General features: G+C 43.1%; 3 protein-coding genes, 1 long non-coding RNA gene and 1 pseudogene across 4 annotated transcripts in view; 1 reads left to right on the forward strand and 4 right to left on the reverse strand.

Moving 5' to 3' along the window:
* LOC146176531 (sulfotransferase 1B1-like) overlaps positions 1 to 374 on the reverse strand; it is a 5256-nt gene extending 4882 nt beyond the window's left edge. The window contains exon 1 of the mRNA XM_084581001.1: positions 1 to 374. This exon is cut by the window's left edge and continues 85 nt beyond it. Coding sequence (XP_084437127.1) covers positions 1 to 368 — 368 coding nt within the window. The 5' untranslated portion in view covers positions 369 to 374.
* A 4303-nt stretch (positions 375 to 4677) lies between these two features.
* Positions 4678 to 8086, reverse strand: LOC146176532 (sulfotransferase ssu-1-like; annotated as a pseudogene).
* A 15014-nt stretch (positions 8087 to 23100) lies between these two features.
* LOC146176533 (sulfotransferase ssu-1-like) lies at positions 23101 to 24737 on the reverse strand. The gene is made up of 2 exons (XM_084581002.1): positions 24266 to 24737; positions 23101 to 23675 (listed from the first exon to the last, which is right to left on the reverse strand). The coding sequence occupies exons 1-2, from the start codon at positions 24719 to 24721 to the stop codon at positions 23253 to 23255; spliced, it is 879 nt and encodes a 292-aa protein (XP_084437128.1). The 5' UTR covers positions 24722 to 24737; the 3' UTR covers positions 23101 to 23252.
* A 14591-nt stretch (positions 24738 to 39328) lies between these two features.
* Positions 39329 to 43659, forward strand: LOC146176534 (uncharacterized). Its single transcript, XM_084581003.1, has 3 exons — positions 39329 to 39564; positions 40219 to 40299; positions 42939 to 43659. The coding sequence occupies exons 2-3, from the start codon at positions 40227 to 40229 to the stop codon at positions 43487 to 43489; spliced, it is 624 nt and encodes a 207-aa protein (XP_084437129.1). The 5' UTR covers positions 39329 to 39564; positions 40219 to 40226; the 3' UTR covers positions 43490 to 43659.
* Positions 43660 to 71367: 27708 nt separating this feature from the next.
* Positions 71368 to 72089, reverse strand: part of LOC146176535 (uncharacterized) — a 6085-nt gene continuing 5363 nt past the window's right edge. Inside the window, exons 2-3 of the long non-coding RNA XR_014701532.1 lie at positions 71968 to 72089; positions 71368 to 71514 (exon numbers count right to left, since the gene is read on the reverse strand). The exon at positions 71968 to 72089 is cut by the window's right edge and continues 67 nt beyond it. This is a non-coding gene — a long non-coding RNA (uncharacterized LOC146176535). The remainder of the gene's footprint in view (positions 71515 to 71967) is intronic.

Below are 72089 nucleotides of genomic sequence, written 5' to 3' on the forward strand. Positions count from 1 at the left end.
TATGAGACAGCGCAGTCGTAAGGATTCCGGGCAACGTAGATGTACTTCGCGTGGTCCACTGGTGGAAACACGCTCATGGGAAGGTGGGTAACGATTGAGCCAGTTCGAGAGGGGTTGTAGGCAGCCTCGGTTCCGATCAGATCAATGAACGGGCACATAAGGCTGAATTCGCCGATGGAGCAAGGTTTTGCACGTGTAAGGATATTCCAGATGATGAATTGCATCCAGTTGGTTCCGCACTTTGGATAGGTTACCGTGATGATGTCTCCATCCCGCGGTTTGTAATGAATGGCTGAACGGATTGTTTCTTCTCGAAATATCTTGTGCATCCAGACACCTTCGATGTCTCTGTATGATTCTTCGTCCATTCTAAGCTTGTGTTTCCTTGGAAGATCATGGAAAGGATACAGAAATATTAGGAACATTTAAACTATTTCCAGGGTAATACGCGAGTGGAAGAGGACATGATTTAGAAGCTACGAGTAGTCATTCATTAAAAATTGTGAATGTTAGAATTAGTTTCTTGTACTCCATCTTTTGTTCAGTCTGCTGGTGCCTTATGATTCATTTGGTTTCCCCTCAGACGGCGAGGGAAGGGAGCAGGAAGGTTGTACTAGAATTTTACAAGCTCGTTTTGTAAAAACATGGTCATAGAAATGTTTCTACCTGCTTCAAAGCTGTTCAGCGCAAGAAATATTGAGGACCTATAACAAAATGGTTACTTCCTTTTAAGCGCTACAACAATGCGCGCTTTTTCAGAAATACTGCTGTAGTAATGGTTACGAGGGGTTTAGTTACGAGCATATATCTTCCTTTGATGCACTTCAATATATGCGTTTTTTTGTTGCCCAAACTATTGTACATTTAGTTTCAGCGTCAACGTTGCGGTACGATCTTAACTATTTTGTGAATTTAGCATGTCACATAACATAAGCCACAGGCATAGTACTGGAACCGTGCCTCACGATTACAACCTGTATTTGTAATTTGACCGCACTAAATAACAATGGACAATTTGTGAGATGTGTAGTTCGTGATAGCAGGAGAATTTGTGAGATTTTATAGTTTGTTTTTAGTATGGAAGCTTTTATCACGCAAAATGCTGAAAACATGTTTAGAAAAGCTAAGAATGCGACGGTTCTGTGCACAAAAACCAAGTGCTCTGCCTTGTGGGCGATTCTAGGGGTTAAATATGTTGCAGGCCAAAATCAAAACGAAACAAATGGGGATGCGGTAGAACAAGTAACGCTTCCTTTAATTTCGCGCATTTATTAACATCATCCTCATTGGTGCAATGCTGGAAATAAGCCTTTGAATCGGTGAATTAGTAAGCAACAATGAATTGTTTTTATCAAGACTCTTTAAGCGAAATGTTTTTGTCAAAGATGGCAGCGAAGGTAATAATTACTTGGAGGCATTTTGGTGAAAAAAACACACAGTGACTAAAGAATAAAACAAAACAATGGGTTCATGAGCTTTTTCGTTGAAAAACTTTCTGACAATAGAATAGAATAGAATAGAATAGAATAGAATAAGAAGAAAGGAACGAAGGCCATATAATTGAAGGGACTTATTTGCCATCCCGCTGAATAGGCTATCTGCTTGACACACGCTTTCAATGCATTTTTTTTGCGTGAATCATATTAGGGGAATAATTTTATTGCAAAAGGATACTGTTGCCCGGAGACTTTTGATAGGGGCAGTATTTTTGAGCCCCGTTTCTCCTTAATAGAGCCATAACCTAAAAATATATTTTATTCTCTTAATGTCCAATGTCGAATATTTTCGGTAGATTTCACAGCGTGGGTGAATATAATAATTTCGGAATTTGTATGTGAATAAGCACATAGAAGCGTAAACATTAACGAGTAGTTTATACCATTGACTAACATCAAGAGAGTATCATCTGACATAAATGCATGTTCCTCACAATTTCAGCACTGAGGCTATTATCACTCTTTTTTTTTTAGGTGGGAAAATTTAGGATCATTAGATTATAGCAATTAATTTTATACGCTGCTGCTATTCTTTGAATTCATCTCTGCATTTTTGTTAATGCTCCCTTCCGCAGGATGTTCAGTGCTATACTATCCGAAGCATAACTGCGGCATTTGTTACGCAGAAACTCTTTGCAAAATGTTCAGTGCTATACTTTCCGAAGCATAACTGCGGCATTTGTTACGCAAAAACTCTCCACAGAATGTTCAGTGCTATACTATCTGAAGCATAACTGCGGGATTTGTTACGCAAAAATTCTCCACAGAAAGTTCAGTGCTATACTATCCGAAGCATAACTGAGGCATTTGTTACGCAAAAACTCTCCACAGAATGTTCAGTGCTATACTATCCGAAGCATAACTGCGGGAGTTACGCAAAAAATCTCCGCAGAATGATCAGTGCTATATTATACGAAGCATAACTGCGACATTAGTTACACGAAAACTCTGAGGCAGTGAGCCTTCAGATTGATAAATAGTTGTAATAATGACCACCGAGGGCTAACATTATGAGTTTTGTTGAAGATGCAGTTTTAAATTCAATATATTTTTACTTCCAACTCCCGTAAAGTGCGCCTGATTGCGGTGTAGGAAGGCACCTGAAATTAATGCAGTAAGAGACATATCAAAATCTTATAATAAAATCAAAACTTTCAGTTAGCGTGAGGTCTGACCGCGACTCGGCATGCACCTCGTTTATGAAGTGAGAAACGGCGTATTGTCGTATGTTGATACGTTTTGCAAAGCTTTGTTGGTATTGCTTAGGCACAGTTTGCGAGTGAAATTGATCTGCTGCTCTCCGCTGTAATTGGGGTATCACATCTCTACAAATTCCTGCGAGAGCTTTCGCTACCTAAGAGGCAGTGTGGATACAATTGCGAATAAACTCTTTCCCCGCCGAGGTAATGAGTGATTGATGAATTCACCTATTCCGCGATCTGCTCTTCCTTGTGTGAATATTCTGACCAACGATCCACTCTGCCATCTAATATACCGAATGTTCACCTCTCGCAATGGCTACAGCTCTCTCATTCTTAACAGTTGGAAGCCGCGTTCCTCAGCTCTGGCCCAACTACTCATTTCAAGACATACGTTTCAAGACATTTCAAGAGCTCAAGGGTCTTTTGCCACCTAATAGCGATCCACTGCCACTCTTATAAATCTCAAGGAAAAATATTTTTTCTTCCGCCTCCTCCTCCTCTTCCACCGTGGCTACTGCTTACACAGCAATGTCGCTATGAATGGTGACATAGAAACTCATGTAGCGGCAATAGAAGAATCAAGTCAGACAATTGAATTAATTCCTCTTTTCAGACTAAAACGTTTAGCGGATTGTGTTTGAAAGCACTACGTACACTACAAGCAGACACCGGTCACGGTGGAAGTTACTGCGCTCTTTTGTGCAGCGAGTCGCATGTGAAACAATTTTTTTTTCTTTGCCAGCTTACCTGAAGTCCACCTGAGTACGCGTCTCGGCGAAGGCTGCCTGCACCAGGTTCCACTCAAACGCTGTTACCAGGCAAAAGCACCTATATCTCTACCCAGAGTCCTCGTGAAACAGGGGGGCGTTTCTACGGACATACGGTTGCTCCTTTAAGTGGTACTCATATCCACCGTTTGCTGCTGCTGATAACCACCATAGAGTGACAAGATAAACATTAGGTCTAGGATCTTTAGATGGAATGCCACTAGTGTGTAGATACAATAAGTGAGGGTAATGTTACGCAGAAAGGCCTTGAAATGCCCTCTTACGCGAACGTAGTCACAATGCAAGGAATAGTGATACTATTCCGTTTAGCATCGATTTTAACATGTTCCTCAGTTAGAGAGGGTGGGCGTCTTTCTGCGACCGAGAACCGACCCACGTGTGCGCCTTAACTCTCGCGACTATTTATTTTGGCGGGTTTTATGTTTTCCTTTTGATTTCTTCCGTCTTTGGAAAATTCTTGCCAAACATTGAATAACAACCAGAAGATATATTGTATGGAGGATCAAACCTTAATTCTTCGTAAATGAAGTGGTTAAGCAAAATGCTCCAGAGAAATGCCACTGGATGCAGAAAGCAGGATTATCATTTTGAAATTAGTGATCACTTGCCAAACTTAAGTGACCATCAGAAAAACCAGACGAAGGTTGAGTGCGAGCGAGTGATAGTGATGCGCGCTAAGAGCCACACAATCTGAAAACGATACGACATGCTTGTTTGCTCCATAAAAATGACGTTGCAAGTGTCAATCTGGATCTATGCAGTTGCAATCACAACAAAGATACGTACCATTTCCACCTTTATTTTATTTATTTTTTATTTCAACGTCCTCTGGTAACATGTTTTAAAGGTTTATGTGGCCGTTGGAGGTCTCATAAAAAGCAATGAGAGTATAATACGAAGTAGGCAATGAAATCAGCAGGTGCGGTCTCTTCAGTTCGTATTAATTTTATGAAGTCGTCCTTTGACGCAACAGTTCGTTCTGTTGCTGTTGCTCCTGTATTAACTCTAGTAGCAAGTGTAAAGTCGGTGATTCACGCAAACATGACCCGCACACACGTTTTAGCCACAAAGTTTCCCTATTAGTGAAATAACCTGACACCTAACAGTGTATTTCCATACTCTGTGTTCAAACCCATTGTGACTTCAGAGCTTCTCTCCGATTCCCGGTTGGAGTACAAATACCTCTGTTGCCTAAGGGAGGTCGCAGTCCTTCCAGAGTGTCATTACGTCACTTCCTTTGGTCTTCTGTTCAATCCAAGACTTCACCTGTTCTATCTGCTTCAGTGTGAAGTAGTTTTTTCAGTCTCCTACAATTCCTTTTCGCACAAACCCCGCGCCTTCGTGCGTATTATACTTACCCTGCGGTAATTTCTTCAGTGTCTCAAAAGACTGCGACTTCGCCGCCGCTGTCTCTGCCACTTTCTTCGCCCTGTCTTGTGGCTTGTCCTTAAAGACGGCTCTCATGCTGTTCAGGCTGCAGGCGTCTAAGACTCTTTGTAATAATATTTCATCTGCACACAAGGCTTCGCCGTATTTTTTCTCAAGAAAGTCGCCTATCCTGAGCCCTTGTCCCCTTGTGTCCGCTTTGAGTTCTTCAAAGGTTAGAAAGAGGATGTCCTTCTCGTAACGTCGCTCGTACCAGGGAAGCAGCTGATAAAAAAAAAATCACCATAAATGACCAGTAAACATATAAGGCTCAGATTGATTAAGTGTAGTATGGAAAAGCAGCTTTATCTGCAAACGTAAATTCTAAGCAAGTTGACGTAAAATACATGGTAATCTTTCTTTCTAGCGCAGCTAGCACTGCCACTCGGCCTCATTACTGGGAAGTAGATTAATTGTTCTTATGTTTAGGTGATTTGCTGAACCAATATGAATTGCGCACACTATATGTTTTCTTTGTAGGAAGTCAGCAAACAGGTACTGATATAAAGGAAAACAAAGGGGGCGTTTTTTTTTCCTCATTGTGAAGTGTTAAATAAAAGCAGAGACAATTGACTAAGAATTGGAAGAAAAAGAACCCCATGCCGGCAGCGAGATGAGAATCCTTGACCTCCAACTTCGCATAAGATTACCTCCTCGTTTATTGAATATCTTCACATTAAAAAAAAAAAAAAAAAGGAACATTCCCTACGTGCTCCGTTTTGTCAGTGGCTATTGGCTCCCGGGTTGTCTATGTCATAATGAAGTCCCTTCGTTTCATCGCTATTTTATTCGGATATACGAAATAAAGTAATAGCAAATACATATTATTTATTTATTTGTGATTATTTTTTATTGACTCCTACTGTTCAAGGCTATGTGCCTTTCAAACGATTATGTACTCACTGTTTTGTACATTTTGTATTTTGTAATTTTTATGCGAGATCATTCTGAAGCTAACATATGTTTCTTCCGTAGAGAATACCACTCCTTTTACCGCAGCACTGATGCTTTATCATTCACGAGGGAAATAAATGTATAGTTTTCTAAAGATGCCTAACTTTGCAAGCACTCCTGGGTATTGTCCTGGAGACAGATTTTTGGGGCCCCTTTAAATCAGCATTTACTTTTTTTATAGGTTTTTGGAATTCTGGAGAAATATTAGTCCCAAACCAATGGCTTTAGAACTTGTTTAACTATTGTCGTTGTTTCGTACGGTACAATCTCATGTCGTATACGTATAAATAAAGTGTACTGGAGATTGAACCCCGGTACTTATTTTTGGATTGACTAGTATTCCAGTAATTTCATATAAATTTGCTTTAGAACTTGGGTGCGAAAAAAAAACAAAAACAAAACAGCCAGCATTGCGACCCATGATCTAGTAGACTCAATTGCACACATTTCTAGCACGGTTACCGTAATAATGATAGGAAAGTTATTTGTCAGAATATTTACGGCATATGAGTCGTATTCGGCGACAGACTCGCAGGCTCCTGGACGACAACGCATGAAAAATTACATCGGTCTGCACTCTTCAAGCAAACTTTAGCTGCTAAAGCCTTCAATATGGCATAACTTTATTCATAGGCTGGCGGACATTAAACGGGAATGACCGACTCCGGTAATATGAAGATGTGAAACAAATGTACCTCCTAATATCTCTTCCGTTTTTTCTTTCGGTTACTTTAACTTGTTACCAACATTATCTTTATTGACAACCTATCATCCCTCTCTAGAAGCAAATTACTGACTCATTTTTGCTCGCATCGAACTGAACTTGCCTGCAATGCTGTAATGGCGGCTAGTTGGTTTTCCATTAACATACAGGTGCGCTGAACTTCAACACGAGACAATTCACGTACCAGTCTTGTCTTGTGTTAGTGAATTGTTTCGAGTTAAAGTTCAGCGCGCCTACATGATGAACTTGCCTGTTCTAGGCATAATAAGAAAGCAAAAAATTCGAGGGCAGTTTGGCGACTAAAGTGATGAAAGGCGAAAACCTGAGTGCTGAATTTTGCTACGCTACTGCTGCGCATGTAGCGATGAATGCTGCTACTAGTAAAACGAGCGACTACTCCTTCACATTCTGCGCGTGCATTTATTCAGTGAATTGTGCTTGGCAGCGACGAGATCGCGCTCCTTGCATCTTAGCTTCGGACAAGCTAAGCTTCGGTCCAGCGATGACCCTGGCATTCAGTTCAAGGCCGTCGAATGGGCTGGCATTGCCAAAAGTCTCCACGGCCTGCGGCATGCTAGCTGAATTCCCCTATTCCTCCCGCTTATTGTGAATAAAGTTTTATCAGCCTCAGCCTCGCAGTTGTTCTGCGTTTACTGTTGTGTGGTTGGCTTTACCGAGTGAGTGGCATTAAATAGCAATCAATTAATTAATTACGCAAGTAACGGTATTTGTTAATTTTATTTGACAATATATAAAAACTATAATTATAATTAGTGACTAGTAATATTTAGTTAATTTGTCAATAATTAGCAATAAGTTATTCATTATTCAGTATTTAATTAGTTATTGATCGTTGATTGGCTTATGGCCTTATAAGGCATGCATTCGCGCATACTGTGGGGGTGCTCTATGATTGGTCGAGACCTCCATGACGTCATCCCGTCTCGACCAATCAGAGCCACCGCAAAAGCATTGCACTTTTGCTGACGACAACGATGAGGCAATAAAGGCTTTCGCCTTAAAAAATACGTAACGTACCTTGCCCGAGAGGAAAAGAGAAATGAACTTCTCGAAGGAGACGTCCGCGAATGTCAACTGTGCGAGTCCTTTGAGGAGATGGTAGTAAGAGACGGCGCAGTTATACGGGTTTCTGGCGACGTACACGTACTTTGCGCTAGGCACTGGCGGAAAAACACTCAGGGGAAGATGGGTCATAATAGGGCCCATTCTCAAAGGATTCTTCACCGCTTCGGCTCCGGTCATTTCCATGAACGGAAACATGAGGCTGAATTCACCCATGTCCGTGGACGCAGGCTTTCCGTTCGTCAGGATATTCCAGATGATGTATTGCATTCAATTCGTGCCGCACCTGGGATATGTCACGGTGAAGACGTCTGCGTCTTTTGGCTTGTAATTGATTGCGGAGCGAACGACTTCGTCCCGGAAAAACTTTTGCATCCACACACCATCGACATCTCTGTGTACTGACTTGTCCATCTCAATTCTTTTCGCTGCTTCTGCAAGTAGTAATACAGGGAACATGCGGTTTTAACGAGTAGTAGGAAGTTTGGAGCTTAATAGAAAATTTCGCCACTTCGCAAACAATAGATGCTTGATATTTAAGAATTATATTGCCGTGAAATCTTCAAAACTGAACGGTCTTGTCACCACTACGTGACAATATACAAGAGACGGGCTGTATTTCTGAAAATTTCAACGTTTTCTCGTCTAGTATTGCCTGCGTTGGAAGCTAGGAATTATTTCCAGTGTCTGCTAGAACAGACAGAAAAAAAAATCCCATTTTCTCTGATAGCCGCTTTGTGCATGGTCAGGGCCAGCAGCGCGCATATTTTTTAAAACTTTCCCCTTAGTGGGCAACGAGAGAGACTAAAGGGAGTAGGACCATTCGCAAATATACAAGAAAATCGAGCACCTATACTTTACATGAAAGCTAAACGGAATTCCCTCCCATTCATTCAAGCATAGAGTGAAATGTCATTATCTTATAACATGGCCCTGGCTTCCTTACTTCCCTCCGGACACGCGCACATTACGACTCACAGTCTTTTCGCCACAAACTAGGGCACTGATGTAACTAATACTTCGCTTGGATTTTGTGCCCTAAAGAAACATTTCTCAAATCGAAAAGACATTGCGGCCCGTTATTGAATTTTCAGATCTTTACAACGCGTGCAAATTTACGCCTTTGCTTGAAAAACATATTTGCATAGACGTTTGTATTACACTGATATGGCCATATTTGTCGGGGTTTTTGACCTACCTGATAGATATCGTGTAGTCGTACCATCGAAAATATGGAAAAGAAAAAATAAATTAGCAAAGCATTAACATTGTTATAGGCGCTTTAGACATATTAGAAATTTGAGTTGGTCAGCTAAGCTATGCTCTCACCCACTGCTGCTTAGCACAAAGTCTCATCTGTACCGCCATCCCTCATCGAAAGATACAGATAAACACCAGTCGCTCGGTTTTGTTCAGGAGAACTCTGAAAAGAAATAAAGGTAATAATATGGCAAAACTATCCGAAATGCGTTCTAGTTATTTACATCGATGGTGTCTGGCTAAACTGGAATGTTTGTTCCTATCGATCCTACTCATGTTTCGTTTGGCACATACAAGCTGTACAATGGCTATTTGAGGCCGATCAGCTGTGCCTACTTAGGGAAAAGGTGATGCTGATCCTCAGAAGGTGCGAGAAAACAAGAAATGTAGTTAGTGCGGTGATGACCACAAGGAATCTAGCTAACAAAATTATGCACGAATATTCATGCTTTACTGTATCGTTGAGAAAATCCTCTATTGAATGCCATTGACATCGAGCTATCAATTTTGTCAAATTTTGACCCCCTTTTTTTTCAAGAACCAGAAAACTTACCTGAATAATTGAATTTCTCATTGAATCATCCTTAGGAGAGTCTAACTTGATTTGTACACAGATTGCGTTACGAAGTTTATTTGTAGCATGCTTGTTTGACAATTCTGATTCGAAATTGGGTGAGTGAAACAAAAAGCCTATTTAAATGCAGATTTGTCTAGTGCAGTAAAAACACCGAGAGCTCACTTATTCACTCACTTTTCACTCACTGGTCTAACTTTAGCCCGCTATTCTTTGCAGAAAGAGGTGACATCGACACCGGATTTTGATCTAAAACGGGGTCGATAATGTGTTGAATGAAACCGTGTCTCTTCTTTTTTTCTAAAAAGAAGAGCATCCTAAAAATAATCATTACGAGTAAGTAAACCGTTATTGGGTGGCAGCCCTAAATTTGCATGCATGTGCGAGACGCATTTAAAAAAAGCACGTTAAATGCTAACTACTTCGTACACTTCAGCTCTAATTTGGAGTTTGGAAACTGTTAGTCCATATAAGATTTTTATTAAGGTTTTTTATTAAGGAGCCCATAATTATGCTAGGACTACCGATACATAAAACCATTTGTGGAGAGGTATAAATTTAATAAGCCCCCAAAACGATGCAGGTAGTAATATTGTAATGCAAGAAATCAATGGATGTGAGCTTTGTGAGTATCCGAGTCATATTTAAAACCTTTCCTTGGAGGCTACAATTTACACATATTTTTTAGAGTCCTACTGGTGACAGCTGGCAACCTGTTAGGGCAAAAGCTCCCCGCGAATTCTCTTCGTAATAGCTCCATGGCGACTTTCTGGGTTCTCTTATTTATTGGACGCTTTTAAGCAGGATGCTGATGGCGAGCTGGCGGCTCGACTGCCCTAATTCAATTATTTCTGCGCTTTGGTGAGAGAGGAGAAGCATAATATTTGATCTTCGATATTTCCTTAGCCAACGAAGCTTGTTTATAAACCTTTGCGCTGAGGAGAAGAAAGATGGGATACCTATTGCGCGTGAGCGTTTTCTACATTTAGTAAAAGTTTCGATGGGCTTTCTAATAATTGTAAATCCAGATAGGACCTGGAAATACATAAAATCTGCTCGTCTTATTATGCGAGTCTTATGCGACAAACCCCGTACTTTAGGTAACCACTGTAGCAGCGTCTGAGACATGCAACGCAAGGAATCGCAGTCCCCCACCGAAGAGAGTCCGGGCACTTTTATCTCGAGTACGTCCGGGTTTCGAGGGTGGCCTAAGAGTGTTCTGCATACAGAAGTGGTTGTTAAGCAAACGGTATAGTCGTATCATTTGCCAAGCTATCTGAAACTCGGAAGGTAAAATGCCCGGGATTAAAGACCGCACGTGCAGTGTGATAGGGAGTTTTAACTATACATGATAAGACTTGGTGCACGTGCTTTGAATCTCAGCGGCAATAAAAAGCAACGTGCGTTTGATGAAGGCAATTACGGCAATCACTTCTCTTTATAATTCTAGAAGACCTTGATCTTTAAAATGGCAGAAGTTAATTTTGGAATTTTTTTTTTCAATACAAGAAAATCATAGTGCTGCTCGTACTATCTCTGCCAAGCGTTTATTTCATCACAAGCTTTTATATGCAATTTTAGCTCCGCAGTCTGAGTACATCTAGTTACAAAGAAAGCATACTAGAGTAATGAAAAAAAATTGTATGCTATCATAATTGTAAAAAGAAAACAATTGTCAGGATACCGCGACAGATAAAAGCCGGTATGAACAGTCGCAAAAGCACACATTAGTCCAGGCCTGCTCGAAGGCGTTGCTGATAAGGCTTTGAAACAGTGTTATTAGCCTTCGGGAAAAGCTCCGTGGGCTGAAGGGGATCGAAAACAAGCAAGCAAAATGATCATTTTGACTGCTTCAATTCTATATTTGTACAGCTAGGGAGGATTGTTAGCTATGTGCTAGTGTATTACGATGTATTTTAGTGCGTTATTGTCTACTTTAAACAAACATCAATTCGATCATACAGTCAAGAAATCAAGGAAACATATTGGCCATTATGTGCTCAGCAGTCATCCGCCCTGATGTCATTCGTCTCCGCGTATTTTTTATACGCTTTGTTCCGCGCCACTTTTCAAACCTTTGAATCGCCTTCTTTCCTTGAATATGCTGGTTAAGGACGCAGTATGATGCCCGTAAATAAAAACTTAAATGTTTTCAGCCATGGCTTCGGCAGAACGAAAGCAGAATGACCAAAATTAAATTTGAATGATCGGTTGGACATTTAAAATGTTCCGACTCAAGTAGAAGTTTTAAGACCTAAAAATATAATTTTGCACATATATTTGGGTAAATTGAAATAAATTATCAGCTATAAAATGGCTTCTAATTACAGATCTTTAATAAGCTGCAAACTATGGGCATAGATTTTCAAGATGAGTTTTTAAAATTTCCGATACGTTATGGCTGATATTTTAAGTTCACTATTTCCCGCCACTTAAGATCAGACTGGTTCGAGCGGCCAACATGGCATGCTTAATTTTATTGCGGGTTGCACATATTACGCCAAAGCATTCTAGTCGTCCGGGTACACTAGAGTCTTTCTTACAGAGTGTCTTGGCATTTTAGTGTTGAAAATATACTCTAGGTACAAAACTGGGACAGCTTTGCTCCAATCGAAGGACCTTGACATTGAGGCAAGGTCAAAATGGGAGTACGTCTTTTCAGCCACCAGCCTGGCTCAGCGTGTTAAGCTAGTGCAAGAACGCATGGATAACTGGCCGCTTCACAGTGCCTAATATCGTTTGATTCGTCTTAACAGTCAAGGTCAGTCATAAATATTTGCTAAGCTCACCATCATAATAAATGCCACTAACATTCCATATGGACCACGGATGCAGTGCACGCGCAGCACCGGGCTCTGAACATTCCAGCTAAAGTCGAGAGACGAGGGTTATAAATTTGCGTCGGTTGAGCAGACCAAAGCTGTTGGGATGTTGCGTGAACGCGCGCTGTCAAGCAGCGTCTGAAGTAAAACTGAATACCACTCTCAGCGCATTTAGCTCCGTTGTGACTCCCTCAATCATGAGCATGATCAAGCACATTCACATGAAGGCTGCTTGCAGAGCAAATACAATGATTTTAGTTGTACAAGACGGACCGGGTTTCTATGATTATCTGCAAGACCTTCAGTGTAACCACTGAAGATCTGTTCGGTTTGGTTGATATTGGTGCGAACCCCTTCACCCCGTCGCCATGTTGCGCCATGTTCTAACTTGTTGCCACGTAATGTTGGTTGGAGGTGCGGTGTACGTCATCCCCAACCTCAGAGCCCCGACGCCATCCGTACGCCGGGAACAACGGCTGAGAGCCGGTGAATATTGCTGCGCAGCATCGCCCCAGCCATTCCTGCCCAGATGGGACCAGCCGCAACTGCCGCCGCCCAGCCCCCAGCCCAGATCGGCGCGGAGAAGAACTGACCATAGACGAGATCAGGGCAAAGTCCCAAAAGACGCGAAAGAACAGACTGACACCAACATGCTACCCCCGCCCAGTCGCCCGACGCGACGTAGGGCCATCGGTCCCCATGAATGCTTTGGTGGTGGGTGGTTGAACACCACCAGGGGAGGCGGATCGCTCATGTATCATCGTGGTCATGATTATCGTGGTAGCAAGCGCATTATTATCTGCTATCTGTTCTTTACGTCCTCGCTGTTACGTCACCACCGACTTCAACAAACCGATGGGGATGATCCCTCGGTGTACCCGTGAAGTGTTGCGATGAAGACAGGCAGTGGCGCGAGAGGAGCCCTCACGCTAGGCCAGCCATTTAACAATCCTCCACCCTGTCGCCATGTCGACTGTCTACTTGCTTGCTGGCACGTAACAATATAATTTATGGCCTCAAAGCAACTTTGACTATGAGGAAAGCTGTAGTTGAAAGCTACGGTAATTGCAGGAAACTGGGGTTCTTAAACATGCCTTGATATCGCGCAGTATATGGGCGGTTTACTTTTCGCCTGCTTTACGAAGCGGTCGCATGGGCTGGGTTCGAACACGTACCCAAAGTTTCAGCGGTGAACCGCCCTAACCACTGAGCCAGCATAGCGGAGCAGCCAAATACTGCCCAAGTGCACTCTATATGACTACAGTGGTTTAGTGTTGCACTCAGTGGGCAGAATAAATAGATTACGAACAATTATACAGGGTTGTTCACTTCTAGCTGTAACATAGGCTCTGCATTCAAAGCATCATTGTGTCCGACGCAGGCGCATACCGAAGCAAAGAGGAACCCGTGCGTGGTGCTTCGCATGCCTCGCTATCCAGTTTTATTGTTTTATTTAGTCGCACGCAATGACTCTTTGAATACAGCAACCGTGTTATGCCTGGAAGTGGAATACCCTGTGTCTGTCAGATGGAAACTCCAACCATACCACTTTGTAGTCTATTCCATATACATTATGGGCTACCTGTATGGGGTACCATCACACTTACTAGTAGAGCAATGTTATTATCACTACAAAAAAGGGATATAAGTGCCACATTCAACCTTTCACTCCGCAGAGGCACAGGAGTGGCTTAAAAAAGCACAATTTGTTTAATATGTTCACAATGTATGATAAAAACAAAAAGGATCCTACGGACACATATCTGCATACTCCTGGGGTATGGGACTTTCGAACGACTAACTTCCATGTCGCAATGCGCCGCACAAATTATGGCCATCAAATGTTGACATTCGCGGTGCAACCGCTGCTAAATGTTTTTCTTCAGCAACTTTCTATCGCAATAGAAAAGAGAAATGACTGGAGCTATAGAAGGGCTGCGCGTGATTTGCTACTTTCTTAGCATTGTTCGTGTTAGTAAATAATGCTCCCTTTTTTTGCGGAGAGCCACTCTGTTTTAGGTTTAGTATTGCCATTTTAGCTTGCGCCTTTTTATATATTTTGAACTGTTGTACAATGATTTCAGTGTTTGACATTTTTTGTTATTTTTCTATAGGAGTGCTGGCCATATTCATTTGTTCTATGACACCTCTTGCCTGCTCATCCTTGGTCGGCATATGCTTTGTGAACCAAAACTAAAAACAAAACGTACCGCTCAAGGGAGTTCGATAAACGCGTCAACAGCTCCTCTATACTACGCCGCAGTCTCAGGGGGATATTTGAGAGTTCTATATAAGCAATAGTTCAATATATTGCATTTTGATTTATCCGGAAAGGGCTATACATACAAAGGTCCACCGTCGGCGCCAATACAAAGCTCATCAAGGCACGACATTGAGTAAATGTTCTAAGTCGGTTAGTGTGCGTTTGCCTGCATTGTCTGCATGTGAAGTAAGCAGGTTCAAGAGAACTTGTTGTTGCGATAGCTGTTTACAGTGTATCATTATGGTTTAAAGGCGCAAGAAACTTCGCATTCTTTTCACTTTTCCTGTGTTTTTTTGCGCCCTTGAATGTTGCAAATGATTTACACTATAGGCTGTTTTTCGCGTGGAATGCGGGGCATCTTCGATCTTGCCAGCTCAATCATGAGGCTGAAATGGGGTCAGATGGTGTCATTTGAGTCGACGGATCTAAAATTTTTTTCCCTATACGTGTCCACTCAAAGAGACCCCAAGATAAGCATATCCCCTTTTTAGTTTTGAGAAACTCAGTCTAATGAAAACACGTTGGTCAACCGAGAAAAAAGGCTACGGTGTCGATCCTGATGTTTGCGATTGCTTGAATCAACTAGGAGATTAGATGTGTTAGAAGGCTCTTCAGTTGGGATAAAAAAAAGCGAATGAGCAAGAATATCATATAGTTTCAGAAAAACAGGAGCTTTGCCAAGACCTATGGCTTCTTGTCCTGGTAACGATGCGCACCCTGTGTGGACAAATGGTGCTGAATGCGTCGAAGTACTAGCCTGGCTTGTTGGTGCATATTCAGGCAGACACAGGAGACACAAAATGGTACACTTATGTAGAAAAGGTTTAGGACGAGTGCTAGCCTTGTTCTCGCTCTATTAAGTGGTGTCATCGTCAACGGGTTTTATTGAAAATATTTCAAAAACGTTTCTGCCTGCCACGGCATCTGCAATGGCGCATAGAGGCTGCGGTGGCTGCACAAAGTGATAATGAAAACAAGGTGATAATGCAAAAAGAGAATAAGAGGAAATAAGAGAGGTGATCGATATTAAGACAAGGCAGGGAGGGGTACGTAGAGGGGCTGTAAAAGGACAGTGTAGAAGTTCGACACTCTCCCACGGTTTTATTCACACTGCACAGCTCTTTAGTACGGGAGGGCGTTCTCTCTTCGCAAAGCGCACTAAACTTCTTATGCAAGGGCAAGAAGAAGCTGCATTCGCTTCCATTTCCCCGCGTTTTTGAAGGCAGCGCTTACTGTTTCTGGCAGCAGTGAAGGTGAAGAGGCAAGGGTAGCTTGCAAGGGTCACAGGGCAGCCGGCGCGGCGCAAGCTCCTGCTATCGCATCGATATGCGCTGTAAAGCCGGAGTGAATAGCATTCTGGCGATCCTGTAGTTTTCCATCTTTGTTAGGTTGGCATTTTAATCTCTTTTGTTAAATATGGTGGTTGCGCAGCTGGCGTAGGTATTCAGAGAATTCTATATACACCTGCCTGCATCCTCGCCTGTCAGTACACTCTTAATCTGGTTCCACATAGATTCCAGTTATAAGCGGAAATTTAAAAAGAGTTTCGCTTATAAGTGAAATATTTTTCAAAGTTTCTCTTATAACCGGAATGTATGTGGAACCAGATTAAGAGTGTATTAATTACTGCATGACTGCTGACTCTTCATTTTGTCTTGTCTTCGCAATTGAGGATTTATTTTATAGCGATGTCTTATGTTCAGTACTATTTGCTACTTCCTTCTCGCTGTAAAAATACGCTTCTTTTTCGAGTTCAACGTAAATCAATCTTCACATTTGATGCAGGTAATTTCCAGTGGTATGACTGATACTGACAATATTATTAAATGCCTACGATGCACCGGACAGGTTGTAGATCGGGCTGTAATTTTCAAACCTTTGAACTTCACACAATCAAAAAAGATAATGTATGGATAAATATGAGCATCCAGTATACCCTCAAGCTGATCAGGCATTGAGTGCAAAAGCTTGCCTGCTTTTCTGGGAAATTTTTCTCTGGTTCGCCGAACAGATCTCAGGTTAAAGATCGTCACCGGCTGCTACCTCGTTTCGCATTGCTGATAAAGCATTGCTCATAAAGTCTGTGCGGGATCTTTGCCGTTTTGATGGCGGCACGGAACTTAACTCGCGCTTGTAACGCAAGTTGCCGTGCCTGTATATCTTTTCATTTATTCTCCCACATCGTCACCCATCACGATCCTCTTTCTTCTCCTCTTCCCCTTACTCAGTGCAGAGTAACTGCCAGATTATAATCATTCAGTGTAACCTCTCTGCATTTCCTTTCAATAAACAAATCTTCCCGTTGGTTTTATTCTGAGCGCTGTAAAGATTTTGTCTAATTCATGGAAGAGTATAAAAATTCTCCGCACTTTAGCTGTATCATGCATATTCAGACTAGCACAAATATAGACTATGATTTTTAGGCTGCGTCTGGTCTTTAAAACATCCTTGACTGTCCGCACATTGCGTTTCAGTAAATCAATAACCATTCACTCAAGACCAACTTTGACGCCGAGTGCTGCTATTTCTATTCAGTCCACATGAGTCAGGGCTTTACTGGCCTGGAGTTTCTTATTTAGACCTTAAATCCTTTTGGACGGTTTACAGTGTTTTGTGTAGCTACTAATGCTCCTACTTTTACTGCTCATTTCAAAATATTATACCAAGCTATGACGCACGAATAGAACAGAGAGGATAATCCTGTCGATAAACCAAGACATCGGACCTACAGCGATGTCCCGGATTGCGCTACCATTCATGTTACTACCAGCTCGTCGATGGTACTTTTTCTTACTAGTTTTAGTCATTGAAAACTCAAACCTAGAAGAATTCAACATCTCAAGTTTTTGGGTCCACTACTTGTTATCTCTTTAAACACTTCCACCTGCTTTGCGAGGCCAGGGGTATTATTTGTAGTCTCCCAGCTGACGGTCTTTACGTCCACTTTGGGTTTTCCCGCAAAAGGATAGATGATGTGTAAAATATTTTCTCAGCCTATTCAAAATCCGACTACAAAGCCAAGAAATCAGAGAAGTAAAAACCTTGAGCATACTAGGTATGTGGCTACAGAGCCACGGGGAAAGAACGCACACAATCAAGCTACTGACTCGGCAACAAGTCAGGTCTGCGGCATGATTCGAAGAATAGCAAACAGGAACGGATGGTTAAAGGAGAAGGACGCGATCAGAATAGTAACGGCGATGATAGTCCCCCGTTGGACCTATATCCTCCCGTACCACAACGTCACCATAACGGAATCACAGGAAATTGATGCGCAGTTTCGGAAAGCTTCTAAGCTAGCACTCGGTTTACCAAGTCATGCATCGAATGAGGCTTTAATGGCAATGGGCATCTCGGCCACCTACGAAGAACACAAAAAAAGCAATCCTGGCCTGCCAAGAACGCAGACTAGAATAAAGTCGGACTGGTAGACACCTACTGAACATCATGGGACGACCCATCGACGGGAAAACTAAACCTCTAGGAGAAACACTCACTCCCGAAAGCAGAGCTGATTACCAGGTCCTTCCAATTCCCAAAAACATGGACCCCCTACACAACAGCATAAGAGAAAAAGCCAGAAGTTGATCGCCACATACAAAACAACGTCATTAGAAACAACAGCGACATACTCTGTGTAGACGCCAGTCCATATATGGGGAGAAAAGTGGCAGTAGCCACTACAGTTGACCACACCGGAAGAGAGGTGACCAGCTCATTGATCAATATCAACAACTACATAGAAGATGCAGAGGAAGTTGCAATCACTATTGCAGTTAAACATGCAAGCAGCCAAGGTAGAAAACACATATTACTCAGCGATTCCCAAAAGGCCTGTCGTGCCTTCCTCCTGGGACGCGTATGCAAACAGACACACCGAATAATGGAGCAGGAAAAAAAGACGGGCAACATGAAGCACACAATCCTGTGGATACCGGCACACGAAGGAACCGACGGCAACGAGGCTGCCGACAGGATAGCCCGTGGGCATACTTTCCGGGCACCTGCGCCAGCTGCCCCAGAGCCTTCAACCCCTCTTACATACGGGGAACTAATACAATACTTCAAATTAGGAAGAAAACGATACGCAGAACCACACAAAGTCCTCAGCAGACATGAGGCAGTAACCTGGAGGCACGTACAGGCTAGGACATTCCCAAACCTAGCAAAGTACCAAAAAATCTGGCCAGAAAAATTCAAAAATAACACATTCACTGCATGCGGTGAAGTCTCGGACATCCTTCACATGATATAGAACTGCAAAGAGCAATTACAGAAATATAAAGCTCGAGCAGTCAGCCAAGCGGAATGGGAGGCAGAGCTGGCCCAAACGGGTCTCTCTGAGCAGCGCAGCTTGCTCACCAGTGCTCGAGAAGAAGGCCAGGCCAATGGTATCCTGGACTAATGAAACCACCCACGCTATTCCGTTAAACAATTAAAGTTTACTCTCTCTCTCTCAGAAAGACTAGGCACACGTTTCTTCTCCTAGATAAAACACCCTATTTCCACTCGCTCAGGAAAATGACATGGTGGCCTGTATTCTATTTCAAATCCATTTCTAGCTATAGTATTCCCTATAACAAAGCTATACAGCTTTCTTAGACACTTCGTAGTTAAGGGAAAATTAATCCCGATCCGGGGATCGAACCCGGCACCATAGCCTTTCCGGAACAGTCGCTCTACCGACTGAGCCAACCAGGACGGTTAGCAGATCAGATGGTAAGGCGAGAGCGAATTGATCTGCAGCCTGAAGTGGGAATGGTGTTGGTCAAATATTTTCAGGTGAAAAATATTCCCTAAAAATATCCTCTAAAAATATTTGACCGACACCATTCCCTCTTCTGGCGATAGATCAATTCGCCCTCGCCCTACCATGTGATCTGCTAGCCATCCTGAGTGGCTCAGCCGGTAGAGCGACTGCCCCGGAAAGACGGTGGTGCCGGGTTCGATTCCCAGATCAGGACAATTTTTTCTTTAACTACGAAACTTCTGAGAAAGCTCTATAGCTTTCCTTTGTAGCCGTATGGCTGCGATTCGGTCGATGTCAAGATGTAATTACTCCCTTCTTAGAATTTTTATTTGTATATCATTTGTTTACACAGCCATATGCTTGTTATATGTAAGTAAGATTATTAGCAAATAGTGCTCCACATTCACTGCCTGTCCGCTTAAGCACGCATGCTTATATGTGTATTAAGGTGAAAGATTTTAATGGCTCATGCTGTCGTGGACACAATGTGTCATAGAGGTCATAGAGGTCTCGTCATAGAGATCTCGACCAATCACAGAGCAACACCACAATATGCGCGAATGCATCCTTATATGACCATATGGCAATCAATGACCAATTGCTAAGTAATAACTTATTAAAGTTATAGTAATAAGTTAATTGGTTACCAATCATTGACTAATTAAGTATTTCATTAAATACCTAACCAAAAACTAATTAACTACGTACTTACCTGTTTAATGACTAAATATTATTGACTAATCATTTAATTAACTCCTCATTAGTGCCAGTTGCGTAGCAGAATGCGGTACTCAGGCCTTTGCCTTTCACTACATTTAGTCGATAAAGTCTCTCGTAACTTTTTTTACGTTTTCGTAACGGATGCCTCTCATGCCTGGACGATGTATATGCACTTTCTGCAGTATTTTCACTAAAGGTAGAAAAAGGTTCCCACAGATGTAATCTCGCAAATCACCGGATGTGGCGGTTTATTGTCTTGACAGCTTGAAAGCGAAGGTTTGGTGTGGCTTGTGGAGTTTACGTCCCTAAGTGAATCAGGCCATAAGAGACGCCGTAGTGTGGGGCTATGGAAATTTTGACTATCTGGGTTTCTTTAACGTGCACTGACATCGCACAGCACACGGGCGCCTTCCTTTTCGCCTCCATCGAAAAGCGGTTGCCATGGCCAGGATTCGACCCCACATCCTTGGACACAGTAGTCTAGCGCCCTAATCATTACACCAGCACAGCTGGGTTGAAAGCGTAGGATAAGTAGCTCAAGGTTACTTGGATGTGTCATGTTATGCATTGGCTATGCATGGGAAGTGCAGCAAATATATCAAGTATTTGCGGAACTCTTGTCCTCACAAGTTTGGTAGTGCCTGCAACTTCCACAGGGTCTGGAGGGGCTGCAAAGCACGACCCGAAAGCAAATCCCTCTAATAATCTTGACAAAGCTTGAAAATTGAGGATATTTGGCACTTGGTAGAAGGGATTCGAAAAGCGGCTACCATTATAAAAAATCGAAGTATTTATTGAAAAAATAATTTAAACCGACTTGTTGGAATCATTTTGTAGCGGTAAAAAGACGGACTCAAAGGACACGATACACAAGGACACCAAATTGATTCAAACAAGAAATTATCAACTAGCCCAACTTGACGTTTTAACGAAGTTTCTATCTAGTTCTTTGGGCCTTGTCCTTTCGCCGTATTTGTGTTCTCATCTACATGTTACGTACATCCAAAAAAAAAATAAAGAACTAGTGGGTGTCCCTTGTGTTTCGTGTTCTTTTTGTCCGTGTTTTTACCGCTACAAAAAGATTCCAACAAGAGATTACCAACTGGCCCAACTTGATGTTTTAACGAAGTTTCTATCTAGTTCTTTGGGCCTTGTCCTTTCGCCGTATTTGTGTTCTCATCTACATGTTACGTACATCAAAAATAAAAAAGAAACTAGCGGGTGTCCCTTGTGTTTCGTGTTCTTTTTGTCCGTGTTTTTACCGCTACAAAAAGATTCCAACAAGAGATTACCAACTGGCCCAACTTGATGTTTTAACGAAGTTTCTATCTAGTTCTTTGGGCCTTGTCCTTTCGCCGTATTTGTGTTCTCATCTACATGTTACGTACATCCAAAAAAAATAAAGAACTAGCGAATGTCCCTTGTGTTTCGTGTTCTTTTTGTCCGTGTTTTTACCGCTACAAAAAGATTCCAACAAGAGATTACCAACTGACCCAACTTGATGTTTTAACGAAGTTTCTATCTAGTTCTTTGGGCCTTGTCCTTTCGCCGTATTTGTGTTATCATCTACACGTTACGTACATCAAAAAAAAAAAAAAAAACTAGCGGGTGTCCCTTGTGTTTTGTGTTCTTTTTGTCCGCGTTTTTACCGCTACAAAATGATTCCAACAAGAAATTACCAACTAGCCCAACTTGACGTTTTAACGAATTTTCAAACCGACTGTCTATGGACATTGCGTGATCTTGTTTTGCGTCGCACGACGTTGGCGACGCTGCCCAACTCTCGTGAAAGTAGCCTGTGCGCAATTTAAAGCATGCTGTTGATGCTGATGTTGGAAGGAGGAGAAAGCCCCAATTAACGTTTTTTCACCCTCCATTAGCATATCTTTGTATTTTCTATGTGCACTGTGATACGTGCGTAAATGCATCCCCTTTAGTTTATTTCTCAATCTGGAGTGCTTTCGTAAAATAGGGTAGAAATTTCAGGGGCTATAATAAATTTTTAAATGACGATGAAAAACCATTTTTACTGAAAATACCTCAAAATAGCTTTCATTATAGGGAATAGCCTAATTACCAAATGGTAAAGTTGTTTGCAGTACTTATTTAAAAGAAAGAGTCCTACAAAAAGTAGCCTATTTTCAGAGACATCTAATAGTCTTCCTGTCGGAATCTTTCGACATGGTCGGTGTGGGCTCCTGCAACCGTTGAAGTACTTTTTACTCAGGGAAGGTATCACAGCCGTTGAACGCTACGTTGTTTTCCAGTACGTGTCTCTGGAGGTCATAGTCACTGCTTTTTGGAAAACAAAGGGAGGTAGAGAGGTAAATGAAAGAAGGCACAGAGAGTACCTATTCTAAATAGATTCACGCCCTCTACAGCCGCAGGTCAGCAATACCAGCAACGCAAGCATAGATCGAGAGCGGTCTGCTAGGAATATGGCGAATGCAGACAACATGTTCCGCCGTCCTCTTTCCTTGCATTCGGGTTCGTCATCCTCTCTGCCAGTCTTTTTACGTGGGGTTATCCATGGACCTTTTCTAGCCTAGTCACTAAAACATAAAATCCAATGGTCTTTAGGCCTCGTGACATTGGCAAAGTCATCATGCTATCATAACCGCTTATAGGCCCCGTACCACCGAGATCCGAGTGTTCTAGAAATTTCCATTAATAAATATAAGTGTTGGCGATGCATCGAAAGGTATGAAAAATACCTAGGTGAATTAGGGATAGACTACATAGAAAGTTATCTTAAACACTCTTTATTGAACTGAAAATTATTTTTGCGCATGTAAATATGTCTGGTGTTTATATGCACAGGAGGGAAGGTTTAGATAAGAATCCTGCTACCATGATAGTTTCCGAGAGGCTACAAAGAGGCCCAGTATTTTTACATCTAAAAGTTTTCAAAAAAACTCTTGGTATCTTGTTATTTTGTTTGCAGAAAACTGAAGCCAAAACATTTACTCAGGTATTACTTGGAGACAAGTATGTAATGTGTCACCATATTTTCTGTGTGTTTCACTCTTTCCATTTGTTTCTCGAAATATTTTTTCATAATGCGCGACAGGCAGTCTGCAATAATTCCCGACTATATATCTGCACTATGGTTTCCAACTATCTGGTGTTTACGGCAGGCCGCAATCTTTCCAGAGAGTCATCACGTCACTTCCTTGCGTCTTCCTTTCTATCTAAGCCTTCGTGTGCTCGATTTGCTCTGACGTGAAGTAGTTCTTCCAGTCACCTATGATCTCTTTCCGCACAAATTCAGAGCACTCGTGCATATTTGCTTGATCCTTCTTGAAGTTAATCAGATTCTCCACTGGCAGCGACGGTTCATTTGCGGCCTCAATAAGTCTTGCCAGCTTTTCTTCTAGCTTGTCTTTGAAGAAAACCTTCATATTTTGTAAGCTGCAGGCATTTATGACCATCCTGAGGAGAGCGCCATCCCTACGCAGAGCGTCGCCATGTTCCTTGCCTACGAAGTCGCCAATTCTCAGCACCTGAGCTCTGAAGTCTTCCTTCAGCTGTTCATAGGTGATAAACAGGACGTTGTTGTCATTGCGGCGCTGATACCAAGGTATGAGGTGGTCAAAGTAGTTGCCATATATTACCTGTATAAAAGAACAGTGTATCAGAAAAACCCAGAGCTCACTTTCACTTCCAAACTGTCAGGTAACATTTCTTGAAGTACCTATCTTAAAGTTTTGGAATGGTTCCTTTTCGCACTGTCCGTTAGCTTTCCTCTCAAACGATACATAGCAATAACAAAGTTAGTCACAATAGAGTCCAAAATACGCAGGTAGTACTTGATCTTCCCTCTCCCAAATCGTACTTCAGCAAATGTCAAAGAATCTCTGTAAATACATATTTGTACGATGATGCATTTGGTTATAGCATCGCTGCTGAAACAAAAGGCAGGAGACTTAAGAAAACATGCACGATTGGAGAATTAAAGCGAAAGGAAACAAAAAGATAACCAAGCAAATGAGCCCAGAAATAGCTGTTGGCAGCATTAGCTGCAAAATTTGATTTTACAACTGATTGCATTTACATTGTAATTTAGAATGGTATTTCATCTTCGCGTTCTGATGCATGCTTCGCAGGCTTCTCGTTCGTGAAAATGGGTAAGAATAGATGCAACTGTGTGAAGATGGACTTTTCAAGGCCATTTCTCTTACGTAAGAGACTAATTAGTGCTTACCTTTCCTTTCAGGAACATTGGGAGGAACCTCTCAAATGAGATGTCGGTGGCCGTCTTTGGCGTCAAGCCTCTCAACAAGAGATAAAGGGAAACTGCACAGTCATACGGGTTCCTGGCGACATATATATACTTCGCATGCTGCACTGGTCTAAACACTCTCATCGGTAGGTGGGTCGCAACAGGACCATTTCGTGATGGTTTTTCGGCAGACTCGGCTCCCATAAACTCAAGCAGAATGAACTTCTGACCGTGCTCAATGATAATGTTATCAGGATTTGCTCTAGTGACGATGTTTCTGACAATAAACTGTATCCAGTGGGTTCCGCACTTGGGGTAAGCTACAGTAATGATGTCCCCATGGCGCGGCTTAAATTTAAAGGCCGATCGGATTGATTTTTCGTGGAATAACTTGCTCATCCACACGCCGTCCACGTCGATGTATGAGTCTTCATCCATTATGGACTAGGAGCTTTTTCCTAAAAGTAAAAAAGGCAGCAAAATAAAGAAAACTTGTGGTTAAAAATTAGAGGGTCGAGTTCTATGGAGACAAATGTTTCACATATATTAATGCCTAAATGAAATATCAACTGCATTCAGGAATAACTTGTCTGTGCAGAGCATTAATAGAATAAGGTCAAAGAGCCGAAACTTTGACACTGGAATCCCGTATTAGAAAAAGAGAGAGCAATACAAAAGGAAGAATTGTTGACTCAACTATGGTCAGAACATAACATTTGCTCTTGGAAAAAATAATCCTCATTAGTAAATTTTCGGTTTGCCAGATTTAGCAGCTCTAAAAGATTCCTGAAAAGTCTGACTGAGCGCACATTTCCATTTTGTATGTAGGTTATTGCAGAAAGCCCCAGGTGATACCGCACTTCGTTTCAGTTCAGCTGAAGGAATGATAAGTAAGATGCGACTCGTTATCTATGGAGCTTTTCGGATAAATGGATCTGATTTAGGTAAGCCAAGCGAACACCATTCATATCTTGACATATCTCTCTCGCGTTGCGCACTTTTTTTTTAAGCAAATTTTATTAGAGTTCAAAGCCTCGTGGATATGAAATCCATCTGTTTCGAAGATAATTTTGCTCATTAGAATGATATAGCGTAATAATCACATTGCGTGTATATTGCTCAGACACTCGAGTGTTTTTAAAACTGAATTGCTTGCCTAACGAAATAATGCGAAAATGGCAGGCTAAGATGCAGTTGAACGCATATTCCTACATAAAGACATGAGCTCTTTTGCACACATTGAAATGGTTATACTAATGTAAAATCAAGGGGTTCATTGCAATTCTGTTGTCATTATGATGAATCGGATTTTTAGAAGGCTTAGTATTCCAAAACGACTGAGCCTTTCGTCATTCCTGAGTGCTGCGGACTAATTAGTATACAAAGGGATCATGTAGTCAAGAGGAAAAAAGCACAATGTAATATTTAAGCATTCAGCGGGTGATATGACATACGTGTTGCAAGGTTTCGAGCTACTCTTGCCATGACTACGCAGAGCTCGGTGATGCTAAATAAATGAGATGGCGCGTAGCGCGTTCGAAAATATAAAACATTATGGCGTGCACAGTGAGAGAGAAAAAAAATGATTCGACAATTGTAAGGGAGCTGCCACCATGTACTGTGAAAAAACTGCGCTGAACTAAACAGACCACAAGAAAGAAGACGAGACAAGTGATTTCGTCTCGTCTAATTTCTTGTGGTGTGTTTAGTTCGGCGCAGTTTTTTCACAGTACAAGTATGAACCAACTAGCCCAAGAAACGGTATTAATGAAGAGCTGCCACCAACAGTTAGTGTGGTTCTAAGAAATGTTTTCTTGTTTATAAAGAATGCGCGCCACAGTGCATTGCAAGCCAAGTTTAAACAGGTAATTACAGTGTTATAGACCTTTAGGGTATTTACAAAATGTTTCCTTGAGGCGTATTTATTACAATGATGTGCTGTTAATGGCTTATAGGCGGTCTATACTTGCGAAGTTTAGTCAATTTGTCCCTATTCGTTTCGTTTGTTTTTGATGTTTTGTTAAAATTGGTCTTGACGAATCCAAGAATAATGTCGGCCGGAGCGCCTAATTGTGCACCTCCACAACTTTTGACTCCGCATTTCTTTTATACTGCCCATTCAAATAACTGCCATCCCATTTACAAACATTGCACTTTGCTCTCTCCAACGTAAGTTCATGCCGTTTTAAGCAAAATAGAACAATAACAAAATCACATCATCACATCACTTTAATTTCCTTAAAGACCCTTGGGATCACAAGGATGATGGGATCACGAGGACCAAACTATTGCCTGAAGATTACGTGAGGAGCCTTGAATCTCGCTCTCTATGTTATCAAATATTGTGTATTTTTGTTGTCTAATTTGCTTTTGGGGACCGGAAGACATACAATATGCCTCAGTGCTTTTAACATCGTCTTTTCATTTAATGCTCTCCATAGAAAAGGAGGCAAAAGCCTCTCAGATCACGAAAAGTGTAGGGGATTTTTGATTTTGATTATTCCGAAATAGTAACCTAGTCACAGAATAATTCATTAGTAAGTGGAATAACATGCCGCTATTGGATACCGAATAAGTCATTTTGTATTTCTACAGCGTATAACATATTTCTGAGTGTGTTAGCCTGAGCCAGCTTCATCCATAATGATGGAAGTGCAACGTGATGTGCTACCCTGAATATCAAGCGGTTAGTGTTCTAGCGAGAAAGGTGGCAGCTGCCTGATAACCTGTTAACGTTTCTTATGGCATGAAGAATGCAAGAATCTAGGGCGCGTTAGGAGAATCGGCGAACAAATGTAGGGAAAATGAGGGGCTCTTAATGAGATATATACGGAACGAGCCAAAAGCCACTGGCAACATGGAAAGCAGATGAATAAGAAATAATAATGTAATCATGAATGTAACTGATTATAAGGTAAAAGAATGAAAGAAAGATATACTAATATGTCTAAACGAAGTGACATTGTTTTCCAAATATATATCGGGCACACCAGCTGAATGCGAACATTAACAAAGGAGACGCTCGCACGATCTTAAATCAAGCGAGTATTGGTAGGAAGTATTTATATTACCACCTGGTATATGCTGTTTGGTCCCCTCACTCCACGTTACATATTTAACTTTTTAAGAATTACTGCCTTTCCCGTAATTGAGGCTAAATATAATCCCGAAATTGTTAATGTCACAGCACGCTGTCATCAAGAACGAGCAGACTTCAGCTCTAGCATTCAACTCGGAAACCGATCACCTTCCGCAAGTCGCTTCTGCCTCTCCTTTCATAAGACTCCACAGCATGTCATAAGCAGTTGTATCTGCGACTGCATTGAAGTGCAGCAAGATGGAGAAGCGCACGCGGCCACGTAGAGACACTATCCTGACAAGAATGTAGGTGAAGCAGCACGTTTTAGCGTACCTAAGTGTATACAGTCATGTGCTGAAGAGGAAGACGCCATGAGCGGATGTTGCAGCACAGGGAAGGACTGGATTCCCAATGTCCGAACACGCTTAAAGTGGCTGCCGCCTCCACTACCGGGGCAGGCCAGTGCTGTATGCGCGAGGGGGCAGCACTGTCGCGCCATCCTTGAGAAGAGAGAGAAGGCCTTAGATATTGAAGAACTCGTCTCGATAAACCTTGTCCGGTGCCCGGATGTTCCTACTTCGCTGCAAGGCTGAATTAGAGTATTTGCTCTATGATGGAGAATCGGCGCCTTGATCTTGGCCCTCGGTAACGGCTAGACGTCCTGATATGGTCGCCGGCAAAAGAAGCTCATAACTTTTCAAGTTTAAAAGAAAAAAATCCAAATGCCGACGGTTTGTGCCAGCCGCTACGGACGAAGGTGGCGCTGGCGAATACAGTCAAAGGCAGCTTGCATGCAATAAGAAAAGATTCGCAGTGATTACCTCTACTAAACTCATTGTAGTGAGAAAACACAGAAATCCCCCATGTAATGTCCCATGAAAGGGACCTTTGAGGTATCAAATAAAAAAACGATAGGAATCTCAGCTAGGAATGTGGTGCCGTATATGAGCCGCTGCGTCAAATAGAGGAGGTTTAACCGTGGCCCCCATGACTAAATTTGGTGCAACGGTGCGCCTAATCGAATTGCCAAGAGTTTGAGGAGCCATCTAGGAGCCATTGACTCAAATGGCTTGTTTTTGCCTGCTGTTACCTGTTTATTTATTTATTTTGTACTGTGATAGTCATCGCCTTGCTTCTTGCTCGCTACCACGGGCCATATAGGGTCCTCCAGCAAACATCTGCAGTCAACTACGTAGTTGAGCCCGTCACGCCCTCTGCGGACTTGCGTCGCCGTGGTCGTGAAACAGTTCACGTGAACCGATTGAAGCCATTCTATGACCCCGCTGTGCTTTCCGCGCCATAAGTCGCCAGGATGGCTCCTTTTTTTACCCGGGGGGAAATGTACTGTGATAGTCATCGCCATCGACATGCACCTGTGCGTTGTGCGACGAAGAAGAAGTACGCTGGGCTCGCCGTTGCAAGGTCCTGTCCTCACAGCTCTCCATCTGAGCGTCAATAAACGCCCTATTACAATTTATTTATTTATTTATTTATTTATTTATTTATTTATTTATTTATTTATTTATTTATTTATTTATTTATTTATTTATTTATTTATTATAAATACTGCAGCCCCTGCTAGGTTGTTACCGAAGTGTGGAGTAGAATCCATACTAAAATGGCAAGTTAAGTTAAGCGCGCAAGTTAAGTGCACTTGCGGAGAGTGTCACTCGTATATAAGTGCACTTTGCCCAAGCTAAACGCCCTAAGTGGAGTGCACTCGCGAAAAGAACACTTTGATTAAAGCACGTTTTGGGGAACGCACTTTCTGGCGAGTGTATAGCCTTGTCACCAGTGATTTCATTGGTACAAAATGTAATGCATAAAAAACGGACTAAGATTTTCATTTTAGCTATTAACCAGCGTTTAATAAAATTATTCGATTATAGTGGCGTCCGACCATCATCAGACGGTGCGTCTTTGCACGTCGCAATGTTGGTCTGTGAGGCTAGGAAGCCGTCTCGGCCGGTCTTGACTTGAAATGTTTTTGAAATACACTTAATACGCCATTATAAGTTTTATTTACGTTTTAAAAAATAAACTATGTTTTTTTTTATTTAAATTTAATGTACAACGATCAATTTTGGAATATGTTTTTCTTTTTAATGCATATCTTTAAAAACGAACTGTTTGCCTATCGCCATGCTTTCTTCTACCACGAGTGCACTCTGTTTTCCCGTTTAACACCGCGTATGACAAAGTGTGACTCGAAGCACTCCAAGTCCTAGAAGTGCACTTCCCGTAAGGGCACTTAACTTGCACGTTTGACACAGGTATAAATCATCATACCTACACGCATAGTTGATATAACATAGTCTAGACACTATAAAAATAAAGAAAGAAAATGAACAAGTACGCAATAAGCACAAGACCAATTTACGAAAAATAATAATATTGCATTGATGGCTGATAAAAATGTACTATATAGAAGAGACCGCTTTAATTTGTGGCCTATATTGAGTTCCAATGTTGAAGTGTCTGGGTGAAAAACGCTGCGTGCAAAAATATCAGTACGGGCGAAGTATGGCTTTAGTTTATGGCTATGATGACTCCTGGCTGATCGGAGAATATCAAGGTCGAGGTAAACATTACGTGTTTATGGTTGACTGAATTACGTAAGCAATGCAGTAAATTCAATGAATTCATGGGACGACGCACTGACAGGGATGATAGATTGAAAGTGGAGGTGGCACAAGACGGTGACAAATGGCGATCGTACTGGTGATATACGCATCTGATTTCTTTTATTTGAATACTCTCGTTTATGTCGATTTCGCAATGTAATGAGGATTCCAGATTGAAGATGCGTATGCTAGCACCGGTTGAATTAATTATGGGAGCATTAGACAATGTTCTTCTCAAATACCCAAATGTTATGAGTGCTTCAGAGCAAGCGAAATTAATATGCTTTCCCCAAAAGATGTTAGAAGTACATATGACACCGAGATACATAATATATTCAGAAGTCATGGGAAATGGTGAGTCGTAGAAAGCATGACTAAACAAATAAAAGGTCGAGCTGTTAGTAAGCAAAAATTACTACAGCTTTAGTAAAATTTATCTTCCTCTTACAGGTTTTACACCAAGCACAAAAACTGCTAAATGAGGCCTTTAGTTGCAAATTGTCTTCGAATGTAATCATTACGTAATACAAAAAAAATAGGTAACCGAATAGAGACATATTGTTCACGTGGTACAGGTAGGTAAGTGTTTAAAATGTATATTAGAAAAAAAAAGGGCCAAGCAACGCAACTTGAGGAACGCCAGATGATACATCAACAGTACAGGAATTAGTTGAGGTACAAGAAACGACCTACTGCAACATGTTCAAAAACGAACTGCGAAGAAAATTGGCAATCCAACTAACCAAAACGAGAGCTTTTTAAAATGGCGTTCAGTTGGAATAGAAAATTAAAATGCAGTTCATTGTTAAAGGTTTTTGAAAACTCCACAAATATAGCCTCCACCCGGGCTCCCATATCCAGGGTATAGGGAAGATCATGTGAAAATTCAATTACTTGTGTTATGGTGCTCAAACTTTTTCTGAATCCGTGCGAACGATCGCAAGCACTCGCTAAGGTGTCTAAGTAGTAAACACAATTGTCAGTCAGTTGATCCCAAGCACACAGGTTTGAACGCGCTCCAATTTTGTGTGTGAAACAATTACGAGTGGCCTTTGATAGTCATATGTCAGTCATAGGCTCCATCACTGTCCTTACTTAGTACCGAACTTAATAAACCCGTAGGGAAGACTCGCGTGTTGGACCCTCTGTACCGCTCTGCGTTTTAATCATCCGCGAGAGGCCACGCGACACTGACCTCACCAAAGAGTCGTCGGTGGTGGGTGCATGACCGCTTGCGTACTAAACTACTAATGAAGAATACAATTTAAATGCCATTGTCGTAGCTGAGTTGGCAAAACACTGGATGCAAATTGCGGAGATCCTAAACTAGGATGCAAACGGAATCACGTGTTTCTTGTTTGTCACGGCTTATTAAAGGATCTCCATAACTACAATAATATTTCTCACTGCTCGGCGAAAAAAATCTCAATGTAGTCCTTCGTGATAGCGGCTGTTGGGTTTCTTTGTATAGATCTCAGAAGCACTCATTTCATATCCCAACTTTTATCCTAAAATGTATCTGCTGGGTGGCCTGCGAGGGCCTCGAACCTGGCAGTCTTGAGGTCATTCGTATCGTAAGAGGGCCATCGCACAGCTCCACCGTCCCCGTCAGGTAACCTACCACGTGACCTTTCAACTAACAATGAACTCTACACGTCCGCCGCTATCGACATGGATGGCGCTGACGAGCGTTCTTAAAAAAGGTGACATGCAATTCAACGCGAAGTTCGCAGTTAGTATGTTTACATTCTATTGGAAACATGTGATTGTTTTTCCTTCTAAGTTTTAAACACTCTTCTCCATGATTACAATAATTTTTGTTTTGCCCAAGACCACAAAAATCCCCTATCTTCTCCCTTGGGTCAGATGCTGCTGACTGTCTTCTAAGTATTTCATCTTCCGAGACCCACGAGCAATGTCTAGATCTAGTAACGTTGCCCACGTGTCAATAAGTTTGAGCTTTAACTTTCGGCTTGCCATTTTGTATGACTCAAGGTGCACAACAGCTATTTCTACAACGGTATAGATGTTAATAAAACTAAAAAATGAGTTCATAGGCATCAAATAAATGTTCCTGTTTCCTGAAATGGTTTGGTTTGATTTGGTTTGCAGGGTTTTACGTCCCAAAGCAACTCGGGCTATGAGAGAAGCCGTAGTGGAGGGCTTCATAATTTTGACCATGTGGGGTTCTTTAACGTGCGCTGACATCACACAGCACACGGGCGCCAAGCTTTTCGCCTCCATCGAAAAGCGGCCGCCGTAGCCGGGATTTTCGATGCCGCATCCTCAGGGAGAGTAGTCGAGTGCCCCTTTGGTTGTTTCCTGAAGTATTATCAGTGCATATTTTCACATTCCAAAAATTGACCATGAGATAACGCTACATCATAAGCTTGGTTGGTTTATATTGTTTACCGTCCCAACCAGACCCAGGCTATAACGATTAGCATAATACAGGAACCATTTTTTATTGAAATTGTTGTGAATTGTGGCTATGAATTTAACGAGTGCTAGTTACATTTGCATCGTAAAATGAATGCAAGGCACTTTGTTACATGAATCTGAATTTTTACACCTTATTGCGGGCTTACAGCATATTTGTGCTAAGAAACTTTCTGAAAAAGGTCACGCTGAGGGTGAAAAACGTGACCTTCTGCTGGAATTTCGCTGCTAAAGTCGAACCAAAAAGCACATGATGGTGTGGGGATGGGGTGCGCATTTAGGCTCAAAGCGATGTTGTCCCTCTGGAATAATAATTGAAGTACATTTGCTTGAAATCTGTGTTCAAAATAAAACACAGGCTGCTCTCAAAGAGCCGCGAGAGTGATTGGAGCACAGAATATGATATCACAATGCGGGCTTTTTATTTCGCCATTGCTAACGTGCTGTTAACATCGGTATAAGATTTCTTCTGATATTACGGCGCTCTCCAGCTGAAAGCCTAAGCGATTATGCAACTCCAGATTGCCACAAAAAATAAAATAATATGTGTGTGCAAGCTTAAAGCTAACTCAATATACATAGCTTCTATAGATTCCCATGGCACCTAAAACAATGAAAGGAATGCTTTTTTTGATAGCATGAAGATTGTGCATTTTCTAACATATAAATAGCACAGCTGGCACTATGCATATCGTATAGTAATAAGTATTTATTTGAAACCACAGGAACGCAAGCGATTCTAGTCTACGTTGGTGGTGTATTTATATTTCTTACAATCTCACGCTGAAACCGTAAACACGGTGAACACGCAGGTTATTCTGTGTCTAATTCTAATCTCTTCATTAGAGATGCTTAGTAAAATTTCACGCAACCTTTGTTGTCTTTTGCATGCTCGAAAATAACTGTAAGCTAAAAGGCAATGAACGTTCTAAAATGTAAGCCTTCATGGCCATATTCAGCTGGAAGAGGCCGCAATCGCAGAAGACGGCTGCGTAGATTTTGTTGCCGCTTTTTACTCCAGAGGAGGACACCACTGCAGCAAAACGTTTGCCGCTTTTATTGCTGAAACAGATGACTACATTAGGCCACTGTTAAGTACATATCTGTATAACAAAATCAGGTAAAACGCAGAACAATTTCTATAGCTAAAAGACGCTGTCTTCATAATAACCTCCTCACGCAGGTGTTAATGTGGTGCGATATTCTTGGTTTGTTTTTTCGTCTCATGTGAGTATGAAAAAGCTGCATGTAGTTACACATTTTATAATTCATTAAATTGTTTTTGTTTTGCACGAGATCGCTTGCTTTAAACAGGGTAGGGCTGTACTGGCCTCGACGTTTCTGCCGAGATAAGCGAGGGACTCTTGCCAGAAAATATCTTTTGACCGTATATCCTCTAGTTTCCTGTAGTAAGGTAGGCTTGTTTATGTGACCGATTGTTATTGTCCTTCATATCCTTGTTGCCTACTCAATATTCTTCATCCGTTCTGACTAGATTTAATATCTCCATTTATCTTTCCACTTCGCCGGTTGATATTTTTTCACTCACTTTTTCTCTACCAGAAATGTAAATGAATGGCTCAGATTCCGCGTATGCATTTAAAGTCTACTTCTGTTTATCACCCACCTGCTGAAAGAAGGAGCACGAAAAGTTGCCAAAAATTAGTTGTTTTGTTTCTTGTCAAGTTATTCTGGGCTGCTACGTAGAAGAGTATGGCGTAAATACCACCACCTAACCATCACATCATGCCTAATTCTCGCTGTTACCCTCAACGATGTGGCTTGCTCTAAATTGCAAGTTCGGATACAGGCAGCAGTTGCCTTTGAAGAAACTTCTTTAACTTCTTCCTTCGGACCGAAATCAGTAGGAAAAAGATGGTTATAGTGGCATCAATAACGTGCCTTTTGGCTAAACTGTGTCGAAGTACCATGCAATAAAATAAATATAGAGTTTGTGAATTTTGTATTTATTAATAGAGTGGTTATCAAATTACTTTGGCCTGCCCGCTTCGCCTTAGTAGAGACACAATGTTAAGTTCACAAAAAATACTTCACATATGGGCTACTCATCTAGCTAGTGGGATAAAACAAAGATCGCGAGTGCTCTCATTGGTCAGAGGATAGCGAAGCTCATCTCGACTTGAGATTTTTTCGCCCAAAACATCGCAGTGCCATACGCTAATGCTACAAACGGCGCCAAATGCGCCATTTGTAGCATTGGTCAAGTGCGGAGAAATTTACTACAAGCAAATATTGCAAGCCTCCTTCCGGCATCCGCGCTCCGAATATCAGGAGGCCTTAGACCGAAATTCCTGCCAAACAATGCACATTTGCACGGACATGTATCCGTGAAGTTTCTTATCCTCATTAATTTGTTTTGCTGTCGCCGGTAGAGCACAGTGCGTTTCTCGGGAGATGAAAAGTTTCTTTCAAGTTAGCAAATGTCAGACGGAAAAAAGATCGTATGCCTGGTGCGCCTGCGTGAAACTTGAATCAAACCTTTTATTTACGAAATCATGAAAACTAAATCGCGATCATTGCAAATTCAATTCAGCTTAACTTATTTGCAGTAAAGAACCCTAGTCAGGGGTATTACATAAGGTGTGAGGTTTGAGGTATTATACTACATCGATTACTAAATACCTGCATCGCCCAGACGAAGACAAGTCCACTTGTCGGAATGTTGGCTCGACCTGTAAACTGAGGCGTACCCCATTTACCTTGTCCACTGCTCCTTCATACTACATCCATTAGTAGGAAAGAGGTTGAGTTATCTCTAGAAAGGAAACCTTCATGAGCAGCCGATGGTCCTGTTACCTTTTTTTAACTGGAAAGCCCCGCCGCTGTGGCTCAGTGGTGGCGGCGCTCGACTGCTAAACGCATGGATGCGGGATAGAATCTCCGCCGTGGCAGCCGCTTTTCGACGGAGGGGAAAAACAAAGCGTCCGAGTGCTGTTCGGTGTCAGTGCATGTCAAAGGACCTCAGGTGGTCGAGAGTTCCTGACCCTCCACTACGACGTCCTTATAGCCTGAGTCGTTTTTGGTACTTGAACATTATAAACAAGACCAAAACATTTTAAATTTAAAGGAAAACTTATCATTAAGTGATAATAATAATGCCAGAGGAAGAAAATCATTATCTGAAATAACATACTCATTATCGGCAGCTTAACCGCGCCAACGCAACAAAGAGGTCTCGTCTGATATCCCTCTAAGATATACGGTTAGTTTTGCTGTTGCGGCGATTAATCGTTTCACACAATCCGCAAAAAATATAGTTTAGAAACATTGAATGTGACGGCGGCGCTACAGTTTCCCACTGAAGTGAAATAATTAGGTAGCTTAAAGGTAGGGTCACTAAGTTGAAAATCTTTCAGGAATTATCAGAAACATGTTTACTGAAAACTCGAATTAATAGTAGAAAGGTGCAAACAAGATGTATGTCAACATATTTTCACAGACAGCAAATCATCATGATAAAAAAAAAACTTCAAGAGAACGTTTCTTCGGTAGGTGCGAAATGATCTTAATGGCGCCTAACCAAATAAGATGTTAAATCTGTTCAAAGACTGTCTTCGTTTTGCGAAGACACTAGCCTTTGTCTCATTTGTGGAGTCTTTCATTAGCTAAGCAGCATATGACTTGCCAAGAAAAAATCTTGACGCGAACTATTCATGCGCTTTGTATTTTAGAAATATTCTTGTGCCTTATGATGCAAAACTCGAACTCTTATAGCCCGCCATGCTCTAAATTAATAGTTGGCAAATAATAGCTGAGGTACCAGTCATAACGGCTTGTGTCCTTGCAGCAATCACTGCGAATGCGAACGAGAAGGACGTAGACTTCTAGTGTCTTCAGGTGTCAACGAAAGAAAGTGAAAGAGCCTCGCGGTGGTGCCGCAGTAGTTAGGGCGCCCGAGTGCTGTTCCAATGGATACAGGGTCGAATCGCAACGCGGCGGCCGCTTTTCGATAGTGGCGAAAATGGAGGCTACCATGTGCTGTGAGATTTCAGTGCATGTGAACGAACGCTGTATGGTTGAAATTTCCAGAGGCCTCCCTTACGAATAGTCTCTCATACCTTCAGACGCTTTGCATTGCTAAATCCTCTAAACCAAACCAAACCACACCTACCTGGCCACAGTCGGCCTATCCTGCTCGGCCACCAAGTCTGAATACATCATTGTCCCAACCCAGGGAAGACGCCCCAGATCGCCTCCGGCATCCTTCAATCTGCAAGTACAGGGCACTCCCATACCCCGTACCGACCTAATCCGTATCCTGGGCCTTCATCTACAAAATAATGGAGGAAACGCCACTACTCTTCAGCGAATAGAACAATCTGTAATCCAGACCAGCCGCCTGCTCAAGAGAGTCGTCAACAAGCATAAGGGCATGCGCGAATCCAACCTTTTGCGCCTCGTACAAGCCTTCGTTTGTATGCGCATTGCCTATGTTGCCCCTTACCTTCGCCTCACGCGAACAGATCGGGAAAGACTGGATGCATCACTCTACCCATGTCCACTTCCACCACCAAACTGATGACCCTCGGGATCTCCAACACAGTCGACGAGCTGATTGAAGCGACTCTAACTTCCCAATATGAGCGCCTCTCGCTGACACATGCGGGCCGTGCAGTACTGAGCCAGATAGGAATCACTCCTCTGAGGGCGACTTCTACGTATATGGACCTCACGCCTGAGCAGAGACTCAGTCTTCGTATACCTCCGCTTCCCAAACGTATGCATCCAGAGTATCATACAGAGCGCAGAGCCGACCGAGCCCGGCAGCTCCACAAACGTTTTACCGGTCGCCCCGACGTTACGTACACAGATGCCTCCCACCACCCCCGTCGCCCCGCTATGGTTGCGGTTGCATTGGCACCGCACCGAAATTGGCACAACGCCTGCAGCGTCCTCAACGCCGCAACTGTTACCACCGCAGAAGAGGTTGCCATCGCGTTAGCTCTGACTGACCCCTCTACCAAAGTAGTCGTTAGCGATTCCCAACAGGCAATTCGTAACTTCTATGCAGGTCGCATATCCCGACAGGCACACACTATCCTCCGATCTCTCCCCTTAACGTCTACACCTCGTCTTCTCATATGGACCCCAGCACATGAGGCGCTCAGCGGGAACGCACAGGCGCATGCTCTAGCCCGAGAACTCAGCTACCGGGCGGAGCACCCTCCTCAGCCTGCCGCTTCCTCTGACACTCCCCAAGGCACTCATTCACGCCTTGTTACATGCACGGACATCCTCCAGCATTATCGGCTCGAACGGTGTCTATACCCCCCTGCACACCGGGAACTATCCCGGCGCGAGGCCGTCCATTGGCGCAAAATACAAACAGAGTCCTTTCCCAACCCATGGCTCTATAGCAAAATTTTCCCAAATCTTATTGCACCTAGCTGCAAACACTGCTCAAGACCGGCCACATTCATTCACATAGTGTGGACATGTATACGACACAACGCAGACAATACAGCTACAAGGGATGCGTGGGAGTCCCTCCTGCGTACCACCGAGCTCGCCCAACAGCGCCAGCTCATTTTGCGCGCATTGGAGGCCGCAGAGTCCCAAGGGATCCCTGCTGACCTTCTCTAAGCAGTGCAACCAGTCTTTCGGCTGGTTTCCCTTCTTTGGGAGTAAATAAAGAGTTTATCATCATCATCATCATCACACCATGATATTCATCGAGGGACTATTCTATCTCTCTTTCGGATACATGCCGCATCAAATCAAAATGAAATGATCCTATAGCGTAAAACAACAACAGAACGAGATGAGTATCAACAGGATACAAACTAAAAACTTCGCACCTAGCTGGTCACCTCACTCACTATCTTTACAGCCATTCCTTTCAAAGACATTCCGAGAACACTCTAGGATCAGAACTGGAGAAATCCGAAAGCCTAAGCGTTGCTAGTGCACAATGTGCATCAAGTTTGGTCTCATTATTATTATCAACTAAGCGCACCCTCATTATCATTGCTAATGCCATCATTGTCATCATCACTTATTGCAGCGTCATTGTCATCGCTCCTACCACCCTATGTGTAGATAAGGAGAATTATGATGTGCTTTTCATGATCCCACACGTGGCGTAGTTGCTTAAAGTGCTTGGCTGGGGATCCGAGCGATGGAGGGTCCGTTCCCGGTGGAGACCGGATTATTTTCCCGACAACATTGGTTTCGGTTTCGTGTTATGACGCCATTTGATTGAAAGCTGTAATGTCGCCGTACAAATTAACGCCGCCCGTATGAGCCATTAAAGGCTCTCGCCCTAATATATTGCACATCGTAGAAGAGACCGAGCATCCGGAGAAAAATTTCGTGCAGTTCAAAGTACGGGTTGATCAACGTCACTCTGGTTATGCTGAGATGCGCACTTTGGACACTGCTTGGGACTGCTCTTTTACGATTCCGGAAGCCAGAGACACAAAGCTTAAACGCAGCTTTGGAGACTTCGCCAAAAGGAGCTAATCTTGCGTTCGAAAGCGTGCTGCGACCTGTCTGGGCATGACTGCGCAGACCTTCCACTTTCCTTGATCCATCGTCTTCACATAATGCCCAAGTTGACGACAAGGTGCTTTCTAAGTAACGCTTATCTCACCCATAGAAAGCGATGGTGATGCAATCACCTTTAAGCCCTTCCAACCATTCCCGCCCCTTCGCGTGCCTCATTTCCTATGATGCACTGCAGAAGTTCTTGACATGTTTTTTACTCTAGAAGTTACGACCTTGGTGCCTATGTTTTATTTGTCGCTCCGACGAGACGCCTGTACTTGTACGTGCAAAGAATAAAAGGCTGCGTTAGACTTGATCTTTCCCGTGTGACCTTGTGCTCCTCTGCAAAACGTGGCTGCGAGGATCATCCATAATTGTGGCCGTGGTCGCGGAAGGCGCGGGCAACGGACCATTAGTGTTCGATTTAGGAGGCACGTGTTTGCGATAACCTTAGATCGCAATTGTTGATGCTCTTTCCTAAATATAGGCTCAAACTGCTTCCCGGGTATATAAGTGATAACGTCGCTTTGTTGGCCGAACATACGGATCGAACAAGTTTCCTTTAGCACATCGTGCACAGACTCAGCTCTTGTGCCCCCAAAAAGTACGCTGCAGTGTGATAACATTTTGAGGTAAGTTCATCCGTTTCCAACGTTTTGCTACTCAGGTGTATTCGAATGTTTTGGGACAAAGACACTTGACATAACGTATGTGCATTCTTTAGGTTGTGCAACATTGTATTTGACAAAAAGCTGTCTAGTTGGTTGGGAATAAGTTCCGCCTTTTGCAAAGTAGACAGGAATGCATAAGAGAACCTCTTCAAATAAGAATGAAGTGACTTTTCTTGAACAAAATATGTTTTAGCCTGTCGTTTAGCGCAAAATAAAGAAATACTCTAGATAAAAACGATGATGCTTCTGTTTTGTTCAAAATGTTAAACGAATTTCCTCATTCCGGCTCCCCCTGTGAACGCAAAAGTAGACTTTCTTCCTCATATTAACAAAGAAGTGGTTCATCACGGCAAAAGCGGTATGTTCTATGCGTTACGACAAGTGCAGCTGACATTCTCGCATCCCACCTTCTTACACCGTTTCGTAGATAAACTCGACAAGATGTAGTTTACGGAAGAAAGGCCACCCTAGCAGATACAGTTTTAGAGCCTGGAAAGAGAAGAAGAATGTAGGTAGGTGATAAATCAGGCTCTGAGATTGAAAGGAAGGATCGACAAATGCCCTATTTGTTCCAGATTCAAAGCTTAAGAACCATATTTTATGTCGGTTCTACAGGTCTACAAATGAAGATGACTTCACTTCAGAAGTTTGTTCTGCTTGTGGTCGTGCTAGCTGGATTTGTGACAGCCATTCCCGGTAAGTTGTTTTCTACAAATTACATTAACAGTAATGATGAAGTACCTGTAGGATGATATTGCTGCAGCTTTATTTCACCACCGACATTTGCCCATTCCTTCCATTTACACTTCACTAATATCGTTGGTCATGAAGAGGTAAATATGTAATATTAACCTAGGACTACCCTCACGTTATGGGCATTTCATGTTTTAGCCCTCGTGGTTTTCCTCTGTCAAGAACCATGCTTTATGTCAAGAGAAAAGTAGGTCTTTGCAATATTGAAAAAAAAAAAATGGATTGCAGAGTTCAAACTTAGTACATCCAGGCCGAGTTTCGGTGAACATTTGCAGCGAAAATTTCAAGAGAAGAAACAAGGCACTAAGACGAGTACTCGGTTCATAAGAATGCATATTACTGCTACAAGCTGTGCACACGATTAGAACGAAATAACGGAGACAGGATAATACCAAACGTTGTGGCTGAATCGTACTCAGCCTTAATTCTTCTGTAGTTACAGCCGCCTAAACCAAACCACATGGCGAAGTAACTGCTATATTATAAGCTGGCATGCTGTGCGAGCCAAGGTGTAAATCACACATTATTGCCGGACTTCTATAACATATTACACGTTTAAAGGGTTTAAAACTTCATGCGTAGCAACCAATTTGTTTGTATTGTATGGACTATAAAACCATTATCTCTCTGCAATCTCTCTGACCTCTTCACAAGATTAGGCACAATTTTTCTACTTGCGTTCCTAATGAAACCAGAAAAAAAAAAGAGGAGATAGCATTGAATGTAGAATAAAAATTAATATACCCATAATGCAGAAAAAATGAAACATGGGTCTAGAATCCTAAGATCTCCAGCACACCTAGCCTAGGAATATTCTTTACGGTATATGAATGGCACGTGTAAACTCTTTCGCCTGAATTTAAAATGCATATGGGGCATGGTAAGGAAAACGGCGCAGGTAAAGGCGATGGCTATAACTGCACATAGGCTTGAGTAAGTAAGAGTATCATTTCCCGAACCTTTAACAAGTGTAATGCACCGCCACACTAATTATATATATAGGGCACCGCACTTTCCGTTTGTCAGTAATATGCCTTCATGAAACCGATGACCTTGCGATAGCGCGCTTACCGTTTTCGAAAAGTTGTAAATTGACATTGACGTGTCCCGTACTCTGTTCTTTAGAGGTCTTAAATATAATTCGCGCTGGTTTGGAAGGTCACGTAGTAATCACCATTTGCTAAATGCACATATCCTTTGTAAAGAAACCTGAAGAGGCGCGAATATTTAAAAATACAAAAATCTGCTCCAACAGGAAGCCCCTTTAAGCTAAGAGTTGCCTACTATTAGAATTAAAATTCACGCGTATAGTGAGAAAAGCTTTAGAATGCGACTATTTTCAGTAATAATGATTCAACGCTTACATTCGTACCCAGCTGGTACCGGCGCTGTAAACATAACAGCATTCAGATACTAGAGCGTATATTCAAATATTCCTACCCCTACTTGATACCGTAATATTTTCGCTTATATTATATTATTTTCATAATATAATATAACCTAATGGGCATGGTGCCAATAGCAGCACTTCATAATGCTGCTTTGTGGAAGAAACGTTCCGAAAAAATTACAATGGTTCAACGCTGCTGAACCAAATATTGAGCGAAAGCATTAGCTGCGGGTGACCGAGCGTTCTTCTCTTTTTTTCTTCCTCAGTCCACATATAAAACCCAGCCGTATGAATATGCATTAGTGGCCTATAGGGGTAACGAGAATGCCAGGGTCCTAGTTGGCTGATTCTGACATAACCGGCCCATGTCAAACCAGAGACCCAAGCTGGCAGCTCCTGCCCATCTCTCGATTTTGTGTCACGTGGGGTGTGACGTCACGCGCTGCGCCGTGGCTGCGACAGCGCTACGCCGACCGCTTGAGATGGTAGCCCAGCTCTCACCCTAGTGCCACGTGGGGTGTGACGTCACAGCGTCACGTGGGTAAGACGTGGCTGCCGGCCGCTCTACGCTAAAGGCTCGAAACCTAGAGTAGTATTACTTTCGCAATAAAAACCAAAATAAACGGTGTCCACGTAACATACGATGCAAATACATGTAGGTGGTAAATACTGATGGCTCTGAAGACTTTGGAACTCCATCAGGGTTCATACGTTTCACACCAAATGAAACAAGGCTTTTTCGGATATTGGCGAATACATTGCATGTATCGTAAAATTTGCATATTCAGTTTCTTTTTTAACTCGACAGCGTAGCAACTTTCTTCGACACTATAATTCTAGCTTTGCCAGTCAGCAACTTTAAGCTCATTTTCCGGAAACAATCCATGGATCCGAAAAGGCCCACTTAGAAGGAGTTGTCTCGAAGTTGATGATCAGACTGAAATATTTATCATTTCTTAGAAGCAATTTATAATGGCGTGTAGAACACACCTACTTATGAATTGCCTCAGTACATAAAAGTGATGCGCTTAATGTACCACGTTTCGCACATAATAAGGAAGTAAGAGCCAGTTCCTTTTCGATTAAAGAGTGCTCACGTATACCTTTTATTCATAATTTAAAACTTCCCTCGTGATATCGCAGTGTAGAAGAAGCCCTGAAATCATTTTGAAATCTTTTTTATATATTATAGAAAAATGTCACATCCCGGATGAAGACTGGGAGGAGCTGGTTGACCAGTTCCTGGCGAAGATTCCGAACGAATATTCGTTTCCCGGACCCGGGGATTCTTCCAAGGAAAACGAAGTGCTCTCCGGGATCACTGTGGGTGACATGACACTGACTGGCATTAACAACCTCAAGCGCTACGGACCCGTTCGTGTCTACTGTAAGAACGGAAAGCCGCACATTGATATCAGCATGGGTTCCCAGGGTCCGCTCAAGATGTCCATTCCTTATAAGTACTGCGGTGGAGTAACTGGAGTTGTAGGCACCCAGGCTAACCACGTTAAGATTTGCATCGGCTTTGATGTTGATGAAGTGGACGGCAAAGTGACGCTGCGGCCAGTTCGGGTTTCGCCGAAGTGGGTCGAAACTGTGGACGTCAAGCTTGACGGCGCCGGCGATATGCTCAAGAAGGCGACTCACATCGTAAGCAAGCTTATGCCGGCATTTGTTAAGGATTTCTGGATCGAAAACCTCCCTTGGAGAATGCACAGGATGCTGGAACAGCTGGAGAAGTAAGCGAATGACACCGATGACAACTGAATGATACTTGCGCCTTCTCACCACGACAAGCTTGACCAATACAACGGTGAGAAAGAACGGAAATAAAGTATTGTTTCATATTTGATTTGAAACAATTTTTTTTGTAATTAAGCATGCAGAGTCTTTATACTGTCAGAGCACAATAAAATGTGGCATGTTTTTGAAGATACCGAAATTTTATTTGAGACTGCGAAGGCGTTTGCGTTCATAAAAGCACATAAGTATGCATCTTCGCCCTTAATTTCTAGATTGATGGAGTATTTAAAAAAAACAAGCGCGCCCAATAAGGCTAATGCGTATTAATATGCACCATCTGAGCTCGTCTTTTAACTACAAAAAAAAAAACCCGCCAATATAGTCCTAGTAGCTACCCGGGCAAAAGCTTTTCATTGACATCTCTTCTGAAAAAAAAAAAATATGGACAGCGACATGTTTTCTTTTATACTGATTTACCGTTAAATTTTGTGTCATGAAAATAGACTGTAACAAAAGCGTTATTCTGCTTTGAAATATTCCTGCATGGTGTTAGTTACCAAAAATGGTCGATTAATGTGCATTTTAGCAGTGAATGAGGTGTGCAGGAATATTTTATTCAATAGTACCCTACAAGTGTTTTTTTGTTTTGCTTTTTGTAGCGTTAGCTACACTGACCGAAGTTGAGTAGTTTCGCGTGGCTCCTGGAGAGCCGTGTGCGCAAGCGCAAGGAGCAGTGACGTCACACGCCACGCAGCCGGCTCGCCGGAGCCGCGCGCTCTCCACCACCGCGTGCGCGCCTCGCTAGTCTGCGCATTCCAGAGGAGTGACGTATGCAATAAAGCGGCAGACGCATTGGCGCCGGTGCGTACCCAGCGTTGCGCCTCCGTTGCGTGGTAGCCAAGTCTAACGCTCCCGCGCGCTCGGCCGCCGCCACGCGCGATCCCCGCCAGTCTGCTCTAGAGTACTATACAGGCTTTGCCTATATGTAAACCCTATATAGTAACTCTAGTCTGTGCATTCCAGAGGAGTGACGTCTTAGCCGCAGCAGACGCACTGGCGCCGGTGCGTATCCAGCTGTGCGCCTCCGTTGCGTAGTAGACTAACGCTACGTTTATCCTGGCATAGCCGAGCTAAGCCACTGCCATTTTGTTTGCAGATCCTGTGTAGGAAAGACTGATGGATTAGTGCGACAAAATTTCCTGCTTTAAGCACGGCTTTGCCTCATTCGCAAATATCCTTAATATTCCTAGAGGGAAAGCTAGAGGCGCAGTGTCTCTGGTCAGCATAGATTCTTCAAGGGCAATGAGCATGTTTGGTACCAATGAAAAAACAGACAGATGTTTTAGAGCGCATACATCATCATTACAATTCCTCATTCGCAAACACTACCTTTTCTTGCTTATGGACACCGACATGCCGGTTTCGACAAAAACGGATTTATGAGGAGCCTGTGATTGATAAAAGTAGGTAATTTTTAATTTCATTCAGATGCATAACGCGAAAGCTAAGCGGAAGGTATTGATGTATTCCTGAGCAATTAACGGTATGTCTCATTTCAGCCTGTGATAAATAAGAATCCATCTTTCAGTGGCAAGCGTAGGCTCAGTGCGTGCATGACAAAGTGTATAAGTGCGTGCCACATCAAAAAGCGAATGCGTCTCCCTCAAATTTTGAAGCCAGCCAATGCAAGTTCACTGCATTGGATAAGAGAATTCTTAAATATGTCACGGAAGTGTTCGCATGCTGCGCTAGTCATCAGGAAGAAGACCGTCACATAAACGTAATAGGACAAGTTTTGGATTTGTGCATTTTGATTTGCTTTGATAAACGTCACGTGGACTGCTCTAAGGCAAGCTTCTCCACGCCTTACTCAATCGAAAAAAAACTACAGGAAACCATATCAAAAATACGGCAATATATTCTATAGTTCTGTCGTGAACGTCAACTTTTTCTGTAGTTCTGTAGTATGTCTGTACTATATTTCTGTTGTCTGTAGTTCTGCAGCCCTTTTCTGTTGTAATTACAGATATTTCTGATGTTATTACAGAACATTTTGTTGTCACAACAGGTTTCCTGTCAAAAAGCGCACAGAAATCCTGGCATACCAAGACATTTTGTACAGATTTTTCCGGCTGGGTAACATAGTGCATTAAAACAATAGTGGCGAAAACGAAAGACACAGAACAATAATTGAAGCTTTTGTTTTATTACACCGTTATTCCGCTCTCATTCCTTTAGGAGCAAATTGCAACTAATTATGGCTGATAATTTATTCCGGAAAGAATAAAGCTTTATTGGATAAATATTTTTGATCGGCTTGCGTGCTGCACGTATTTAATACTCTACAGCTGATTACATTCAATTTGACATAAACAGGCAGACTATAGCTTAGAGGAATAGATCCTATGATTCCAGTGATATATTCCTGAGGATTGCAAATCTAGAGGTTTGGCAAACATCGGAGTGCCACACGTGTATGTGTTTATGTGACCTAAAAGCGATTAGAATTGTAAATAGAAATAAAAATCTTCTGCAGGCGATGACCATTTGCACAGCTAAAAGATATTTTTTTTGTGATTAACGAACACAAATTATTTCCCTGTATACTCAAAAAGTTTCGATAAACCAATGGGCGTATGGTACACAAACATGTGAGTTCTTAGCAGTGTTTCCAGACAATCAGTAATTCTAAATTCATTGAAGTATAACTAGTTCATTCTAATCATTCATAACTGTAATTACAGCTCACGAACAAGCATACTTCTCTTACTCTTTTACTTTTGCTATGGAAGAAATATGAGCTGCATTGTTCGAAGTTAAAATATTCACTGACATCTGGAACACTCATTTACGTTGGCACATCTGTTTCAACAGAAGTAATGATCTCTTGCCGTAATGCTTGGAACCAAGCTTGAAAGATCGCACTTATCGCTTCAAGAAATCGACTTTTTCAGGAAGGGCTTCCAAATTTGCTAGCCCGGTATATGTACAGTTAATATTTCATGAATTTCAGCGGCAGGCTTTCATTTATTCGTTGCTTTTTGCAACATTCCAAAACTTCGAAGCAGGTGTTTGGTTTACATTTAGCAACCGCTTTCAGTGCGCTGGTGCCTTCTTCAAGTGGAAATAGGTATTTCGTAAATATAGAGCACTGAAAGCAAAAACCCTAGGTATGGGGCTCTTTTGAACAAATTGATCAGGTCTTGTCCTAATGAGTAACTATCTACAGAAGAAAACGGGAAGAATGCGACTAATATACAAGTGGCGTAAAGCATTTCAAAAAAAATATTTAGCACAGGAATGCAAACTTCGATGCTAAACAGCACTGGCAATACGAGGATCATTCCGTGCGAAAGAATAGGAGAAGACCAACCTGCGAACAGTTGAACACCGTGCAAAATGGCCCACAGGAGCTCGGTGCAACCACGGCTGCTTGGATACTGCTACGAATTTCAGAACGCGGTGCAATTCAGGGTGCAATTCAGGCCAGGGATTTTTGCTTTCATTTTTGATTGCTCAATTTAAACATTAGTCCTTGAGTGTTTTCATGATAACATGTGGGAAGCAAGGTACTTGTAAGGGAGCTGACCTGCTTACGGCTTTCGTTTCCTGTGCTGAAACTAACGCGCTGCTGTAATTCTCTAATAGGCAGAGCGAACGATTAGCATAGCAGATAATGAAAGAGCGAACGCAGAGCTTTCCATTATAGAGCGCCTCCGCTTGAGCTCACGTGGCGTCGGCCTGGGTGGGCAAATGAGGTAAGCCGAGGCAAACATATATACACGATGGAAAGATGTAGGCAACAAAGAAAACATTGTCTAAATTCATGAGAAAGGGGACTCAAATGTCTTGAAAATTTTTTTACCAATCTGCTTATTATCCGTCGCTTAAAATATATTTACTAAGGTAAACGCTAATCTAATCAGGGCAAACGTTAACTTCAAACAACCAAAGAATCAAGGAGCTTTTCTAGCGCGGCATCATCGGCATTAGCGTGCGCAAAGCAATAAAAATTACTGCAAAATACATGCATTCAAATAAAACGTATTTCGCCTTCAGTACTCATCTAAATACAGCGTCTTGAGTTCTGTGCACCAAATTGCACGCACCGCGGCCCATCAGATATTACTACGAATCAATGTTGCCTGAGGTACGCCCAAACATTTATCAGGGAATTTTTCAGTTTGAGTGTTTTTTTTTCTGCAACTCCTGCTGCCAGAAGGTTCTGATGAAATTGGACGTCTTTGAGGAAACTGTATACAAACAGCGCCGGTGTGGTCAAAGCAACGCATAGCCCGCTGACCCATCCCTGCCCACCCATGCCACTTGCCAATTATAACTTCCAGAGGTCTGTTCGTAATTGCTTGCTCCAAATGCCTACTATAACTTCAAAATTTCTGAAGAATAAACTCGTAATACTGTTTCAATATTAAAGAATAGTCCGGTAGCAAAGAACGCATCGTAGAACTTGCCTGGCTCCGGAAATATCTACATGAATGCTATGCAATACTTTTTATGCTAACCTGCGGAAAGCTAGATTGACAGCGTATTGCATTGTAAAAATAATCTACTGACTCCACTGCATGCCTTGAAAAGCAATTTTATGCTGCGATTTGCTGAAAAGCCTTCACGACTGCACTTAATGATATATAAATTCTCCTTCTAATCGCCGTACAAACATTGCACCAGACCCGCCACCGCATTCGCGGCCATCGTTTCGGCAAGGACCTAGTTGAACGTTCGCAATATAATGCACTCACCTGGTAATCAGAATAAGCCAGGGAGTGGTCATTTTTCATAATGTATAATTGATATTTTAGAAAACGTCACGTCGCGTATGAGACTGTTCGCGGACGACAGGATATGGCACAGAAAAACTATTCGAGAAGACGACTGCCGGGTGATCCAAAACAACCTAGATTTAACAAATGCGTGGTGTATGAAATGGCCAATGAGCTTAGACTTAGAAAAAGCAGTGTGTATTAGATTTACAAGGAAGAAGAGATCAAATATTTTCCGTTATATAATAAACGGTAAAACATTACGACTATTTAGCTAGAATGAATATTTAGGAGTATATCTGAGACCATCTTTGAGTTGACACCGGCATGTAGATTACATCGTTGCCAAAACCTTTAAATTCCTTGGGGCTTCTTATGGAGGCACACTAGAAAGTTAAGTGAAATGGCCACGAAAGTTTTACATAAGTCAAATGTCTGCTTTGCTCTAAAATATGCTTATACTGAATGAGATCCTTACACTTCACACAAAAAAGATAAGCTTGAAGAAGTGCAAAACCTATCTGCCAGTTACATCGTATGCAAATAAGCCAAAGAAGTAATATTATTTATTGCTACACTTTCTAAAACACCCCTAAGCAGGGAATCACTAGAAGACCGCAGAGCCGCGCTTCGTTTACAGCCCTTTTACGACATTTATCATTTCCAAACTGGTATTCCAGGTGGAAAGGCATCTTTACACCTCATTAGGTCTCCTCGCGTCTTGATCACGAAAAAGAAGTGCGCGAGTACAAGTGAAAAACCGAATCTTTAGGTTTTGTTCCCGAAAACCATTGTGATACAAAATATCAGCTGGACTGCACGCAGTTAGTCCGGGTGCGTTCTCTCCTAAATGCGCATTTGGCGGCCAGAACGCAGACTTTTACCGTATGGTATCGGCTTGCCAAGAAAACCACGCCATACCTCATAAAGAAAACCGGTAGTGGGCGGAATGGGAGGTGGCCCTGTCCATTTCCGACATTGAGACACAAGGGACCTTGCTTGCGATAGCTCGGTCAGCGGCACCAGCCAACGGAGTCCCAGATTGAGGACCCGACAAAGCCCGCCCTTAATCCATAACCAATTTTCCGAAATAAATGTTTTATACTACTAACGCTTTCCCTCAACTGTAGTTGCATGCAGAACTGGTGACGCGTTTTTCTCTTCGTCAAGTAGTTTGACGGCTCTGAAATGACTCAGCCCCCTCAGCTTTATTTTTGTTTTTACTGCATTCAAAGTTCGTTGGTCGTAACTGGATTCGAAAACATTCTTTTCCCTATTATTCACGCAACTTCTGCACGTGTGTCTTCTTATTTTTAGTTTTATTTATTTTTTCATATTTTTTTTTCACGGTCATATGGGTTTCTATGTCACGACTAAATGCGATGAAAGCTTTGTTTCCTCTTTTTGTACGCGCACGCGTGCGTTCCCATTTCGTCTAAAGCACAAAAAGTGTAGCGATAAAAAGATGTTCGTGACATTTATTCAAAGCATGAGGCCAGTGCGACACTGTTCTTTGCGTACGATTTCATTAAGTTCTTATATTCCACCCTGCCCCGCTGACTATTCTTTTGCGAAACTGGAAGCCCTACATCACCGTACGGCGCGTTCTTGCACTCTTCCCTGCTAGCTTGTCTGCATGAATAGGTAATAATTTGCCCAATAGTTGTCCGCTTCGTCACTTGCTCGCACCTCTGCTGCACTAGTTTCCAGATATTCGATTCTACAGGTGTAGTTTGGGTGCTCCGAAAGAGACGTACCTTTTACCTCTATTTCATTCTTCTATATTCTTTTTTTTTGTGTACGTGACTAGGACTTGTATTATGTATGTGTGCTTTATACTTTTCTTTTGTGTCTGTACCTTCCCTGCAATGCCGGATGGCGATGTGGATATCGGATAAATAAATTAATAAGCAAACGTAGTGCGGCGCTTTCTGAAATTGTTTATTTATTACATACCGCATGCCTTTGAGTCCAAGCAGGGGGGATAGGCGCATACAAACAAGAGCAGACAACAACCACAGAAGCAAGAAAAAAAAACATTATACAAATTTATACAATTTTAGTACACTGTAAAGCCATCTGTAAAATATTGTGCCATCATAGGGGGGGGGGGGGGGGGCGCGATTGAGGAAATCGTTTTGTTTTCAAATCACTTTGGCAAATCTCTTGAAGGGAAGTTTGAATAAAAATATTTTTACAATACTTTTTTGTGCCTTTCTATGAAAGAGTTATGCGGCCGACAGCAAGGTTGTTTGACTTGTCGAGGTCATCTAATGGTCATGCCGTTAGAGCTCTATGCTGTGGTTTACCTACCCAGTTCCCAGCGTCCAGATTTTAACGATGTAGAGTGAGACCACGGATGTTATAGAAAAACTGCTGGAGTGGAAGTCCCCTATACCGGCCAATGGGCTTGGGTGAAGCCTGCGGCGGCCATCTTGAGGCGGGCAAGAAATGGCCTGCCAAGCGCTTGGAAGCGCTTTTCGCGGGCGTTGCCAGTGTGCTTCAAGTGCTAGAAGGATTTTTAAGTTCTGATGCAATGCTTTGGGATATCAGGTGAGCCATACTGGACGTCTCCAAATCGATTTGAATCACCTAGATTTTAACGAGAGCGACGATATACGAGTACTGGGATGTTTTCCTCTCCACTCATAGCAAAATTTGCAGCTCAACATCAGTCAAAGCTATGAGTGAAATAAATGTTTTACGAATGTAAATACCTTTTTTGGAGGGCCGAAATGCTGAATTTAGGCGTTTGTTTTCCTGTTACCACCATGTAAATAAATGTTTCAACGCATCTATAAATCTCCACCCGACTTTTCTTTAGTGACCACCGCCCTAGGCTTGAGTCCCTGATGAAGTTGATGCGTGACTGGGACCCTCACCATGCTTGGGTATAGTAGTCACGTTCACAAAAAAAATAGCACATTGCCATTAAACTATTTCCGTACGCACCTAGCTGTTATCTACGGTCGTAGGTTTTATATTTACCATACAGAGGGCTCTAACAAATCAAATATGTGCTTATCCGGAGACCCAATATGTCATTGTATGTTCTTTACAGCAAGCTGGGACAAACGCCAACCATGCCACCATTTTCATACGCTCCGATAAAGCACTGGGTTTGCGTGGTCGCGCCGGGCAAACGAGGTGCAAGTTTTAATCTGCACAGCCACACTGCTACAGCGATCAAGACAGGACTTACTATATGAGATGGCATCTGCTACCTTCGTCGTCGAACCTATGCTAGCTACCGGTGGGCTTACCGATGTAGGCGTCAAGGCAGCCGCATACTGCGCAATATTAAGGCACTGTAAACATTGTAGCCATTTTGAAATTTCCGCTGCTCTTCGCGTCGACTTGCGTCATAGATTAACTTGCTTTCGGGCGTCAAAACCTATAAAACATAAACGAAGGTCTGCAGTAACATCGTACTTGTGTTTTATTTGGACTCATTACTAGACGTAAAGGCTGTGGGTCCAACCAACTGTTCGTGTACTGTTTTTCAGCACAAATAAAAAAAATAAAGGCGAAAAAAAATTGGTCCACAGATCACACGTTCACGGCGAGGGCTATATGCGTGGTTTCACTGAATGTATACGCGATGCATGTTCGGCGGCATATAAGTACATGTAAACAAAATGCGGTGACAGCCAGCAATCATTACCAGGCAAATAAAGAAGAGACATGTTTGGTTCCAAGCATCCCTCTCATTTTAGCAGCGAACGTTAGCACATCCTTTTAGGGCAGCCTGCGTCACTGCTAATTATAGCGATAGTTGCTCCTATATGGTGTCCGGAGATCTCAGCGTTCGGGCATAAAGAAACGACATGAAATTATTCCAGAATAGTTGAAAGATGTTGCAAGCCATCCATCCCTCCCCTCTCCCTTCCCTTAAGTGTAAATCATAATCTCAAAAATATTTCATCACCTAAAGAGACGACTGCAAGAAGAGCAGAGGTCTTCCTCCATTCATCCATAGCTTACTAGAGCGCAGGCTACCGCGCTCAGGCTGGCCAAAGCTGGATCTCTCATGATTCCTCGAACATAAATTATAACCTCCAAAGGATAACTAATTCAAAAAGTAAGATTACAACAGAACCGAGTTTGCTGCCGATGGAGAGGTCCTTTTGGCGGACAAACACAAGCTAAAATGGCTCCTAACAGCTTCATCACGAGAAGCGTGGAATCGTCGAGCTTGACGATGAGACTCATGCCTTGCCTCATCTTCAGTGAGGAAGAAACTCTCAAATGGCAGTCATTAGTTTGCATCATCGCTTCAACCACGCCTGTCAATAAAGCTTACTTGTGTCGCCATTTTCTCAGTTCTTGTGCTAAAGTGCCGACCCGTTTGGAACCCTTGTTCATACAGAGAGAGAGAGAGAGTAATGTAATGAGAAGAAAAGTGGAGAGGTCGGCGGGCGGTATAAAGACCCTGGCTTGCTACTACACATTGGGGAAGGGGGGAAGAGGAAGTTAAAAGAGAATTAGGGTGTGCATGAAGGGGGATGATGTCATATTACAGTGAGGCTTCACTTGTGGTCCAAGTAATTGAGGAGCCCCTGCACACACTTAATGAACTCGTGAAACGCAACATGCCACATATGTCTTGGACACACAAAACTTGTCATTGAAAGAATCCCGCCACAATTACAAAGAACTCTGCACTCTCTCATGCCAGCACAAACGCAGGAACACGCACCAGAAAACCTCAAAGTACCATATACACATGTGGTACCCGCGTCCTTGAGGAGACCATGCACACTTGTAGGACGAACGTGCCGAATATGTCATGGACACACACCATTTGCCACTGAACACACATGCCGACACAAACGTCAAAGCACGCACACGAAACACTTCAGCAGAAAAAAAACTCAATGTGCACTGACACATGTTTCATAACAAACGCGAATGCACGTGTGACACTCACTAACTTCACAACACACGCAAATGTCACAGGCGGGAATCTATGCCCATTTCATTTACAAAATCGATAGTGCCTTCATCCTGTATACCGGTTATTCATTTGGTTTGCCTTGCCACCGAGAGTGTTTTTATCAGAAAGAGGGTGGCTGTCCAACTGCTTGTGAGTGTTTTTAAGGTCTTTCTCGCGTCACTATGGTTAGCTCACTCACAAATATTATGAAAAATTGTCAGCTGAATGCTGCAGTTTACGCAATTTGTGTTTACTTCAATTCTGATCTTGTGGAGGTAGCCTTTGGTGTACTCGACTCCAAGCCGTAACCGATGGAGCAGAGTTTCTTGACGTCGCATAACTTTCGATGGACGTTCACAATCTTTAGAAAAATGTTGGCCGTGTTTCATACTGTTTCCATCGGTGAGGTGTTGTACCTACACAGTTCATATTAAAGCCTCCGCCGCATCCTTGCATAGTTCACGTGACGGTGACTCAGTGGTTACGACGCTCGACTGCTAAATCATGTATCGCGAGAATCTACACCACAGAGGCTTTTTTCAATGAATGCAAGACACGAGACACTCGTGTACTGCGCGTTTAATTGCAGGTTAGACAACTTCAGTTGGTCTAAACTTCTGGAACTGTAAGCTACTGCATCCGAATAGCCTTAATTGCTTTGGGATATTAAGTCCTGCAAACCAAACTAAATCTTACATGAACTCGGAAGGCGTGCGAACGCCTTTCTGATAGAAAGGCGCCACAATTGGTCGCATATCACTGGGTATGGGTGGGCTGCCTGTGTATGCACTATTGCGTACATTTCATCAAAGTGGATAAAGCCCAACCTAAAATTGCTCTCGTGACATTGGCCCGTAGCTATATTTCATGCCTGCAACATGTCCCGCCCTATAAGATTCGCATTCTAGTGGATTGAAACATGCTCTGGTAACATTCGGTGAGCATCCCAGAAATAATAAGATCGGTGCTGTGCAGCCATGCATGATCTGATCACGTGACAAGGACATCGGGCGTGTGACTTGCGATTAAAATAACGTTCCTTGAGCTTAATTGCTATGGTCCTCCGCACTAAAAATTCAAATAGAAAGAAAGAGAACTTGCGATCGAGGTGGAGTTTCACCGAATGTTGAAACAGTGCTTGAATAACTTGATGATTTGCAGTTGAGTGCCTTGCGACATTCACAGTGTGGTCAGAATAAGTGACTTGCACATAGGAAGCAAACGCTTTACATATTGTTATGGAGCGGCAAGGCGATGAAGACAGGAGAACCGACATATGTTCAATGACCGTGAGATGATGTTTAATGAAATGTTGGCTGGCATAGCGCGAGCGCTCCTGCCTGCGCCACTGCCTGCTTCTTTCTTCCGTAACATTACCCGGGTCCACCGAGCGATCGTCCCGATTGTGGACGAGGAAGTTTGTCGATGTTGATGAGTCCATGGCGTGATGATTAGTGTGTCTGGATCGCTGAAGAAGAGGAAGAAGGTAGAAGAGAACAGCTTGCCAGCACGATGATTCCCGATGACGCTTGCTGGCCCGGGATGCTTTCGGGCCACAGGTCATCAAGACCAGATGGCCGAGGCCAAGGCATGCACAGCATGATATGGGCAGGGGAGGATGTCTTCAATTGTAGCGGCGTCTTGGGGTCTTTGATCGGCACATCTGGTCAGTGGGTTCACATATGGTCGTTCAGTTCTCTTGCGTCTTCTGGTCATGTGTGGCCGTCTCGGGTACGTCTCTCCTTCGTCGTGTCTTGTGAACGGGATGGGGGAACGGGGCGGAGGAACAGCAACGTCTTGCTGGGCCCGGCAGGCTGGGTACCAGCCATGCGATGCCTGCTAACCTTCTGCCGATAGCGCAAGAAGTCGCAGTGCGCCGATGCTCCAGGCCAAGGTAAACGGGTAATGATGACATACCCAGCGCCTGCAACCAAATGTTACGGAGCGTTAAACCGATGAAAACAGGAGAACAGAGAAAAGATGATTGATGCCCATGAGATGAGGTTTAATTAAATGTTGGCTGCACATCTCTTGGAGAGATGTGTGACCAACTAGGTCAGCGTTCGACTCTACTCTAAATGTTGGCTCGCCCAGCGCGAGCGCTCCTGCCCGAGCCACTGCCCGCTTCTTCGTCCTTCCTCATTCGTAACAATATTATCGTAATAAATGACATTTTCCCAATGTCTTCCCTTAGCGACACGAAGCTTTAACTTCTGAAAGTACATGCCATATTTTTGCAGTATTAGAATAAAGAGGACTGCGTAGAAAACCATGCGAAATTTTCGGAATAATAAGAATTATGTGTCTGAGGTTTTAAAAAGTAGCGCTTGGTAGATAATCCTCCATGTGCGTCCCGTTCTGATGAAACGAGCAGGATATCTACATAGTATGTGTTGAAATCTGAGCAAGTATTTCAGCTGACAACCAATTTCTTCGATCGGTGATGTTCAGGGCCGCCATGTACGCTTGCGGAATAGCGGTAGACAATATATTAGGCAAGATTTCTAAAATTTTATTTCTTTGTTTTTTCTTGTTGCAGAGTCCAATGCACACATATCGCTGCATAAGAATGCTTTGACATGAACACAGTTCAGTAGAAACAGCTGAACTTGCTTCTGAGCTGGAGAGCGAAAACATTACGCTTTGAGTGACCGCGTTTCTTTCAATGATGTTCTTTCTGCCATATGGTTCGTTTACTTGCTTTTTGTATTTCCCAAGGTCGGCACACGTTCGCTAGAGCGAAATGCATTGTATTGAGAGGAGACTAATTAGTTTGGCAGACGTTTATACCCCGGTGATTAATTGTTCAGTGTGACTTCTTTAGGCAGTGCGCTTTATCCGCCAAATGATCTCAAATGGTGTCACTACGCAGGTGTGGCTGGTCCAAGTGACCCGCCGGCCTCTCTGATGAGTCAATAGAGTCACCCATGGCTGATCTGGTGCCATGACGTCACCCTAATGTATGCTTCGTGATAACAAGGGCAACTGTTGCCAACAAAATTTCACCTAATGGGGATATCAATGTTTAGGATTGAAAGCATTTGGCCATGCATGCCCATATTTGTTGCTCCGTGCTAGAGAAGTATCGTGAAGTTACAGCCGTAGTGGCGGAGAGTTCGCCTCACATATCCGCCTCACATGTGGGAGATCCGTAGTCCGATCACGGGTGCTACTGTATTTTAACGGATAAAATTGGTACAACCAGGCCCTTTGTCATTTGCGGCGCTTTACTGGGAATAATTACTTGGCAAATGGTTCCTTGGAGCCGCCATGACTAAATATAAATGCCTTGTTTATAGCACTCCTAGCTCGAAGCTGTCCTTTCGCCACAATATTTCGTAATCATTCATAGGTTAGAATATTTCCAAGCATGCATAATTTAAAACACCTAGACGCTAAACTCTTCTAACATATACTCGTGGACGAGTTGAGTGTCTTTTTCTTCCCACTTGGGAAGAAGCCTCTGTCGGAAATGCCACACCAACAAAAAAAAATCTGATACAGAATACCGGTTAGCCGAAAAGACTGCAAAGCCCTGGGATACATTTAGTTCTGTGGTAAAGTCATGCAATTCTGCATTTCTGAAGTACATTTTTGTAGTTCTGTTGTTTTCCTGTGGTACCTTTTTGTAGCCTGCAGTATTTATTTTTGCAGTTGCAAAATGCATGTTGTTATTGAAGCAATTTGTTTTCACAAGAACTTTACGCAGAAAAAAACGCAGAGATCTGACAGAAGAGCAATATCTCCAATTTTCATGCGACAGATGATACGGAGGCAGATTGTCTAAATTTCTCATCTGTGGAGACAATATGTAAAAAACACATCTGCGGAAACTTGACCAGCGCTGCACAGTGGGTATGGTGGCTAGACCCCTTTTAGCCACCATACAGTGGGTCTGCCTGCAACAAAGCGCTCCAGTGAAAGAAGTGGTACACTGGGAAAGAAACAGGGGTGCCGGTCGCCTCAAGCTCCACCCAAAGCCGGTAAAACCGCGCAGCAGTGTGTGAGTTCTGCTGAATTGGTGTACTTCACGTTCATACTAGATAAAACAGCTTTCCAATCACAACTGTAGCCTGCTTTCTCTCATGCAGCAAAATGTGCTATGACTAACTGAAAATGTTTGTTCGGGTTCAATAGAGAGGAATGGACGAATCTCTTGCCAACAGCACCTCCCGTGATCGCGCCATGATACAAATTGCTCTCTTCTCTGCCTGCAGTAGTCATCGCAGGTTCAAGCCGTTATCACCCCGCCGGTGTGGTGCAGTGGTAAGACGCCCGACTACTGTGCCGGAGTACCCGGGTTCGAACCCGACCTTGGAGTCTGCGTTTCGATGGAGGCGAAACGAAGAGGCGTCCGTGTGCTGTGCGATGTCAGCGCACGTTAAAGATGCCCAGGTGGTAGAAATTACTTCGTAGCCCTCCACTATGGCTCCTCTTTCTCTCTTTCCACTTTAACTCCCACCTTCCTCCCTTCTCTTACGTTGCGGTTTAGGTGTCCACAGAAAACAAGTGAGACAGTTACCGCGCCTTTCCTATAAATAAATCAGTTAAAAAAAACAAGCCGTTATTAAATCGAAGAGGGAATGCGGCGTTAAGGGCAAAAATCGTATCAAGTGTGTGACTTCCCATTCAATTAAGAGAGGCCTACCTGATAATACATTTAAGATATACTCAAATTGGGCAATGTTTCAGAATCGGACCTAAAAGTCGCCAGGTCAGTTCAATCGGGGAGCGGCACCAAACTGACTCTGCGAGAAAACATTGCTTGAACCGTGCATATGACTTCTGCCAGCATATCGGTACTGGCTGAAAATACTGAAACATTATTTGTTTATAAGATGCCTCTATCAAACGCATGCTTATGCGCGGGAAAGATGCTTAGAGTTTTTTTTTTAGTCATTCTACTGGCAGGACTTGCTTTTCAACAAAAGAGGTCCGCCTCATCGCGCTCTTCAATCAGTTAGATGCTGGTGACCACCACAGCGGAGGAGAAATCTGCTGGCTGGTCATGTCCACTAGGTTAGAGAAGTGCACCGAGCGGTGATCTGCCGCGGAGAAATAAACTCGGCTCCGCGTGTGGGATGGCTGTGCGGATTCACGGCGTTCTTGGTATACTCGCCCCTGGCTTCAAACCGGACTCACACGGGTTACTCCTTGTCCGTTACCGCGCTCATACCGTCGAGAGTGGCACAGTTTGATCAGGCTTTAAAGGTGTGCAATTGAGGGCTCACATACGAAAGATCGACATGCTCAACGCTAGGATATATTTTGTCCTTTCAAGGTTGAATCTCGCACCGGAGAATCCGATGATGTTCTTAAAATAAATAAAACAAAGCGAAGCTGATCTGGGGCCTATAGAGAAGAGACTCCCAGGTAGTAAAGAATGTGGGGTCCCAGCGGGTCCGATGTCGCCAAGTAGGGCTGGGGAAACCATCATAATTCCTACATCTGTCCTCAATAGGTTTCTGCTACATGGGTCCAATAGGGGTGTTGCTCATTCCTATTTCAAAACCACAAGGGTGTCTTGTCGGATATTTGAGAGCAGATCCAAATTAAATGTGGGATCTTTCTGGAAAAGCCCACATAAGTTTGGAATAAGGCCGCCCTCATTAGATATATTTAAGAACTACATCGGCCGGTGGGGGGCAAAAAATAAAAAATCCGGACATGCCTACATGCTGCCCACTCGGTCCTTTGTAGGTTACTTGAGGGCAGGTGGAAGGAGGAGGAGGAGGAAACAACTTTATTAAACGCATTGCATTAAGCGTTAAGAATGTCCTGGGCCAGGGTCACCAAGGCCAACTGATCTTGCAGCTGGTCAGAGGCTAACCAAGCCCGCCATGTTGGGGGAGGAGGGTGTGGAAAGTGAGGAGATTGGAGGGCGACAAGGCATGAAAAGATGCAATGCTCCAAGTTTGCATAGTGTTCTGGGCAATTTTGGCATGCAGGGGAATGTATGATTCTGTATAGAAAAGATCGGGCAGGAGTAAGCAGTGTATTTAGTTGTATGCGTCTAAAAATGCGGATTTGCGTGGTAGTGAGAGATTTATCAGGAAGAGGAAGTGTACGGAGTGTTTCTCTAATGTTGTCGTAGTGAACGTTGATTTCTTTTTGTAGTGAAGAGTAGTATCCCACGTTGGTGGATAAGGCCAGGGAATCCCAGGCGCCCGGTGTTGAAGTTCGCGGGCGAGGCGATGCACTACCTCATTGCCTGGGATTCCAGAGTGACCAGGAATCCACCTCAGTGTTACAGTGTTGGGACGTAGTTTGGTAAGGGCTCTGTGTAGATCATCGTGTAGTTCTTCAGGAATGCGACCCGTGTGAATGGCGCGTATAGCTTGTATTGAATCAGTGTATATGGTATATCGTGAAGGGGGAATATGATTGAGAGCTCAGATTGGTTAAGCCCCCGTGAAGTCCAAGTGAGGCCGCCTTAGCTACACCGCATTAGGTCCTACATCGGCCATAACTGGGCTGGAAAGCGAGCTACCTGCATGATATAAATAGGTACCTTGGGAATTTGAATGCACTGGCAAATGCGATAGGCCCTAGGATTAATAACAATATTCAGCTAATTTCGTGCTGCCTACGAAAACCGCTTTTAGGAACCACATGGGCCTTAGTGGGGATAGAAACTCGCGTGTTCGCATGTTCGTCACATTTGTTATGAATTATTACTGATGTAACCTAAATACGGGCTCTTAGTGAGAAAAATAGCGCTCGTCCAAACAAGGCTACCGAATCAAAGCCGCTGTGGGCCCCGTAGCGGGTCTACACCTACTGATGTGTCTGCATAATTTTACGCACGTGTTCTTTCCATCCTTTATTTGTTTTAGACTTTGCCCGTGATGATCTGCATAGTAGTTGTTAGCATCTTCAGTCGGCTAGAAAAGTTTCAATCTTTTGGTTCTCGTGCTCAGGTAACTTGCGCTAAAAAGACGTGAACAAACACACTGCTAACTGTTCCTTCTTAGATGGTCGCCATGGATGGCCTGCAACTTTGCACAATATTGCCATCCAGAATTCACAAAAGTTGACATTACTTCATGTGCAGTCGGTAGAGGGTCGTCCAGTGTCTCAGGAACTGGTAGACACGGCTGCGGAGATCCGCATCGCACACAGAGTGGTTTGGTATACACCTCTGATGCGCGCCTGGTGCGAGCAGTTTCATAGCCGGTATCCATGCCTTATTGAAGCTTCGTCCCTTTCGGCGGCGGCCTGGCGTGGAAGACGTAGTCCATCTGCACATCCTGAGGTGCTTCGATTTGCGCGGAGAACTTACATCCATACCTCAGCATTGAGCGGAGCGCCCCACTCTGCGTCCCATCAAACTAGGAATTGTATGCGTTTCTCGACGCACTTCAAAGGCATAGCGTGTTTAGATGCTACAGCTGATGTAGGAGCTGTAGAGACGCATCCAATGTTAACTGGGTTGCCGGGGGTCAGCCCGGAGATGCATGATGTGCTTTGTGCACTTCCCTCTTTAGAAGAGGTAAAGACAGCTTTAGAATCAATGAAACGCGGATCAACGCCTGGGCCTGATGGGCTTCCTGTGGAATTTTATTTGGGTTTCTGGGATGTTGTCGGTCCAGCACTGACCAATGTCCTTCGACAGTGCTTTGAGCATTTAGATTTTCCGACCAATTTTCGAAAAGGGAGAATAATTTTGATCCAAAAACTTGATCCTGGGTCATCTCGTCCAGAATAGTGGAGGCCGACCACCCTTCTAAACGTAGACTACAAAGCTCGCGCAGCCATCGTGGTTCGTCGCTTGAGGAGTGTGATGGCCTCCCTTATTGGTTGTCATCAGGTGTGCTCAGTTCCTGGCAGGGAAATACATAGGTTGCGTATGCCACTCGAGACATTATTGATTACACACAGAGACGCTTAGCTAGTGGTATCCTTGTTTCTTTAGATCAATAAAAAAAGCTTTTGACTGGCTAGAACATGGCTACATATTCGGCGTTGTGAATGCTTTTCAGTATCCGCAAAATTCCCTAAACGCAGTTCCATAAAGCAGAGAAATATATAACGCTCACATGAAGTGACTGTAGGAGCTCGCTGACAAGCTGTTTCAGCAACTCCAGCGCTAACGCCGAAGCGGAATGCTTATTCTTCATTGTCTTCTTGATGTTGGTTAGCAAAAAAAAAAAAAACAACAGCTTATTTCTGTTGCTGGCATTGAATTCAAAAGGAGCTGCATCTGTTGACTACACACCTTATTGATGAGGGACATAGCATGGTGCAATGCCGCATATGTCATGCATTGGCTTTCAATAACCCCGGATGATGGCACTGCTTGGCCATAACCATTCTTATGTGATAGTGGATTTAAAAGTTTCATGTGTTTAACAAGTACACGACATACAAGCAGACATTTCGGTTACAGCGGGAATGCACCTTTTCTATAGGTAATTTATTAAGCCTCTTCTAAGAGCGCGACTTTGTGTTGTAAAATGAATCGCATGCCCTAAAAAAGTTAGAGGCAAGCTAAGCAAGCCATTCGGATTTTCTTTTGGTTTACTTCTGTTAAACGCCCGAAGTCGACCTCGGCTATGAGAGATGGCATAATGGAGGATTCAAAACATTTTAACTGTCAATTTATCTTTCTTTTATCGTTCACGGACACTGCACAGTACACGGGCGTATTATTTTTCGTCTCTATTGAATGGCGGGTACCGCGGCCTGGATCCAACCTGCCTCCTACATCACCTATCGAGCATTTTAAATACTCAGCTTCCGCGATGGCCCGTAATCAGTTTGTTCCATACAGATAATATTCAATCGCTTCCATGCATACTCTATTTCCGTTCAACAAAGTATAATCTAAAATAGCGCACTGCATGTTCAACACTTACAAGCTTCTTTCTGATTAAGGACGAGTGCATAAGCAGTTAAAGGCATTATTTATTCGAAATGCTTGGTCGCATGGGCTCTTTCTATATGTAGTGCAAATAAGAACAAGGACTAGGGCACCATAGAGCTCGCGCAAACACACTTTTGGATGTTTTATGCCCGCGGCCAGCTAGCCAGACACATAAATGCGATTATGCACAAGGAAAGTACACTGCCATTTTAAGATATTGGCGAATATGCAGCAGAAACCCAAACAGTGTAGACAACGAGAGCATGATATCTACAACGGAAATAAAATAAACCGAGTCCACACGCCCTAAAATTGTATACAAAAATTTCAGTTTTTGGGCATCCCCCGAGGTTCCTTTAGATTCATAAAATAAGAAGAATATTCCGAGACAGACTTGCTACGGATGTGAATGTCCCACGGGTCAAATTATTTATATCCATGTTTTCGACCTGTATTTTTAAAAACAATAATATTACGAGCCCCATTACGCAAACTCCGCTAGTGTTTTTGCTATTATAGTTGTAGGACACTGGACGGAATCTCTAGAGATGGCGGATAGTGGGACGGCCAAAATAGCAGTAATTCAAGCTCAGGCCCAAAGCATCCCTGGGTGGTACATAGGGCGCATGCCGCATGTTGTTTTTCTTATTGTATTGCATGTTTTAAATGGAGCAATATACAAAAATGCTACATACAAATGAATACATTTGTGAGTAACTCTGTCCAGATAGAAATGAGAGCTAAATGGCTGAAAAAGATAAACACCCTGTCAACAATTGAAGGTCCGGTGAAAACTCATGTTTTTCATAAATGGTACTTATTTGCAGCATGAAGAGCCAAAATAAATTATTGATAGAAAAGCAAGTTCAATGCTGCTGTCCAGAATGCTCATCCTCCATAGGCAATATAGTGCGAAAATGAATGACGTCATACGTTTGAGTACTTGTAAAGTATCGAAGGCATTGGCCAGTGCATGAATTTTGAAGCTTTTGCTTAGTTACTTTGGAACATGACCAAGCAGAGAACCTCCTCACTTCAAATATCAAAAGAGTTTTGAGTTGTCCGAGGCACGTCACTAAGGTGGCTGTGTATAGAAGAGCAAACATATTTTTCTTAAGAACCTTGTGTTTAAATTTAGCGCTTCAAAGTGTAATTAAAAAAAAATGTTTTCAAGGAGAACTTGGAATTTTGCTCAACGAAGTTAGCATATCATGGTCCAACGGCGGCAGAAACGACGGTACAACGGCGCCAGAAAGAGCACAAATGAGATATTTCTTTTAAACTCTCGAGTGAAAGAGAATATAAGTTGTTGCTGAGAATACCGGACTGTCCAAAACCGCAGAGAAATATAGACTTTCTGCACATATTCTTAAACCATAGTGGTAGTCACCACAAACGAAAGCATTATGTTTGCAAGCAGATTCATGCGGTTCACATGCAGCAATGATATAATCATATGATGGTAATAACTGCGGCAACAATTGCGACAGGAGAAGGAACGGCCACTAAACTGCTTCATATACAGGTGCATTAAGCATAATAACCTTTTCCTTAAACAGCTCCGCATAGGCAATCGCTTCGCATCGGCTCTGTATTTGGTGACGATGTAAACACTGAAAATATTCGACGAAACGCCTCGATGCGATACCTAACTCAGTTCAGGACCTGGAGTGGGTGACAAAGGCTTGTTTCCAGAAACAATTTGCCGGCCTGGGAAAAAACAGATATTGAAACACGATGGCAGACGAAGGCATGAGCTAAAAGTCAACAATTGGGATTCGCTCACTTTAGTAGTGAGCGCTTGATTTGAATGCCTGTAATGTACCGTAAATATATTTAGCAGGCAGACATCTCTAACCCATTCTTGCATATGGGTCCAACCCCGTGAGCAAAGCTAGAGGAGAGACCTTTTGCAGCGATTCCTTTGAGCGCTAGAGACAATATCTCGGCCTGCTTTAGTTCCTCTATTTTCTTTTCCACTCTCTTTTCGTCTGCCTCTCGCAAATTTCTTTTCCTACGTTGAATAGTATACCGGCAATATTGACGGCGGCTAAGTTCTCTTTTTAATTAAATGATCTCTCTCTCTCATTCTCTCTCTCCCTCTGCTCTATGATGAATACAAACTTGTCATGGCTAGGCTTGTCAGTTCAGAAAAAAAAAAAGCAAGATGAGCAGCATATATTACACTTTATCTTTATTCTCATCATAGGGAAACTATTAATGATACTACTGCGCAAACAACTTCAAAACAAGTTCCTGTCAGTAACTTTGAAAACATCGGAGACAACAGGCAGCCTTGGTTCGGGGAACAGCGGATTTGCACGGGGCTGGAGAAACATACACTTACCATCAAATAAGTAAACTAGTTACTGTAGCAATATAGCGCCCCTTTTAGAACAGTAGGCCGAACAGTCGCACACTCCAGGGAACAAAAGAAATTCAGGGAATGAAAGAAATTCACTTCTGAAAAGAAATGAGTGTTATGCCTTTCACTCACTTGAATGAAGTTGAGAGAGCCGCTGCTGAGGCCAACGGACTCTTTGTCCAAGGACTGCCGCCCATCGGTCCCTCACAAACTTTTTCCTAACCCACTACCCCTAACCACCAGTTTTCAGGTAATGAAGTTTATTAGTCAATCAAAGTCCCTGTCTCGTTGACACGATGAGACAAGTGAAAGACTTGATGGGTTGCACGTAACAAAACAAACATGAACGCACCGTGTGCCGCACTGATCTCACACAACACGCGCACTCTACATCATGAACGCGCTGACACTGTCCTAACAGTCGCTCTGTCATTCGCATACGCCGCACATGCTACATGATGATGATAGTTCTCTTGAAGGGAAACTGCACATAATCTGTGGCCTCTAACGCTCGAGAGAGGAGGGAAGTCATTCGTAGGAAAGTAAATGAAAGCCAACACTCGGTCGTCCGGACATTTAACTCCCTCGATAAAAAAAATTCAAAAGTGAACCGCGCCCGTACACAACCAAGAACAAATGATGGCTGTTTCATCCAGCGTCTCTGAATGCCTGCTAGACTTGAAGCAAGAGCAAGATCATATGACTTCAACCTTTTGCCGGAATTATTTGCCTTCTAAATAACACTCCGCGATAACACCTTTTAGTGTTTCAAGCATTTTGTTCATAAGTGGATGGAAAACGCGCCCGCAGTTTTCCATCCACATGAACGCTGTTTTCTGTTTGGCCTTTTTTTACTGGGGCACATGCAAGTAGCCTTAAGCCAAGTGCACAACAGTTTAAAATATAGTTCCTGCTAAACCTTCAAACTCGTCATCAATGTTTGGAAGAGGGTACTTCTCTTTTACGGTTTGTTTGAGCATTTTGCCTACTGTAGTCAACGCCCAGACGTTTTCGTCATTTATTTCTGCTACGAGTCCAGGACTAGCGTTGTCTGAGTTGGCCTTCATCATCAGGTGAGGATTCTTCCTCTCCGTAGCAATTAATCGAATTGTTTCTCGCCCTTTTGCGTTTGTCCTATGTGTCCATAATAAAACAGGGTTGCTAACCAGACCTTCAACGATATCCATCTCTTCTATTGTCTTGCAGCCGAACAGTGACGATAGCAGTGCAACATATTCTCACAATTTGTTCAAAACAGCTACAAGTTTTCAATGCTGTGAATCGGTCACGGAGGAACCAGACTTCACTTCAGATCATGATGCGCATTAATTACCACATGCACTTCATTTGTGGGGCTATTTTCCTCCTCAGTAACTGCTACTACCTCCACTCGCCTTGACTGACCAAGTGAATGCGTTGTGTGACCAAGCGGCTAACCCTCCTGTGTGAAAGCTTTGCTGTTACGATCTAGCTGCATGGAAACACTAACTTCTGAAAATGTCATGCTGAGCAGAATATCTTGCCCGCAAACCTGTACACAACGAGAGTTGTAATTCTTACTCAGCAGTCAATGTGATTTATTTCACGGTGCCCCTCTGCAACACGGATTTCCTCACAGCTTTAATGCGAAGTCTGGTTGCTTCCGTACGGCTAGAAGCGAAATAAAGGAGAATCATTCAGAGGGAGCTTCATTCAGGACGCGGCGTGCTGAAGATAAAAAAAAAAGCGAAATGAAGCACTTTACATTTTTTGGTGGCCTTCTTCCCAACTGCAGCTAACGCTATAGAAAACTGTTCAGCCGCGCCGGTTCAGTCGAGGCGATGACCTGGCTCATGCAGTGTTAGCGCGTTTGTGTCCTGACTACAGACTGTGCGCTCTAACTTATTGTGCATCTTTTATCTGGGTGAGCAGTTTTATAAATGTTGATGTCTAAACGTCTAAAAACGTCTTGGCTGCGATGCTGTCCGCGGTGGGCTTTCTTGGAGGCAAATTTCAGCAATACATATAAGTAATATATGTTGGTTTCAGTAAGAAGCGTAGTTTTTTTCTGCTAAATGCCACAGTACAGTGGACAGAAGATTGCTTTTATTTGTAATGCTTGCACAATGTTACATATTTTTTGAAATATTTGCTCTGTATTTCTCTTATTTTAAACCGGGAAAAAAGATGAGGCACACTTTTGTACTTCGCAACAGCGATACTTCAGTTAAGAGAAAGTAATCCTGCATATTGAGTGGGGCATCCTGAATTCCTAATGGACGAAGCAGTCATATGACCTTCTAGCCCAGGCAGCAATAACAGTTTACAAATATTTTGTTTAATCTTTGAGTTATCGTATACGTAAAGTATAGTGATCCATAAACGTGGACTTGTACGAACGAGGAGCACCACTTCGCCCGCTAACTCTACCTCGGCAGATACAATAGGCCGGATTGGTGTACTGGTTTCCTTACTGGAGAATTTTGGTAGCGTCAGTGAATTCGTGCATTTGCTCGGATTTTTTATGTCAGAGCAAGAAACGGTGCGTAGTGGTGAAAAGTGTGATTCGACTGGACTGATAGAATGCGTGAAATGTGTTGAGGCCAAATTTAAATTCGAAATTTTACTTACACGTGCGAGCATATGGCTGCTACCTGGTTCAAACTAAGTTTTGACTACCAGCCGCTTAGGGCTCGTTTTATATATATGGGTGCGCTGCCGAATATTACTAGCCGCCTATACTGAAATGTGAGGCTTGCGTATGTATGGGGTCAACTGACCACGAACTACGGTCGGAAGTTAGATCGGTTAGGTCTCCTCGACGTACCGGAACTGACGCGCTTTTGTCACTCTTGCATGCCACGTCGTGCCTGCTAGTTGGCTTTTGGCGAACACGACATCATGAGTACATGACCGCGCTTTGAATTTAGTGTTGGGAGACAAAAGTCATGCAAACGTATAGGGATGTGCAGACAGGCCCATGAAGTGTTCTTTTTTGAACTTGGAACGTTGCTAAGCTTGAACGCTCATCACACACAAACGGCTGCTTCGTCATCGTTGTGGCACAGCGCGCAGGCCGCGAGTTGCTACGCACGTGGCAATATTACCCCCGCGAAAAGTAAACATCGTGTTGATGCGAAGATAGTTGTCCTAAACTTGATTTATGTGCAAAAGAGAAAAGAAACACAAAAATAACTACATAATAATTACGCAGAAAACACAGCACCTATGTCGCTCAATCCCGCAAAAAGGAAGCCTTCAGCCTCACTATATGCATGCTTTTGGGCCGCTGATAACCTACTATTAAAGTGCCATCAGGAAAAGCGTCGTAGATGACGTTGCCGACACCAAAAAGGACTTTTTAATGCCCAAAACATTCATTTAGGTTATTTTCACACGGTTGCTTACGCCGCACGGTTATCCACACTCACACCGGAATGCCCAGCTCGTAGCGCACAGTCATTTGCCGAAATATGTAATATTTGACATGGGCAGCTTTTTTATCTTTAATGCAGAAGCAGGCTAGCTGACGTGTGCTCCGCTTGTTGCACAAATTGGTCAGCGTCTGAAATGGACTTGTCATCGCTGCGTAGTATCAGGGCGCTTAAAGTCATGCGCACCTCCCTACTATATACGAGACGGAAATGGACAAAAGGGTTTGGTTCATACATCACTGCTATCATACATTCGCCGGAGCGTAACCTGTTCGATGCATGCATGAAAATAAATTATTTGTCGGAACGGGTAATACTACAATTAAACCGATCTTTCTCTATTCTGTTTTCCGCATCATGCAATGATTTTTGAGCCACAGCACAAGCAAGCGTTGAAGCTAGAAATGTAAGTGCAAACATGATGCCCTCGTGCATTGAGGCTTTTTTGCTTTAGTGCCTTGTAGTTCCTCTTATACAGTGCCCTTCTACTGGAAGATATGCAGTCCGCACAGCAAAAAAGCACCATTTCTCCGCACCCTATACGCAGCCCAGAGAGGGCGAGATACGCCGTTATGGTCAGGAACCGCATCATGCCACATATATCCTACGGCATTATCTCACGGCATAGATATCAAGCTTCCAATGCGGCCAGCACAAACCTTAGGACAAGCCCTGATGTCAAAACCGGCAGGATATATTTGCTTATTAGTTTGGATGGCAAATAAGAGCAAAATCGAAGATTACTGAGTAAAAAAAAAAAAAGGAACTGATCTTTCGACTTAGGAAATGTTGCTTTGAACGATGAAATCGCTTCATAGCTGACGGTAAAATTGAAAGCTGCGGACAGTTCCAATAGTATTAAAAGCAACGGGCTTCCGGCTTCATAGAAAAAGTTAGCATTGCCGAAGTAAAAATTCGGCAGTGCCTAAGCTCGGCTACGCCAGGATATACGTAGCTAGAGCTACTTCATATGGTTTTGGCATGTTGCCGGGTCTATTGTTCAACTTATATTGAATAGCAATGAAGAAACACTGGTCGTACAATAATGCTGTTTATTTCATTCAAGGAAAGAAAGATGGCTCAGTGATCAGTATAGCAACATGCGGCAGGTTTTTTTTTTGAATGTATGAAAAATTCTAAATGTACAGATTGTCTTTCATCTGTAAGATGTGGGCAGTCTTTTACATTTTTCTCAGTCAGATAGAATGGCTTCATCGTAGACTCACTCCAGCCTCGCCTCATCCAGACAAGTGCCGTAGTGCAGTTGCTTACCTTTGACCACAATCGACTTATCCGGTTCTATAATTCGCGGCAACTGCTTCCACACTTCGTCGATGTCAACCGGAATTTTACCTGCGGATCCTTTAATGTCAAACTTTCCGTTACGCACATCATAGTTCATCAGACGACGGATTTGAAGGAAGAGAATGCTTGGAGAATCAAACGTTCGACAACGTCATTCAACACTGGTGAGCCGGGGGGTAGGGTGGATATCGATACCCATGGCTGACACTTTACAGTGCAAGTTTCTGTTTGACAAGTAAAGCTTGCACGTTCCACGGACACCCGGAACAGCCTCGTCCTTCCTGTGCCACAGTCTCACACACACTGCACATGCACGGCCGCTCGATGGAAGCGCACGAGCGGCCGTGGCACATGTGTCCAAACATGTTGCTCACGAGGTCACTTCAAATGTTCGACTTACAGATTAACTTTCTGACAGTCGAACGGTATGATCAGTTACACGACAGACCTATACACTCTTCTGCAGCTGTCATCGGTACCGCTTTGTCTTCCGAAGGCTCCATCTCCGCCGCCTGCTACGCCCTGCATCCTGGTGGGTCTGCCTAGCGAGGCGTTCTTCTCTCTCTTGGGGCGTCTCTGCTACTCGCTTGGTATTTATTATTTCTTTGCTGGATGGCCAACTGCCAGGTGACAGCTGCTTGATCCGAGGAATTGAGCCTCTCCTGTCGATACCACCGCTGAGCAGCGGCCCGACTCTCATTTTCCATGCTAAACGACTGTGCTGCAGCCACCATGTCTTGTCACCGGTTTTATACGTACGTATGCGCAGTTATGCGCATAGCTATCACGGGACATCTGCACGTGCTAGCACATGACTTTCTCGCCCGCCAGCGGTGGCCGCACCCGGCAGCGAAGCTCTGATGTCGCGCCCCTCACACGTGCTCGTCTTCTTCGCAGCGCATTCCACGCATCAAGCGAAATGGCGAAATGCTAACTGGAAGCCCAATATAGCTCTCGCTATAAAACATGCGTTATGTGCAAATCCGAGCTATTTTGAAAGATTGGCCAGAAAGGGAGGACATCAGTCAAATCAGCTCTATGATGTGGGAATGATCTTTCATAGTTCCCCTTAAAGTCAGTTTTCCCCCGTGTTAGTTACCCCATCGGTCACAAGGTCGTCCCAGCGTGTATAGGTAACGTTAACTAACTATCGAGAGATGGCAGCACAATCGCCATTAAGGCCTTGCTTCTGCGGACGCGGGAAGAACCAAGTATCTTCGGCATCAGGATAATCGACGCGAGCAGACGTATCCTCGCGGCTCGTCGCAGTCGCTGGCGAGGCGAAGCCTCGTGGAACTGCCCCCTCTTGCTCATCCTGTCCGGCCTCGGAGTTTATTCCCTGTACTAGCATAAGCGAACATTCGCCCGTAACCATGCTGGTGAGTCAGACGACCTGGCGTTGTTGTTATTTCAGCGATAAATGCCTACTTCTGGTTAGCACGTGTTGTTTCTTTATTTCCAAGAGCATGGCCCGCAGCTGTTGGCGTGCGTTTGGTAGCGAACGCGATCACTGGATGGAGTCAGCGGTCTGGACTGTCAGCCACGATTTAGTGGGGAAAAGCATTTACCCCCAATTAAAACCCGAGATCTGCTTCCGCCAGGCAGGGACGGTCTGGGTCGTCCGTCGAAGGTCTAGGTACAAGGGAAAAAAGAGAGAGCCTTCCCTCACGAGCACCCTGGTTTTATCCATCTTGTTTTGCGAAGTCATCGATTGCTTCTCGGAAGCAGACAACGAGAACAATGTAGTTCTTCCTCGCGTTCGGAATGCACACTACTCTAAGTGGTCAGGACGATGATTTGACGACGCGACTGTATAAGGAACGAGACAAACTCTAAGTGCCATCTCACACACCCTCTCCAGGTGAGCGAGCGTTGTCTTGTGACTCAGCAGCGCTCGTAGCTGGGTAGAAAGGAGAGTGGGATATACATTTATACCCGCAATGTACACAGGTATTCTGAAGCGAGCGTGGGAGATTTTACTTTCTTGTCTCAATGCCCTCCGCTGAAACATCTTAAGAAACTTTCTTCCGAACCGTAGCGTACAGAACCACATATATGATGTTACTATGTATTGAGCACATTCTTTTTAATTTCCTGAAGACAAGCTTTTAGGCAGAGTAAGCGTGAGTCGGGCATCCTCGTAATTACAACGCGGCGCGAATACTATACTATACTATACAATTAGAGAATGTTGAGGCAGGCAGAAAGCAAATTAAAATAAACACATTTTTATTTTAACTTCTGGTAGACGTTATCTTCGATAAACTGAAAACGTTATCTTCTTCATTCTTCACATTTGCTTTTTTTCTTCATGCTGAGCCAATAGCATCGCGACATATTCCTTCCGGATCTGCGTGGTCTAGAATAAAGATTTTTCATAAAAATGTGCGTGTAAACAAAACGAAACGTGCGAACAACTTTATTAAGGGTAAAAAATTATTAATTTTGAGCGTCCACTCTTATGTAGGGCTCATTTGTCGTTCTCGTTTATGGCGCTTCTTTATTTCTTCGTTTCTTCAATATTCAACAGCGACGTCAATGCAACTGACGTTTGGAAGTAACACGTAATTTCAGGCACTTTTAAATGAAGATATTGGAACATACAAAACACATGGTCACATATTGGTTGGCTTCTTAGAGGCGGTATCAAGGAATACGTTTTATACATATTTTAATGAGACGTCCATTATCTTGGTACTGCCATTAAAACTTTGCCATTAAAATGTCCCTTCGTATTCTGCGCACAAATATGAAACGTTACTTGCGAGCCATTCACAATAGATCACACATCATAAGCCAAAACTTTACTCACTTGAGCAGAGTTTCATGCATGATGTGCAGTTGGGAAAGTTGTTGTCATTTCCGCTGGTTCCACACGTCAAGAATGGACCGCAGCGCGCCTCATCCGCATTAAAATGCCATCTCGTAATTGTA

The sequence above is a fragment of the Amblyomma maculatum genome, chromosome 10 (genome assembly GCF_055883805.1).
Source record: "Amblyomma maculatum isolate TAMU_Amacu chromosome 10, ASM5588380v1, whole genome shotgun sequence".
Lineage (NCBI taxonomy): Eukaryota > Metazoa > Arthropoda > Arachnida > Ixodida > Ixodidae > Amblyomma > Amblyomma maculatum.

Bases quoted from the DNA above. Each gene is read 5' to 3' on its own strand.
- LOC146176533 (XM_084581002.1), bottom strand. From the start codon at position 24,721: ATGGATGAAGACTCATACATCGACGTGGACGGCGTGTGGATGAGCAAG. The intron at 23,676-24,265 runs GTAAGCACTAAT...TCTTTTATACAG, and splicing joins CAATGTTCCTGAAAGGAAAG to GTAATATATGGCAACTACTT.
- LOC146176534 (XM_084581003.1), top strand. From the start codon at position 40,227: ATGAAGATGACTTCACTTCAGAAGTTTGTTCTGCTTGTGGTCGTGCTA. The intron at 40,300-42,938 runs GTAAGTTGTTTT...TATATATTATAG, and splicing joins ATTTGTGACAGCCATTCCCG to AAAAATGTCACATCCCGGAT.